General features: G+C 37.5%; 1 protein-coding gene across 4 annotated transcripts; it reads right to left on the bottom strand.

Annotated features, from left to right (window-relative positions):
- Positions 1–3,427: 3,427 nt before the first annotated feature.
- Positions 3,428–47,360, bottom strand: SLC35F5 (solute carrier family 35 member F5). 4 transcript variants are annotated; one of them, XM_070957031.1, is made up of 18 exons: positions 47,250–47,360; positions 41,232–41,304; positions 40,128–40,199; positions 38,141–38,222; positions 36,141–36,407; positions 33,066–33,209; positions 31,076–31,138; positions 29,841–29,922; positions 28,272–28,462; positions 19,077–19,158; positions 18,061–18,148; positions 13,733–13,797; positions 13,241–13,345; positions 12,942–13,101; positions 10,802–10,892; positions 8,654–8,808; positions 8,067–8,158; positions 3,428–3,955 (listed from the first exon to the last, which is right to left on the bottom strand). In XM_070957031.1, the coding sequence occupies exons 5-17, from the start codon at positions 36,363–36,365 to the stop codon at positions 8,074–8,076; spliced, it is 1,536 nt and encodes a 511-aa protein (XP_070813132.1). In that variant the 5' UTR covers positions 36,366–36,407; positions 38,141–38,222; positions 40,128–40,199; positions 41,232–41,304; positions 47,250–47,360; the 3' UTR covers positions 3,428–3,955; positions 8,067–8,073. The 4 variants fall into 4 exon arrangements, with proteins under 4 accessions (XP_070813132.1, XP_070813133.1, XP_070813136.1 ...); XM_070957032.1 differs by lacking the exon at positions 38,141–38,222; XM_070957035.1 differs by lacking the exon at positions 31,076–31,138.
- Positions 47,361–72,089: the final 24,729 nt, after the last annotated feature.

Genomic DNA, 72,089 nt, shown 5'->3' on the forward strand with positions numbered 1-72,089 from the left:
CCGAGTGAATGTTCATAACTTGAGGACTACCTATAAACATTTCCTCAGAATATAGTGAAAGTACTTCCTGAAAAGATCAACCTTGTTTTGGCACCATCATCTTACATTTGTAGAGCATCTTGTACAGATAAGTCCTTGACATTCCATCACAATTGGGACCAGAATTTCTGTTGTAAGTTGTGGTTGAAAGTCAAGTTGGACCTGTTTTTACAACAGTATTTACAATGGTAATTAACAGCAATTAAGCAAACCCACCCTTTCCAATGGGAGATTTTTGCTGGATATCAGGAAAAAAAAGGTCGCAAATTGTAATCACATGCCCACAGGATACTGCAACCAGTCACAAATGCAAGCTGGTTGCCACAATTATCCAAATTGCAATCACGTCACCACAGAGGAGGTGCGATGGTCACAAATGCGAGTACAGATCATAAGTCACTTTTTTCCTCCCGAGGTTGGTGTAATTTTGAACCATTGTTAAAAGTGGCAAATTGAGGATTATCTGTATTCAGAAGTTGAACTACAGTAGTAAAAGTCATATAAATGCTGGGTGAGACCTTTTTGCAAGTTGGAGGGCTCTTTGGTATCCATAAAGGCTTTGATTCAAGAGTTCTGCTTGGGAATCACAGGAAATCCATATTTCTGGTTTACTGGTGATAACCATGTTGATGGGTAGTCATCCAAAAATATCTGATAAATATCCAACTCTGTTATTTCCAGCATTCATTTCCATAATGATATGCAGAATGCTGTGTATCATTGTGTAATGTAAAAGTTATGGTTGATCAAATCAAAGACTCTCCTAACCCAATGTATTATCTTTTCCAGTTCCTTCTGTATCCAGAATATAAAGAAAAAAGCTCCAATAGGCTTTGTGAACCCCCTTGGGCAGGTTCAATGCAATTATCTGTAATACAGGTAATCCTCATTTAACTACTTCTTTAAGCATCTGTTCAATTATGACAGCGATAAAAAAGTAATTTTATGAGCAATCCTCATATTCGCAAATCTGTAAAGTAAAGCAGAGTTGCAGTTTCACTTAGTAACCACTTCACTTAATGACCGTGTTGTCAGTCCCAGTTGTGGCTGCTAAACAAGAATTAGTTTTATGCAAATAAAACTCCATTTACTTTTGCAACTTGTTCCAACTAAATGGACTATACATATTTTCCATTTTAAAACCATTACATTTATTGAAAAAAAAGTTTCTATAGTTAAGGAATACAGGTAGTCCTCGACATACAACAGTTTATTTAGTGATTGTTCAAAGTTACAACAGCACTGAAAAAAGTGGTTTATGACCATTTTTCACACTTATGACCTTTGTAGCATCCCCATGATCATGTGATCAAAATTCAGATGCTTGGCAATTGGTTCATACTTATGATCGTTGCTGTGTCCCAAGTTCATGTGATTGCTTTTTGCAACTTATGGACAAGCAAAACCAATGGGGAAGCCAGATTCACTTAACAACTGTATTACTAGTTTTTCAACTGCAGTGATTCACTTAACGACAAAATGTTGTAAAGTGGGACAAAACTCATTTAATGTCTCACTTAACAACAGAAATGTTGGACTCAATTGTGGTCATAATTTGAGCACTACCTGTAGTTTTGTTCTTTCCCCATTTCAGTCAGCATGCTATAGATAGTCCTTGAGTTATATTTACTGTGTTTCCCTGAAAATAAGACATATCCCAAAAATAAGCCCTAGCTTGATTTTTACATGTGCGCCCAATATAAATCCTACCCGAAAATAAGCCCTAGTTAAGAGCAACACCTGGTTGCATGTGGTGGGGCGAGACAAACAGGTAAAAAGGGGGGGATGGGGGGGTTGAGCTGCTTACCTTTAGACAGTTGCAGTCAGGCCTCACACACTCAGACACCTGCCTCGCCAGCCCACTTCTTCTGCAGCTGCTCGCTGCCGCTCATGTGAGTCACCCCTGGCCTCCATTTCGCCATCAGAGGCCTTTCTGGAAGCAGCCGCAGAAGAAATGGGCCAGCAACAGGCTCCTGCTGGGTGAGGCTGTCAGTGCCACCGCCGTGAAGTGAGTCAGAGGAAAATATTCCTCCCAAAATAAGAGCTGGTGCCTTTTTTGGTGGCAAAAAATATAGAAGACCAGATCTTATTTTTGGGGAAACACAGTATTTCCAAAAAATGGAATTATAACCAGTCTTCAAAGTTCCAGCCATCATAGCGCACCTGAAGTCATGTGAACAAAATTTGGGCTGTTTCATCTCTGCTGACTTCCCATATTCCTTTACCTGCCTTGACATGCAAATAAGCCCTTAGCCGAGGAGCTGTTAGGAATCACCACCAGGAATCCCGGCCATGCCTGAAGAAATATCCCCATAGAAATATCCCCATCTTGCTGCCCAATGGAAGGATAGCCTTCGCCGGTAGTGATGCTTATCAAAGAGGACTTCCAGCCTTGGCTACCACCCTTCCCATAAGGGCACCAGTATCCAGCTGCCTGACTGGCCATACTCCTTCGCACCTGCCCATTGCCTCTGCCTGCCTGCACTCCCTGGCGCTCTCCCTTTAGCCCACTTGACTGGAACTCCCACCTTTTTCCACACTGTGGTTACATGAAGCCCTCACTTAATGATCTGAACAGTCCTAAGGTTACAATGGCATCCTGGACAGCCAGGATTGCTGTCGTTAAGCAATGCAGTTTTGTGACATCACAACTGATGACTGCATCATTAGCAATGGAAATTCTGGTTCCAACTACCATCATAACTCGAAGTCACTACCTGTATTTTTTCTTTTTTTGTTAAACTGTTTCCTAAAAGCAATAAAGCAGATTTACAAACTGGCTGGTAAATTCAAAATGTTTCTATCATTAAGTCATGGCATCTTGAAATATCCAATGTGCAAGAAGAATTAATATGCAAGAACCTGGTTCTAGATTTGGCCTCTTTGCATTGAATCACACAATTTCCAGACATACATCATTAGCCCATATTCCCTAGATGTAAACTGATATATTTTATGAACCGTGGTGGTGCAGTACTGCAGGCCAGTTCTGCTGACTGCCGGCTGACTGCAGTTTGGCAGTTCGAACCTCACCAGGCTCAAGGTTGACTCAGTCTTCCATCCTTCCGAGGTTGATAAAATGAGGATCCAGATTGTTGGGGGCAATATGCTGACACTGTAAACTGCTTAGTGTGTGCTATAAAGCACTGTGAAGCAGTATATAAGTCTAAGTGCTATTTCTATTTTGCATTCTACCCAAAAATCTGTTGTTTTCAATGGAATACAGAATGATTTAATTTGAAAATGTGTAAAAAGTCTATGAAGCTAATAGTAACATATTATGAAGAAATTTATCTACAAAAGTGAGACAGTACTTGTAACTATCTTTGTACATTATTTTTTAAATCTTGAATTTATTATGACATAATAGATATCACAAGGCACCCAAATGATTACCAACGCTTTCATATATATGAAGATATGTATAGTATTGAAAGCCACAATAACTTTTGCAATAATAAAGTTATTCAATAAATTGTTTTTTTTTCATTATTCAAGTAGAGTTTATACATCACAAAGTGATAATTCGTACCTATTACAGGTAAACTGGTGTTTTATCTTTCCATTTGAAAATTTTTACAAAATTATGACTTTTTACAGAAGATGAAAAGTATTTGTAAAAATATCCAGCACTCAACAAAAATATGAATGTTTTCTTTTTTTAAAAGAAAATCATTAGAACAGCATTCTCTTTGATTTGTCAAGTAATTTCACCAGCTGAGTTCTATAAGGCAAGCTGGTTTCGTAAAGGATTGGCATTTCCTCTAACTGGTTAAATACTGGAAACTGAAAAAGAATCTGTATATTTTTAAGTTTCAAAAGAACTGAAACATTTAAAGATTCAGAAGAGGTACTGAAACATGATTCCATAAGGACTTTCCAAGTGATTGTCTCTTCGCTGAGTTTTCATCTTACGCTATTAAAAAAGTGGGAAAATATAGCATTAGTATTCTTATATCACAGCATACATTTCTTTGATAGGATATCTATATTAATTAAACTTGTTACTGATGATTAACTGATTCCAAGCATGCAATCATGTACCATCCTACTCAGTATTTTAGTCCATTTTAGTTTTTTAGAACTATGGACTATGAAAATGGAAGACACTTTTTGCTCATATGATTTGACCTGCACCATGGGGATTAATATATTTGGCATGGTTACTTAGCACTGTAATGAGCAATTATTTCTGTTTATTTTTATTTAATTATAAAATTATTTTGTAATAAGATTCTCATCAAGTTAAAGATAATGTTTACGAGTTGTCTAAAATAGAGCTGGGGAGGACTGGCCTTCAGCTAGGCTTGAATTTTTATGTTGTTGTTGTTATTTTTATGTTATTTGATTTGTATACCGCCCTACTCCCGAAGGACTCAGGGCGGTGAACAGCCAACAATAAAATACATAGATACAAAAAATTTAAAAACCAGATAAAAACCAATTAAATCATTTAAACACCCCAATAATTTAAAATCCCCAATTTAATATCAAATTAAAACACCCCAATAATTTAAAAACAGATTAAAATTTACATATTTAAAAAAGGGAAGAGATTAGGCCAAGCCCGCCTGATGGAATAAAAAGGTCTTCACAGCGCGGCGGAAGGTGCGCAGATTCGGGATCCTCCGTATCTCCGGGGGGAGCTCATTCCAGATGGTAGGTGCCCCCACAGAGAAGGCTCTCCCCCTAGGGGCCGCCAGTCAACACTGTTTGGCTGACGGCACCCGGAGGAGTCCCTCTCTATGAGAGCGTACTGGCCGGTGGGAGGCTATTGGTGGTAGTAGGCGGTCCCGTAGATAACCAGCTCCTAAGCCATGGAGCGCTTTAAAGGTGGTAACCAAAACCTTGAAGCGCACCCGGAAGACCACCGGGAGCCAGTGCAGCTCGCGCAGGAGAGGTGTTACATGGGAGCACCATGTCGCTCCCGTTACCACCCACGCGGCCGCACTCTGCGCCAGTTGGAGCCTCCGGGTGCTCCTCAAGGGGAGCCCTATGTAGAGAGCATTACAATAGTCCAGGCGGGAGGTGACGAGGGCATGAGTGACCGTGCATAACGAGTCCCGATCCAGAAAGGGACGCAACTGGCGAATCAAGCGAACCTGATGAAAAATCCTCCCGGTCACGTCAAGTGCTCTTCTAAAGACAGCCGTGAATCCAGGAGGACGCCCAAGTTGCGAGCCCTCTCCGTGGGGGCCAATGATTCGCCCCCAATAGTCAGTGATGGCGTCAGCTGACTATATCGGGACGTCGGAAACCACAGCCACTCGGTCTTGGATGGGTTGAGCCTGAGCCTGTTCCTCCCCATCCAGATCCGTACGGCCTCCAGGCACCGGGACATCACTTCAAGGGCATCGTTGGGGTGATCTGGGGTGGAGATGTACAGCTGGGTGTCGTCAGCGTACTGATGGTACTCCACCCCGAAACCACGGATGATCTCGCCCAGCGGCTTCACATAAATGTTGAACAGGAGAGGCGAGAGGACCGACCCTTGCGGCACCCCACATATGAGGGGCCTCAGGATCGACCTCTGTCCCCCTGTCAACACAGACTGCGACCGGTCAGAGAGAAAGGAGGAGAACCACTGCACACAGTGCCTCCCACCCCTAACTCTTCCAACCGGTGCAGCATGATACCATGGTCGATGGTATCAAAAGCCGCTGAGAGATCTAACAGGACCAGGACAGAGGAGCACCCCCTGTCCCGAGCCCTCCAGAGATCATCAACCAACGCGACCAATGCCGTTTCCGTGCTGTACCCGGGCCTGAAGCCCGACTGGAACGGATCCAGATACGTCGTTTTATCCAGGTGCTGGGGGAGCTGTTGCGCAACCACACTCTCAACAACCTTTGCCACGAAACGAAGGTTGGAGACCGGACGATAATTTACCAACATTGCCGGGTCCAGGGAAGGCTTCTTGAGGAGAGGTCTCACCACCGCCTCTTTCAAGGTGGCAGGAAAGACACCCTCACCCAACGAAGCATTTATAATCCCCTGGAACCAACCTCGTGTCACCTCCCGAGAAGCCAGCACTAACCAGGAGGGACACGGGTCCAATAAACAAGTGGTCGCGTTCAGTCTACCCAGAATCCTGTCCACGTCCTCAGGGGTCACAGGATCAAACTCATCCCAGATAACATTCTCAAGACCTGCCCCAGTCCCTCCCCCTGAGACTACCCAGTCGGAGTCCAATCTTCCCGAATCTGAGTGATTTTGTCATACAGATATTGAACAAAATCCTCGGCTCTACCCTCCAAGGGGTCCTCCCGCGCTTCCTGGTGGAGCAGGGAGCGGGTCATCCTAAACAGGGCGGCCGGGCGATTATCTGATGACGCAATAAGAGCAGCAAAATAGCTACATTTCGCTGCTTTTATCGCCACTAGGTAATTCCTAATATGAGATCTTACCAGTGTCCGGTCAGATTCAGAAAGACTGGCCCTCCAACTGCTCTCTAGGCGTCTTTTCCAGCGCTTCAACTCCCTCAGCTCCTCAGTAAACCAAGGAGCTAAATGAGATCGGTGCCGGGTCAGAGGCCGCAAAGGCACGACCCGGTCCAGAGCTCCAGCGGCCGCCCTATCCCAGGTGGCCACTAGGTCTCCAGTTGAGGCGTGTGCCAGAGCCTCAGGGAATGGCCCAAGCTCCATCTGGAACCTGTCAGGTTCCATCAGGCGCCTGGGGCGGAACCATCTTACCGGCTCCGCCTCCCTGCGGTGGGGTGTAGCGGTTAGAAGGTCGAGAAGAAGGAGAGAGTGATCAGACCATGACAAGGGCTCGGTGACTATATCCCCTATCTCAAGATCACTCAACCACTGTCCAGAGACAAAAACCAGATCCAGCATGTTTCCCCCCGTGTGGGTAGGGCCATGAATTAACTGGGTCAGGTCCATGGCTGTCATGGAAGCCATGAACTCCTCAGCCATGAAGCCCGAGCCACCTCAGATGCCTCACCGAAGTTGAAATCCCCCATGACCATAAGCCTAGGGGTCTCAACCGCCACCGCGGCGATGACGCTGAGTAGCTCGGGCAGGGCTGCTGCCACATGGCAGGGAGCCAGGTACGTGATCAGCAAACCCATCTGAACCCCGTGACCCCATTTCATAAGGAGGGATTCACAGCCGGCCGCCTGAGGAACAGTGGCCTCCCTCGGTCTCAGACCTTCGTTAATAATAACCGCTATCCCCCTGCCCCTACCCTGCAACCTCGGCTGATGGAATGCGTGGAAACCTGGTGGGCACATTTCAACGAGGGGGACCCCCCCTCTTGGCCCAACCAGGTTTCCGTAATACCTGCCAGGTCCGCTTCCCCCTTCTGAACAAGATCACAAATGAGGGGGGCTTTATTTACTACAGACCTGGCATTGCATAACATCAGACGGAGGCCAGGGCCCTGAGGATCTGCGCCACCTGGAGAACGAGTGGAGCTTTGGGGGCCGGAGCGCTCCACCGCTCGAAGACAGCGGGCGCACGCTCCCCTAACACGATATGGCCCCCTGCTCCCGCCATATCTACCCCTCCCACCCACAGTACTGATGGTAAAAACTTTATCTGGATGAACATTAGCCCCCCCCCCTTGACCCCGGGCCCCCCACCCCCCCGTGCCGTGCTCCACAGCCGTACCTGGCCCTCCCCTTAGTGGGTTATCCCCCATACCCACGGCCTTACTTCTGATCCAACCCTCCCCCCCCCGGAACCCCTTAAGACATTTGTTAAAACTTTATATAAAAAACCCCTCAACCCCCTCTTCGCGACATGCCACCTCTCTGGGTTCCAAAGCCCTTCATCGAGGTAGGCCTTCGATAACGTGGAAGGCCAGGCTTGCGAGAGGGGGGAGTCTCGCAAGGCAAAGAGCTCAGCCGGTGAATACATTTCTGTAAGTCTGCCTGAGGAAATGGAATAAGGCTAAGGATTCAATGATGGTACGTTTAAAGGTCCAGGAGAGACAGAATTTAGGGGAGAGCCTCATTCTGGTTCAATATATTAGCATGTTTCTCTGTTAGCACAGGATGAAATTAATTTACAATTACGTACCTGTTGTCTAAGAACAACCACATTCTCCATCTTCTTGGGAAACATTATGAACTGCAATGAGACTTTCACATTGTTCGCTTTCTTCAGATGTTCTATAAAACGTTACAGACTTGTGAGGCTTTTAAAATTTATCCATATTATTATGTTATAAAGAACGTAACTATAGCCATGGGATAAATATTACTTTACATTGCCTGTAAGAAATTGTTAAGGACAAACAATACTGAACTTAAACTTCCGTAGCAACTGGAGTAATGTTGAGTTTTAGTTATTCAAGCAGGTTCTTTTGAACAACTGAAATCAGAATTCTCCAGAATGATATCAACAAAAGAATGTTTCTTATAATAACACATACAAATACTATTGAAAATAAATTATAATAATAGGAGATTCAATGTTCAAATATTTAAGTCAAAATAGAAGGAAAGCATATCATTCAGACAATTAAAACCAGATCCTGCAAAGATCTCTACAAATTTCATTTTGAAATTATTTATGGTAAAAATTAAGACATAGTAAAGACATAGTTGAAAAATTAAGAGAAGAAAGATGAAGTGGATAGGAAAGAAGCAAATAAATCAGCCTACCTCTGAATACGATGTTTTCGGCAGATAAATACAAAAACTCTTCTAATTCCCACCATTACTGGATCCCAGTTGTTGTAGTGACATAAAAGTGTTGCAATGAAAAAGGAAAAAAATACAGGGATTGCCCCTGCAAAAAATAACCAAGAAAACTGGACCTGAAATTAAAAGATCAATTTGATATTTTATCAAGGGTAAAAGTAGGTTAATGGAAAGATAAATATCCCATAAATTTGGATCAGAAAAGAGGCATTTGGAGGGCAGTAAGGAGCTGTAGAAAAGGAAAAGGGAATATGAGAGGAACACTTAGCCAGAATCTTAAGTAAATCTTGGTTACAGTAATGTCTACCCAAGGACTTTTAAGCTCCATGACATCAACCTTGACTATGGTTGATGCTCGTTAGTCACATGCTTCCCACTCCTCATGCCCCATTGTGCGTTCATGTTGAATTCACCAAATAATGTTTTTTCTCTGCTTTTTGCAGTTCTATCAGAAGAGGTGAAAGAAAGCATAGAATCATAGGTAGAAGCATATAGTTCTCTGGGGTGTTTCTCTAAACATGATGAAATATGGTGTTCATTCAAATAAAATCAAATGCAGAAAAGGATGAGGCTGCTTTCCACAAAGGGGGTCACACTTCTTTGATGGTTCTTCTAAATTAGTTACAAATTTCAAGTTCCTGAAGGAGCTACACAGATCTTTACAGCTAGAAATGTTTGATCTGTTTTGGCAAGGGATGAACTTTACAGCTTGGATGAGGAAAGGAAAGTGGTAGAAGAGAATAAAGCTCACAAAATAAAATATTCTCATATTTGGGATGAAAAACATTTCAGGAATGGACACCAGATAAAGTGTGAATCCTTTAATTTAAGAGCCAGAACTGTGTAAGTAACATAGACATCAACCAAGGCTACAGCTGACAGTTAAAACTGACAGTTGCATTAAATGCTAATTTCACACTATCTATGAAATATCTCACTTGAGAGTGAAAGTGTCACAGTGAGGACAAATTTTACCAACGTTAGAAATAAATATGGAGAACAGATGATATTTCTACTGTTGCTAATAAGATATTTCAGTGATCCAGTTGCTGAGGGGCTTTGCTTCTTTTGTTTTCCTAGAACAATGATGCAGAAATTTTCTTTTAAAAAACACATTCCTATCTAATCATAACTTTTATATGAAAAGAACAATCTAAATTCAGTAAAATCCCCCCCTACTCTATAAGTATATTTTAAATTTATGTTCATGATGTAACAATTACTGGCTTAAATGAAACCTAACCGAGTGACTTTGGGCCAGTCACTCACTCTCAGCCCAAACCACCTCACAGGGTTGTTGTGGGGAAAATAGGAGGAGGAAGGTGTGTTCACTACCTTGAGTTATTTATATAAATAATAGGCAGGATAAAGATAAAATAAATAGTTAATAAATGAATGAATGGCAGGTTCATATTAGCATACAATTGACTGCAGCTACCATTACATCCTGCCTTATTCTGATTCCTGAAGCAAAACACCACAAGGGGGAGATAACACTCTATTTAGAAAAGTATTTCACTTGGGGAACTTACAATGAACACCATGGACATCTATTTGAGGCTTTCTGAAAACAGCGGGTTTGTGTTGCAGTGCTTTTGTTGCTTGCAAACAAACACCTGTGCTTTATGAACCGAGAGCCAGTTTGGTGTAGTGGTTAATATGCCAGCCTGGAAAATGGGAGAATGTGAGTTCTAGGCCTCTTTTAAGTATGAAAACCGACTGGGTCACTTTGGGCCAGTCACTCACTCATAACCCAAATCACTTTACAGGGCTGTTGTGGGGAAAATAGGAGGCAGGATTATTAAATATGTTCACTGCCTCAAATTATATATGAAAAGGTGAGATAAAATAATAACAAGAACAACAAGAGCAGCATTAAAAGCTATTGATGGGCAAGCAAATCCTATTATCTACAATTAAATACATTTATTTTTGCAACAGCATTAGAACTCCTTTTTTGTTCATGAAGATTCCACTAGGAATTTTTAAGATTTTCTTAAATTTAAAATATGAGAAGGTGAACTTGGTTTAAAGTTTTAAAAATTTGAATTTTAAAAGTTTCTGTTGGAATTTTCCGTAATATTTACCACTGCCTTCAATTTACATTACCTTTTGCATGCATATGTCAGCAATTATGGACAGAGGTATTGTAAGGCTCAGGGCAAGTGTTCCTATCAGTGATGAGGTAAGAAAGCAGCCCCTGGAAAAATGTTAAAATACAAAGATTTGAGTTTTTTAAAAAATTAGAGGCACAGAAACAAATTTCACAAGTGTATACCAGAGTTTTGCAGAATTTGTAGGTACCCATACTTTGGCCTAGTTATATTGATTAAACCAAATTATTTAGGAAACTCATAATTTTCCTCTTAATTTATTGATCAGATCTTTCTAGTCCTACCATGTATTTCTTTTATACACCTTTATTTGTGTATCGTATGCTAATTTGCATACATACATGCATACATATATACATATACACATACACACACACACACACACATATGTGTGTGTGTGTGTGTGTGTGTGTGTGTGTGTGTGTGTGTGTGTGTGTTTCCTCTAGCCAGGTTTTTCCTACGTAACCAAGGTTTTTCTGCAGCCCTAGCTCAGTGGAATCACATCCACTCGATTCTGGGCTTTTTTTCTTTCTGGCAGCCAGCAAGTTCTTGCTGCCAGGGGACTTGCTGGCTGCCAGAAAGAAAAAAAGCCCAGAATCGAGTGGATGTGATTCCACTGAGCTAGGGCTGCAGAAAAACCTTGGTTACGTAGGAAAAACCTGGCTAGAGGAAAAACACACATAAATCCTACGAAGAAGTAAGAAAATAGATATATATAGCTATATAGATATATTATATATCAGAGCTTAGTGTAACCTGTCAAAGAAGTCAAAGGATAACTACCTCCTCCACTAAGTCTCAAGATTTTCAGATGCAGTTAATGAAGTCTAATGTTAGACATCTAGAATAACTGATTCCAAAAAGCGTACTTGCTATCTGTAACTGCTGCTAACATACACTGCCATGTTTCAATAGAGGACCTCCTCATTTAGGAACCACAATTGAGACCAGCAACTTAGTTGTTAAGTAAAGTGGTTGCTAAGTGAAATCGCAACTTATGCTTATGACCTTATTTCAGCCTTCCTTTGATTTACAGATCTGCAAGGGTCATAAATGAGAGAACTGGCCGCAAAATTACTTTTTTTCAAAACCATGAGTGGTTGCTAAATGAGGCAGTTGTTAAACAAGAACTCTGTCTGTCTGTCTATCTGTCTGTCCATTTCTCTCTCTCTCTCTCTCTTTCTCTATCTCACTCATTTGGCTCTGAAAAATGTCTTTAGACTCAGCCTAATGTATTATGTCAAAGATATATTGCTCTTGTCTTTATAGCAATTCATATATGAAGATTTTCACCATTTACTGATTAAAGGAAAGACTAAGTCATCTACATGCACAGATAGCAACACTTACACAGCCTTATCCTTCAAATGTGAAAATCCATAATTTGATTTTAAGGAATCAATTCAAACTAATTAGAAAATGTTTGTAAGATATGTCTAGACATAATGGTTCTGATTAAAAACTATGCACATGCAGATAGAACGTTGCTCTTTCAATTATAGATAAAGTTCTCTTCTTCTATTGCATTCATCTATAGCCAGTTATTTTCTCCAAGCAAAGAATTGGTAAGAAAGTTGCATCTGCTATTAAACTCATGTAATTTGGCTTCATTTGTGATATCCCTATAGCCTTAGATTTGTTGGGAAATGCACAAATTTCATAATCGTTCACTAGTGTTCTAGGGTCAATCCCAATCATCTGAAATTAATATCCACTATGTCTAGACAAGCAGCATATGTCATATCATGTCACATTTTGTGATGGCTACTAAAATCATTACAATACACTGTGTTAAGCAGAACATTAATATAATTTGATGTGTGAACTCAGCCTTAATGGCTTGTTAACCAAATTATGGCCATAATTTGTGGGTCCAACTCTAAAGGCTTTTTAAAATATGTATATATCATGATACGTAAAACCACATTCTAGCTTTTAATATTTAATAAGCAACATTGGTCTGGGGGAATGACAACAGAGGGAATGATGCTTTTCAATGCATGGTATTGTGTCATAATCAATACTTGGTAAAGACAACAGTTTCCAAAACATACATTATGGAAAAGCAATTTCATTTGGTCCTAAAGTATATAGACTGTTGTTAAGAAACCTAATAATCAAAGCAACAAACATACCACAACCAGAGGAATTCAGACAGAACAGTTCCAACAAGGCCATTAATGACTATGCACATTAGGGTTAATTTATTGGGAAATTCAAAGACCTCAAATCCAGTATAATGAAGTAGGAAGAAGCCTGGCCAAAGCAACAGCAAGTTAAACAAGCCAACAAAACCTGCAGGAACAGAATAAACAAACAGATCACATAACAAAGAGTTAGTCTTACGTCGCAAAGTGTACTTTGCAGAACTTAAATGATCAAGTTCAAGATTCAGTCCTAAGTTGAAAAACGGTGTTTTAAAATTTGTTCTTACCAAAAAACATTGGAATATCGAGCTTATCTTCTCTGTCAACTTTTCGTTTTATCATAACTATATAGATTGCATACAGCATAGCTCCCATCACAGACCACAGAGACCCTGTAAATAAGAAAGCAAGGTATTGCCACTGGATTAATTAAATGTAATCTTTTTGTTTAACAGACTATTAAAGGTGTTCTATTTTTATTCAAATAAATAATTTACACAAAATTAGAAAATTGGTAGGATCCTGCAAATTATTTCACTTTAAAAAACAACAATGAATACTTGTATTCAAAATGAATACTTTTCTATAATATATTTATTTATTCAGAGACATTTTTGCTTCTGAATACTGCTCATAATAGCATACAAATATTACTATAGATTCAGCTATTAAAACGGACTTAATACCCTTTATGTATTTTTGTCACTTTTTGAATAAAAAATATAAAGCAATATTCATTAATCACTTCAATTTATTGTGAAGAATTAAAAAAAAAATACCTATTGTATCTCTTCCTGCGGATTTCTCAGATCCAGACAAATTCACCATAACAACACCTCCAATGCTATTTTAAAAATAAAGCATTATATTCCAGTTAATTTAATCAAACAGTTTGTATGGAAAGAGTTAACAATAAAGAGTGTTTAAAAAGGTAAAGGTAAAGGTTCCCCTCGCACATATGTGCTAGTCTTTCCCAACTCTAGGGGGCGGTGCTCATCTCCGTTTTAAAGCCGAAGAACCAGTGCTGTCTGAAGACGTCTCCATGGTCATGTGGCCGGCATGACTAAACGCCAAAGGTGCACGGAACACTGTTACCTTCCCACCAAAGGTGCTCCATATTTTTCTACTTGCATTTTTTACGTGCTTTTGAACTGCTAGGTTGGCAGAAGCTGGACAAGTAACAGGAGCTCACCCCATTACACGGCACTAGGGATTCGAACTGGTGAACTGTCGACGTTTTGATCGACAAGCTCAGCGACTTAGTCACTGAGCCACCGTGTCCCTAAAAATTGTAAAATTTTAAAAAAATTGTAAAATTGTAAAGAGTGTTTACAATTGCCTTAATACCACGTTTTGTTGAATTTCAATTTTAAAGGAAAAAGAACATTTCTTTGCAAGTATAATGACCTGGAGAATTAGAAAGAAATGATTATAGATTAGCAGAAGCCATTCCCAAGTGCATCATGTCAAAACAAGAAAAAGAGGGGTGGGGGGGTTGAGATCAATATTTCCCTATAAATAACAAACTAAGCTTGGGAATAGTCACTTCTCAGGGGGTGAATTCATACACCATTTAAACTAATTATGGCTTATTTGAATAGACCATTAACCCATATACCATAAGTGATAAGCCATGGTTTACAAACCAAAACAACTATAAATTTAAGAGTTGAAGGTGAGCTTGGTTGCTTTGGTTCTGCTTCCATGTGCCACAGAGGACATGGCATTAGTATTTATATTACATACATAAACCATTACAGGTTTCTTTACCTGCTTTTGGGAGGAAATAAAGTAGAAAATAGAAACCTTACAGAAGTACAATGGGTGCACCTCATTAGTAAGGCTATCACTTTTTTCCATAGTTGATCTATAGGAGAGGTCAAGCACATACAAAGCAAGCTGTGCAAACTTTTGAAGGAGTGTCTCTCTTCCATGAAGGTCCAAAGACCACAGTCCCAACTGGGACCTGCTTTGCAAATGAACATGGCCCTCTCCCTTCTAAAAGCCAAGTTAAAAAAAAAAAACCCTACCATATTGCTTCCCTCTGCTCTGCTTTATGGATTTGCCTCACTGCAGTATTTGCAGAGGTGACTCCTCCAGCTTTGAGCAGCCTTTGCAAAGCTGGAAGAGTCATACTGCAAAGAGGAAAACACCTGGGTCACACACAGAGCCTCTGCAAATTGCAGAGTCATTTTGCTTCCATGAAGAGAATCACATCATCTGCATGGCAGGAAGCTCTTCACGGAACTTTGCCTAGCCTAATCTAGAATAAAGTATAACAAACATATTTTTCCCTCACCACTTCTGATAGGCACCCATCAGGAGGTTTAGTGCAAATATGGGTGAAACAGAGGAAGATGGAACATTCACGGTTGCGAAGTTTCAAATTCCTGTGTGATTTCAACTTAAGATTTCCTAGAGATTACTGTCCGCAATAAATGAATGCCTGGGATGATTTGTGGGAGGGGATAACACTGAACTATGTGAAATTGTGAATGTGTATTTTTTTTTTAATTTGATTTATATGCCGCCCTTCTCCGGAGACTCAGGGCGGCTTACAATGCGTTAAGCAATAGCCTTCATACTTTTGTATATTTTATACAAAGTCAGCTTATTGCCCCCACAAACTGGGTCCTTGTTTGCTGCACAAACAAGCCTAGGATTATGCACTCTGCTCTTCTACATTCCTCTTCTGGTGAGATCACATCACTTTTGCTCCCTGGTTCTGGATTCACACCTCATTTTAAATCAAACCAATAATTTAGCAGAGCTGAATTGTGGAAAGTAGATCAATGTCTTACAGGTAGCACCAGACTTATGGCCACAACTGAGCCCAAAATTTCCACTGCTAAGCAAGGCAGTTGTTAAGTGAGTTTTGCCCCATTTTATGACCTTCTTTACCACAGTTGTTAAGCGAATCACTGAAGCTGGTAATTGAATCATGCAGTTATTAAGAGAAACTGGCTTCCCCCATTGACTTTGCTTGTCAGAAGCCAGTTGGGAAGGTTACAAAGGTTGATCACATGACCCTGGGATGCTGAAACCATTGTAAATGCATGCTGGTTGCCAAATGCCTGAATTTTGTTCACGTGAGCATTGAGGATGCTGCAACAATTGTATGTGTGAAAATCAGTCATAAGTCACTATTTCAGTACCACGGTAACTTCGAACAATCACTAAATGAATGGTTATAAGTCAAGGACTAGCTGTATAGTTTAGCACTGTTGAAATTAAGTCACTGTTGCTTGTCCAACAAGACAGTTTTTCACGTTAAACCAAAATTGATAATCAAGATGTGAGATCCTAGCCCAGTGATGGCTAATCTTTTTGCCGTTGCGTGCCAAAAGTGGAGGGAGTGCGGGGGGAGCGGGGGGGAGTCACGTGCACGTGTGTGCACACCCATAATTCAATGCCCTCCTGTGCCCCGCCCCCCACGCGTGTGCGCGCAACCCCCCCACCCCGCTGCTCCCCCTGCTTTTGGCACGTGATGGCATGGTGGGCCCGGTAGGCCCGTTTTTTGCCCTCCCCAGGCTCCAGTGGCTTTTTAGGAGCCTGGGAAGGGTGAAAACGGCCTTCTCCACACACATCCGGAGGCCCTCCAGAGGCTGGAAACAACCCATTTCCCAATTTCTGATGGGCCTGGAAGGCCTGAAAATCTGCTGGCCAGCGTGTGCATGTGCGCTGGAGCTGAGCTAGGGCAACGCTTGCGTGCCCACAGATATGGCTCCATGTGCCATCCGTAGCACGTGTGCCATAGGTTCGCCATCACGGTCCTAGCCATTATAGCTTGCTTAAAACAAATGATAAGAGTGATATGCATGAATATGACACTGAACACTTCCAACTAACAAAAATTCACATAGGTATCCAAATCATGGCCTTGTTCGCACGTAGCACCAAGCCATATTGTGATTTACTATTGTGATAGTCCTTGCTTATTGTCTGCTCATTCAACAACTGTTCAAATTTATGACGGCACTGAATAAGTTTTACAACAAATCCTTGAAGTGTCCCCATAACAGTGTCCCCATAATTACACAATTGAAATTCAGGCACTTACTATAAAATTTGGCATAGATGGTATGAGTGGTTGGAGAATAGGAAAAATGAAAAAGAGGAATAAAGGAGAGAGAAAGAAATGTTAAAATCAAGGGGGAAAATTGGTAAATTACAACATAAATGACTGAAATGTAGAGGTCAAGTAAAATGTAGATGAAATAAAGAAGATAGATAGCAATATGAAACAAGATAAAGCTAAAATCTGTATAAATAGTAAATATTAAGAAAGGATCACTACGAAAGAGCTGTAAAAAGAGTTTATGTATATAAATGTTGTGTGTTTGTGTGTTTTAATGTGTTTACAATAAAAATTTAAATTTTAAAAAAAGAAAAGAAATTCAGGCACTTGGCCATTGGTGTGCATTTATAACTATCAGCCTCCCATAGTCATGTGATTGCCATTTGTAATCTTCAAAGCCAGCATCTGACAAGCAAAATCAATGGGGAAGCTGGCAGGAAGACACGGTCATGTGACATCGCTCTTAACAACAGTGGGTGACTTGCTTAACAGCCACAATTGGAACTGACATAAATTGGCATGGTTATGTGATCATTCACTTTACATCCCCATCACTTAGCAATGGAGTTGCCGGTCCCAATTGCGGTCAGTAAGTGAAGATTACTTGTATTTGGTTTTAATTTATGTATTGTATGAATCCAGCCACCATAGTTTATTCCATAAAACATGGTTAGTAAATGTTAAACCAAAGTTTAATATCACATGTGAATTTAATCTTCATTAATGCCACAGAGTTAGCTGATTTAAGAAGGTTCACTTGGTGATATTAATCTAACAAAACTCAGATGGCTCATAATACAGCTGAGAAATGGCCCCTTTAGTAGGGCAGTGGCAATAGAGAAGCAGTACTTCTAGCACACATTCTGTAAATTACTTTGAATGATTTTTTCATGTAGCTGTATACAACTAGCTGCATCTAAAAATAGTAACAAAATCTCCACTACTAAATCCAACTATCTAGAAGAACGTAAGAAAACTCAAGCCTGTTGGGGAGAAGAAAATAGAAGATTAAGGAGTCTATATTCCTACCTTAAAATGACAGCTAACAATTTTGAGAGGGTAAATCTATCTCCACTATTACTTGGAAACACTGCAGCAAGGATTAAGGTAAATAATCCTGTGAAAAGAACAAAAGAATACGCTATTCATGATCAAATAAAAAACATAAAACTGAAAACATAATAATCAAAAGATAATGGTTTTAATTAATCTTGGGCCTAAATGAAATTAAAAAGTCAAACATATTTTATTGGATTGCTTAGACTTTACATTGTACTATATATAACTTTGTTGATTAAAAAAAATACTAGCAGCATTTCTTTAAACAAAGGTAAATATCAGAATCTTTTTTAAAAAAATGGAATGTCTCAGATTCATATATATTTGTTGCAAAAAGAAATGAAATGAGGTTAATTTTTATTTAACAAAGCTTTTATTATTTTTATTTATTTATTCATCACATTTACAAATGAATGATGCTGGCTTTTGGAAAAGTATGAAGACTACATTCCTTTAGAATACTTTTTGGAGACTGAGTGACACCTGGAACTGGATTTGATTTGTTAATCAAATAAATGATTTGATTTGTTAATTTGACTTTATTTTGATTTGCTGTTATTGTACTGCTTTGACTTTATTTTGTTATATACCACCAGGACGTGATTACAGTTTAGCAGCATATAAATCTTACGCTTTGGCAAGATGGGTGACCAATAATATTGCAGAAATTGTAACGATCACACACACGCTAGTTTACTATTACTGCTATTACAATATGGGAATCAAATGCTTAGTAATAATCAGCGTAGCTTTTAAACAATCCCACTGAACAACCCTCTGCTTATTGAACCGGAACTCTTAATAATGACATGTGATACCTGACTCCATAGCTGCCTTTTTTTTCAAAAGAAAAAGAAACCCTTCATCATCATTCTCTCCCTCATTAGAAGTGATACAAAATAGATAACTGTATTTTTCTTAAATATGCAAAGAGGCCATTTGAATGAAGTAGGACAACAGTTTTAGAATATATCTTCGTTTCTTACCAGAGGTTGATGACAGAATGTTAACTATTGCCACTTGAGTGTCTGAAAGTGCCTCTTGATAAGAGAAATTTGCCAAGAACCACTAGAACATGAAACAGTAGATATTAGCATAACATTCAAATTCTTGTTTGAATAACTGCTTTGAAAGTCAGAAAAAACTCTTGTAAAACATTAAAAAATATTGTTTAAACAATCTATATTTAGAGCATAGCAAGAACATACACACAAATTGACCTGTATTAAGAAAAAAAAAAGGAGAAGCTGAATTTACTGTAAACTATTATTCTGATCCCAGAAAGAAACCCTACAAGAAAGGTTAACTCTACCTAGTCTGATAGGACATCTTCCTGTTCCAAGAAGAAAACACTCCTTCACTCACTTTAGAGCAGGGGTGTCAAACTCGTGGGGTCACTGCATTGTCATGTGATGTATCATGATTTTTTTTCTCTGTGCTATACCAGGCATGGGCATGGCCAGCATGTGACGCATCCGGCCCGCGGGCTACGAATTTGACAGTCCTGCTTTAGAGCATTGTCTTCAACTGTTTATAATAAACCTTTTTTTAAACTACATAATTCCTGCATTGACACAAGTATTTGCAACTGACAAGAGGAATGTAGAAATGTAGGAAAGGACAATATCCCTCAGTTATCATACCCTGATAATAAAGAGTACACTGACGAATCTGACTTCTGGCTGATTATACTGATTCCTGTCCCTGATTGCAAAGTGGGAAGGCTGAATCCATCTTTTAAGGTTACGAAGAATAATTTGCGATTAAGCTCCACAGCACTTTCAGTCACCAAAAGCAGAGTGGAGAGCAAAAGCAGTATTCTTAGGGAGGGACAATAAAAATTAAAGCACTTTCTGTAGAACCATGTGACCAAAAGTAGTATCTGCTGAGGCAAACTGGTCTATCTGGTAATGTCTAATGAATGTAGACAATTTCATACATGTAGTTTGCTTACAGGTGTCTATTAGCAGGAGTACTTTGATGGTATAGTTGCAATGCTAGAAGGAAGCTGTTTCTTGCTGGCAGAATATTTCAACATAATGCATTCAACTAACCCCTTCAGTTGACAGTGAATTGTATAATTCTCACATTGTTTTGTGAGAAAGGAAAAGTTTACTGGCCTCCTGAACCCCAAGGGAGCATTTGAAATATATTATTAGCATTTTTGGGGCTTCCGGTTTGCTCCTCGTAGCCACCAGACGGTCTCTCGGGACCGCCAGCCCCTTCGCCTGTAAAGAGCCGCCTGTACAGCGCAAAGGCGGCTCGAAAAACCCCATTTCCAGGAGGAAATGTGGGATAGAGCAGGTGGGTGTAGGTAGAGCTCTCCGTAGCCCCCAGGGTTTTTTTTTTTACTCTTGGGAGCGGGCGGAGGAAGCTCCCTATAGCACTCGCCATCCGCTCCGGGCGTTGGGAGACTTCTGCCTTTTTGCAGAACAAGGCTACGAAGACAAGCTTTTTAAGATATTTAACAGATTAACTAAAGATGATGAGATTTGGATCTGGACCTGTGACCCTAAATTGCAAGTATTAATACTTATTTCGCAAAGGATATTCAACAAAGTAAAAAAGACCTTTTAAAATGGCGATTGCCGAAACTGGAGCAGGGAAGCTGAAAAGAGAAAGTCCTTCCGTTTCTTATTAAGTTACAAAGTAGCAGAATAAATGCTCCTGGCTACATTTGAAGAGATATGAGCTGGACCTGTGACCCTGAATTGCAAGTATCTCACTTATTTCATAATAATTATTGAAGAAGGAAAAGGAAAAGGAAAAAAAGAATCTTTAAAAAGGGCGATTGCCAAGGCTTGAGAAGGGGCTGAAAGGGAGAGTCCTTCCGTTTCCTATTGAGATACAAAGTAGCTGAATAAATATTTTTGGCTACACTTGAAAATAAAGCTCTACTTTTGTGTTTTTTCTCTTCCTGGAGATCTGATATTGATCTTGGTTGGAAAGAAGTTTTTTTTTCTCTGCTGCCTCTCTTTTCTTTAAAAAATAGTTTGTCTGTGTTGAAATATGGCATTAAAGCCGGACAAACAAGCAATGGGGGGGGGATTCCCCCATTAACAAATTACGTGATCAAGTTTTAAAGCTCCAGTCTCAGAAAACTGGTTTTAATATAATTGAATTTCTTTTGGAGGAGATTGTAAGAAGGGATGAGATTGTGAATCAGAACTTTGAAAAATTTAAGCAGGAAACTAAAGAATTAGTGCAATTAAAGTTTGATATTCTGGATCGAAAGATTATAAAAATGGCTAATGGCTTTGCAGAATTTATGATTAAGTTGGGTGAAAATACTAACTTATTAGAGTCTAAAGTGGAAGAAATTGAGGACAATTTGGATAATAAAATACAAAAAATTGAAAATGATTTGACAAACATTCAAGACAATAGCTCAGAAGAAAAACCTAAAATGGAGGTGGAACAAAAGTCTTGTAATGCAGAAAATTTACAACAACGGATTGAAAGAGAGGTCCTAATGGTGCATTACAATTTTACAGAATATGCGATCAGACTCAGAGGTTTGCAGGAAAATAACAGAGATGATTTAAGGAAAATATCTTCTGAAATTCTGGCTGGGATTTTAAAGGTTCAACCTGAGGAAGTGTTTTGTAGGATTGACAGAGTCTACAGAATAAACTCCTGGATTGCAAAGCAAAGGCAATTGCCTAGAGATGTGGTGATTTATTTTACAGATAAAGAAATTAGGAATAATATTGTGCAAAATTCCTTCAATTCTACTTTGCAATTGTATGGAAGAAAGATATGGATCTACAAAGAGCTCCCCCCCAAGATGTTAATGGAAAGGAAGAAATTTGGTTTTCTGGTGACTGAGCTAAAATACAGAAATATTCCATTTAGGTGGGATGCCCCAGTTGGCATAATATTGAGATATCAAGGAGAAAGATACCAATTAGATACTGTTGAAAAAGCGGAAGAATTTTATAAAAATTTTTTGAAAATGAACTCAACATCTATAGGCACAATACAGGATAAGCAGAAGGAGTTGGAAATAAAGGGAAAACATCGAATTACAGAGGTTGCGGTAGACAAATTGCCTTTGGATTCTCTCGATACCCCAGCTGGATTACCTACAAATATGAGAGAAGCGGCATCTGATTTCAACGTGATGATTCACCAAATTAAAGATAAGTATGGAAATCAATTAGCTGATATACAATTGGCAAAAAAGAAATATGAGATACAAAAACAAAACCAACAAGATCAACTTATAAAGCAGACTGAAAACCGATCAGTTGATATACAACTTGTAGAAAGGAAAACAGGATGGAAATTAAACCCACAAAAAGAAAAGAAAAAAAGAAATAGGTCTCCTAAAAACAGAAATTTCTAAATTAAGCAACGGTGAAGCCAGTGATTTTAAAAAAATGAATGAATATGTGAAAAGATATTGGAGGCGAAGTATTGGTTAATATCATCCTGAGGACAGTGACAGACCTCTGCAATGCCGTAATTTTGGGATGTGAAAAGAGCCTTAAACTGTTGGATTTGAATTATCTATTTTGGATTTCTTTCTTGTATTGATAAATATATTATAACTATTCTGAGCTACAAGGCAAGAGAGCTACGTTGAGGCATGCAGAAGATCTGGTTGTTACCCATTAGGATGATGGGAATTAATAATCCTGATGAAAGCCACAATTACAACTATATGGAATATAATCATAATGTCACTCGGGTGGTTGTTTTTACTTTTATATATATATGAGGATATTCATTACTGATGGGGGCAGACGATGACTGAAGACTTTGAACAAACTGTTGCACCAGGATGCTACGTTACCCAATTATGGATGAGGGACTCAACAATCCAGTGGAAAGACATCAAAGAAGATATTATATGGATTATAAATTTAAAGTTATTGTCTTTTTTTTTTTAAATAACGGAATATATACATATACATATATATATATATATATTCTAGCAGAGTGGGCAGTGGATTAAAGATATCAAGAATTGTTGTGCATGGTAATTTTGTAGGAAAGTGGGTGGAAATATGTTAGTCTACTGATTGATTAGTTTAAGAAAAGGGATGTTTAAGTGATATATTTAGGGTAGTGGAGGAAATGGATAGAGTTGAATAAATGTTAAATTAGGATTTATGGGGAAGGCTGCTTTGAAATGTTATATTAATATACACAAAGAATAAATGTTAAAGTAGGATTTATTATATAGTCTTAAAGTGGAAGATTGCTTTGAAATGTTGTAATAATATATAGATATAAGTTTTGGGGAGGACAAAAAGGGCAGATTATTGCTAAATTGGGAGTTATAATAATATTATGCTAAACTAGAAGTTATCATACAATGTTATAGCAGACTGCTTTTTTTCTGAAAAGTATGGTAAAAGGGGAAAGTAACAATATTAATAATATATTTAGTAAGTAAGGGTCAGTATATAGAGGAGGGAGTAAGGCGATGGTAAAATATTATGTAATCTGTTATGAATTAGGTTTTTGGTGTGAAGAAGTCACGGGGGGGATGGGTGGTGAGGGGGGGTTAGGGAGGAGGGGGGGAAGGAAAAAAGGGGGAAAAATTTGTATTTGAAAACTTTTTCAATTAAAAAAAAAAAGAAATATATTATTAGCATTTTTGACTGATACAGTGCCATCAAGTTGGTGTCAATTCATAGTGACTATACTGGTATAGTCACTTTTCTCCAAGAAGAACTATTCCCAGCTTTTGGAACTCACAATGGTGTACTCAATGCTGTCATAATCAACTCCATCCACTTTACTGCTCTCATCCTCTTCTTCTCTTTTCTTCCGATTTTCCCAGCATTATAGACTTATCAAAGGAAACAATGACATCAATATCCCAATAGAGGATAAACACAGGGTAGGCTTGGATCTCTGAAGAAGTGGGGTATTTGAATGTGGCAAGATAGAGATGCATTTGCTGATCAGAACATGAGGCAAATGCTTGTCTACACAATACATGTGTAGCCTTCCACTATAAACTATTGCTTAACACATTGTAAGCCGCCCTGAGTCTCCGGAGAAGGGCGGCATATAAATCAAATTAAAATAATAATAGTAGTAGTAGTAGTAGTAGTAGTAGTAGTAATAGTAGTAGTAGTAATAATAATAATAATAATAATAATAATAATAATAATAAACAACTCCAGAATCTCATCATTCAAAAGTGCACCAAATCACTTGGTAGATGTAGATGGAACCTGGGCATCGGATTATTAAGATGGATTCCACTGCCAAACCTGAAAAGCTGGAGCTCAGATCTTCCCACTCAATTTCTAGGTATAAATCCAGATAACGAATTGGGACTTGACACATTTGGTGTCCTTTGTATTTCTAGGAAAAGATCTGGCATCCATATACACAGTCCTTTGCTGTGTTTAATGTTTTGTACTTTCTATGTTCTGTAGGATCCATGAGTGCTTCATTTTCCTCTTCTTGGGAAAAGAATAATAGAAAACATTTGATGACCTTGTGGAATTCAGGTTGCTAGGCCTCTCTTTCTTCCAGCTTTTTTGAAGAGATGTCATGAGCATATTTAATGCTGTGTAAAATTCAACCAGAAAATCACTCACAGGGATGTTGATATTGGCCCATTTGCATGGATATATTGGACCCAACAGAAATCTGTCTTCAGGATCCTAAGCATTACTGACCCTAAAAACTGGTTTGTTTCTCCTTTGATCTATCAGGGTTCACTTCTTATTCCTCTGACATACTGTCTAAAGATTCTCAATTCTTCTGTCACTATCCTAACAATGTTACAACAACACATGTGTTTCTACTGCTACGGCCAGCTTTTTTTTTTTTTTTTTTTTTTTTTTGGTGTTTTGAGGCTTCTAGCTGCCATGGAGGTCACTGATGCTGGCACTTAGTCCAGGTCCAGCTACCAAAAGATCACCTCTGTAAGCATCTCCTGGTGACATCTTAAATCACTGCAATGGATACTGCCCAAATCCTTGTTTAATGGGAGGATGGAAGAGGATCACTGCAATTGGTGTTATCTGGTTCTTCAGGCTCTGTTCCTTATTTCAGTTCCTCTGTTCACAATGCTGCAGGAGTTGGAGAAGGGCTGTCTGTTCCTTGGAGAACTCTTTGCTTGTTTCATTTTCCTAAGTATTCAGTGTCTTACTGTTGTTTGCCTTAAGGAACATGGAGAGATTTTTCACATCATCCCAGAGCTCTGTATTTTCCTGGATGCCATCACTACTGGTATGCTTCCTGCATCTAGCTGGCAGGCCAGTTAGGTACCTGCATGATTATACTGCCATGCAGTCAATCACAGTGGTCCTCACTACTTTTTATAGCAGCTTCAAAGAATTTTTTCCTTCCTTCTTCCTTTCTCGATCTGCCACAGATTGAAACTGAGAAGAAAAGCCATTTGCTTCTTCTAGGCATTTGCTAGAAAAATGGATGAGGAATAATGGAAAAGTGGAAAAATGAAAGAGGGCTCTTTTTTTTTTTAAACTAGAAGAGGTAGAACAAAGCCTTTTTGATCAACTTCCCCTTTAATGATTTAGAAGGAAAGGATTAGGCAATTATAACACAAACAGAAATATCTGGCTGAGCTTCCCTGCCATGAGTATATCTATTGACACCAGTCTTGGAAACTCTAGTCTCCCTTCCCTTTTGTAATTTTCTTTCAAATACATTTAAAAAATAATAATAGGAAACTAGTACATGATGAATAAAACACCAGCCTCCATCATTGTATCCATTTGCATGTATGCTTATTAGCCCTAAAAGGTCTTAAAGAAAATAGTCATCCTTTGAAAATAATAATGAGGAGCTTCAGCCCATTGCTTTATTTGTTATTATGCTGACCTGCTTAGAAAAAAATGACAAAGGGAAGGAGAAGTAGCAATAAAAGAGAATATATGTAGCTCAGGAAGTAATCCTGAGCTGAAGATTTCTTGGTGCTCAGTTTGGTTGTTTGCTTGCAGATGTTTCATTATCCAACTAGGTAACATCATTAATGCTAGTAAGCGTGGGTTTGCTCTCTCCATATGTCTGTCTGTCTGTCCGTCCGTCCGTCCGTCCATCCATCCATCCATCCATCCATCCATCCATCCATCCATCCATCCATCATAGCTTATATAGTATATATTAAGTATTGTTTATATATAGTATATGCTGTATTTCTCTTTAGCCAAGTTCTTCCTACGTAAACCAAGATTTTTCTGCAGCCCTAGTTCAGTGAAATCCCAATCTACTAGTTTCTAGGCTTTTTTTCCAGCAGCCAGCAAGCTCCCTGCTGCCCATTGGGAGACTAAGGCAGCAGGGAGCTTGCTGGCTGCTGGAAAAAAAGCCTAGAAACTAGTGGATTGGGATTTCACTGAACTAGGGCTGCAGAAAAATCTTGGTTTACATAGGAAGAACTTGGCTAAAGAGAAATACACATAAAGACCTACGAAAAGAAAAGAAAACAAATAGTATACGCTGTTTATATACAGTAAAAGCCCCCCCAAAACATCTTATATAAACCAAAAGACCCAGTGGCTCAAGAAGTTAAAACCAGGACTCATCTACAACATACAATAATAGCCACTATGTAGGATAGTCAGACAAAAAATTATCAGAACACACTGATGAACATCAACTAGTAGCTAGAAGATAAGATGAAAACCTCTTAATCTCACAACCCATGGACAGATCCAACTATAGTTTCAACTTGGAAACTGTGAGCATCCTAGACCAACATAAATCCAAAAATATTATAGAATTCCTGGAAACTTGGCATCAAACGAATCAACCCACAATAGACGCATAGAGATAAACTGTGTTTACACATCAAGAGAGAATAAAAAAAAATAAGAAGGAACCTCTCCAGCTAAAGAGAGATTAAATTAGACAAACAATCATGCAGAAAACAATACCCTAGTCAAGGAAATACCAAGAAGAAAACAACACCCCCACTAACATTGACAGGGCAAGCTACTGTATATGAATAGGGAGCAAACCCCATACACATTAGCACCGCTAAAACCCCATACTCACTAGTCTGCAAGCAAAAAATCAAACTCAGAGAACATTAAGGAGAGGTAATAACTAGGGGGGAAAATGGCTAGAAGGGGGTGGCAGGTACCTTTATGCTACATCGCTATGTTCTTTTTCTTCCCATTTGTGAATGGGGAAAAATTCCTCCTGCTTCCAGATAGTTTATGAAAATGCTAACAGTATGTATATATAGGGAGATGAATGCCTGTTGCAAAATAATAGTAATTGTAAATATACATCTAGATTAGACAGCTATTTTTTTATTTTTCTGTGAAATGGCCTGATTGTGAAATGCAATCATAAACTGACTGGAACATGAAAATGCCAACTTTCAAATCAGAGAAAATTTATTATATATTAATACAACTGTTCAGTTAAAGTCCAATTAATAGAGTTCAAACCTTTATAACCAATAGGACAAGTTAATCATGGCTAATTTAACAGAAATTAACTTTTTTCCTGGATTAAAGGCACTAAAAGAAGAAATGTAACTGTTGGAAAGCTTAATTTTTCAGGAACTGGAAAAAAAACCCCACACGTTCCTTTTTCTAAACTGCTGAACAGATTTTCTGACATCAGAGTGAATTTACAGGCAACTTAAATTTGCAGATATATATCTCAATGCTAGAATATAATTATATGCATTTTGTGATGACTGAAATTAATGGAATGTACGTATATATCAATACCAAATATATTCTAAGATCTAGAAATGGACTACTACCTGACTCAAAATGCCATGTGAGTATTAATGAATCTAGATCAGTTTTGGAAAATTAATCATGGAATTTTGTCACTTTCATACTAGTGGAGGCAAGGAAAATATAACTCCAAGTTTTGATGTCTGATGGATGATAGGAAATTTGAAGCAACAGAATTACAACTGAATAACAAACAACAAATTAGTTAAAAGTGTTTTTTTGTTTGGGGGAATTACTGCAAGAGGCAGAAAACCATAAAATACAGATATCTTTTCTCACAATGAATAGAAGCTTTTGCTCATTAAAATTGTCAGTTCCATTAAGTTGGAATGTTAAACCAATTAGGGAATAAGCCAAAATTATGCAGTTACCTAAATGATATGAACAAGGTTAAACAGTTGATACCCCAAATAATTTGTCTTCTATTAAGCAAATATATCAGAGTTAAAAGACTCAATTTATACCCTGCAACAATTAAAACAGATGACGTACCACAAAGCAAAAGAAAAAGCTGATTTTGGCTACTTGAGGTGCAGTAAGCTTCCCTACAGCTTTTAATATTGAATCCTGCTCTTTAACTGTTGGGTAAGACATACGAGACAGCTTTGCTTCCAGTGCATGACTTGCTGGGAGTTGTCGAATCTCCATGATGTTACTGAATCTTACACGAGGTTTTTTGGGAGCTTTAGGTGGGGAAAAAAATAGTGCAGGTCATTTTGTGTATTAGACTGGAACAGAAAAACAATCAGCAAGATACAGTTCCTCCCCATGTTTGAACAGTTTATATCAGCAGCATGAATTAGCTAGTATACAGAAAAGATAACCTGGGACTGCAGATTTTACTCTAAGAGGTTTTGATTTGTACTGATTGCATTTATTTAAAGAACAAGCCAGATTTCCTTAATTTTTAGAGTAACTGATTTGCTTTCCAATAAGAATGTATTTTTCATGAATTTGGTCTTTAAAACCTGATTCATGCATTTAATATTATACCTTTGATTTTAAGTATGGCATGACTTTCACACCATCTTGTGGTTAATTCAACTAAAGGCCTACAAAACTAAGTGTACCAAACTGAAAAATGCTGTTTCTAGTTCTAGATTCTTATTTTCTAAAGAAATAGGAGTAGGACAACAAAGCATCTTTTAGCTTCATGTATATATTCAAATTTAATTCCTCTAAGACAGATAAATAAAAATAAACACCAAAGGTATCTAATCCATATTGAAAATGTGCTGTTATTTAATGGCGCTAATGTGTTATGAATGTTTAAATAAACAAAGTATTATTTTGTCAAGCACTTTGTAATAAATAGAAATTGAATTGTAGTTCATAAATATGTATTTTGAATGGCTAGCATTGTAAGATACACTAATCTATAGTATTCTCAGTACAAAGTAATTTTATGCAATATATCCTGAATTCAAACCATTTCAAATTAGAAATGTTTCATTTGAAATCAAGTTATCCTGCATTTGAAAGTATCATTTGTAAGATGCACCACAGATTGTTCTAGAAATGTTTCAACCTCAGATAGTTTTGTATCCAAAATAGTCTGTCAAAGCAAACATTTATAAAATGGTGAAAATAGCTCATTTGAATTTTAACCTTTATTTCAATTCAACATGGTTTGATTTTAAATCTTTTACATACTCTAGTCCTAAACAACTCCTGAATTACTGTTTCTTCTTACGATTTCACTAACATTTCATTGAAACTTGAGAAGTTCAATTTAGGAACAATTTTGAATATTTCCTATTGCATGAATGGGATCACAATTCCTATCAATCACAATTTCATCATCTGCCTTGTGCAAAAACTAAAGTGATTTGACTATTAATAGATTACCTCTATTTTTTTTTATTAAAGCCATCAATTTATTTTTGAAATTATAAAAGATTTTTCAATTTACATTTACAATATATATATAGGGACACAAAATATTTAACTAAAAGACAAAAGCAATTAACTATGGATTTTCATACTGTACTTCTAGTATTACATGGGGACACAGTGGGTGATATAAAAATATGTTTTTAAAATTCTGAAATATGTACTTACTTTTTTCAGCATCACTGTTAATGCTGCTACTTTTTTCACTTGGCAAATCATGAAACTTTACAGGAACATACAAAGGTTCACTCTGAAATGCAATGTAACCAATTCCCAGTCATGTAACACAGTTATCAAAACAAAATCAAGAGCTTTGGGCGATGTGATGAACAAAAAGGTACTCTATAAAACTAAATAGAATTAAAATCCCACTGCTTAGATCAGCTGTTTATTTGGCATACCCAGAATTTCAAGCACAACCTTCTCATTTCTATAGGAGGCCTTAGGCGATCCGCCACCAAGTAGAAAATATAACCTCATGTTCTTCATGTAAATTGATGAAGTTCCCTATATGCACAGATCCATTTGTGCATTTATGACGGAGCAAACTGACTACCCAATTCTGACATGAATTTATCTTTTTAGAAATAAAAGAAATTTATTTTGTTACAATAACATCAAAATTGGTCCTTAATTATAAAAACACTTGTATTCACATGTGCATAGGCCTCTTAACATACAAAGTGACCCTCAAACGTCAATTGGTTTTCCATCCCTGCAAACATAGTCCCTTTCTGGATTTTCAGATGTAGTTCAACAAGAATGTGATAATTAGCATGGATTTCAGTGCAAGACAATCCTAAAACAAACTATCAAAAAAAAAAAGAAAACAAAACCCTCCCTATTAAATTAATTTTCACTTTGATGGTTTGATGGTGTTGGTTGAGAGAGGTACAGCTAACTATATAAAAACTTCTATTTTGCATTATAAGATGGTATTTTGGCCCATCACATTTTTTCTGCCATTCAATAAAGGCCCTGTAGTCTTCAAGGTTTTTCAGAAGTGATTTGCCATTGACTCCTTCCTAGAGCTGTGATGAAGTGACTGGCCCAAGGTCACCCTGCTGTCTTTGTGCCCCGGGTGGAACTAGAACTCAGAAAGTCCCGGTTTCTAGCCTGATGTCTTAACCACTACACACTAACCAAAATAGCTTTATGCAAACAAATGACTGAAGTAATCTTGAACTGTAAGACTTATTTCCCAAAGCCAAATATAAAATGCGCTTGCAAATCAGAAATACTTGTTACTATGGTTCTCTTTATCATGTTTGATCACCTTTTGTTTAAAACTACAAGATATCTTTTTCGGATCTATTTTTATTTTAGTATTAATTTGAAAAAAAAAATAAGAAATGAATAAATATTGCCATATGGCAATACAATGCTTAAATGAGAAAACTTACCAAAGAACTATTCACAGTATTGTCAGTTGTACAAGTGGCAAAATAACTTTCAGCATCTGCAAACTAAGCAGAAATTTGACACCTCAGATTCTATTAATATATATCTAGTGCTTTGATTTTAAAAAGTACGTTTAAGTCAGAGAATATTATTATCATCAATATCTTTGACTGATATACAGATTGAGGAAAAATGGCCCACTGACAGCCACATTCCAATTCTTCCTCCTTCTTGCTCCTGAACTGCTATCAGTTTCAAAGCCAAAACTTGCCACTGCTGAAAAACTATTCACAGAGAAGAATAAGAGACGATAAACAGCGTCGCTGCAATAAAACCAAATGAGATCAGGGGCATATGGCAAGTTGACTATAAAAGAAATCAGTATTTTTATGTTTTTCCCAATTATCCAGCTATTGGCAGGAAGCTGAACACTAGTCTAGAAGTCAGCCAAAAATAAACAAACAAAAAGCAGACAATGATGTATTCCTCTTAACACATTTTATTAAATAGTTTAATATTTTTTTCCCCAAAAATAAATTATCTAAATGGTAGATAATTCAAGCATCAGCATTTACAAGCATCTGAATTTCCCAGATTTGGTTTGCAATTTCCATTAGCAATAATCACTGTCTATGCCATTTGGGAATTATGATCATTGTTGTCCATTCTCCAGCTAGAAACTTAAGTTAAAAATGCTAATCTAAGCACTCAACTTTCCATAATATCATTTGCAAGTAATCACAGATCTCAAAAGGGGTATTTGGGAACTATAAACAAGAGCTGAAGAGTCATTCTTAAATCACTGTTAAGTTATAAACTACTCTATTATTTAGGTTGTGTGATGCTTTGATTCCAATCTTAAAACAACAACAATGAAGCATCTCTTTAGGGCATCTACACTTTTTCCTCAGGTTCATGCAGTCTCTGCAAAGGGCACTTTAGTGATCCCAGCAAAAGCCACAGCTGCTATATAGAGCTAGAGGCAGAGGCCCATGCATGCTCCAAAGTACCACTAAGAACCAATTTTGTATAGCCTTCTTGCTTATCCCCAGCTATTTGACTGCCAGGACACTTCATGGCAAATGATATTTTGAACAAAATACTCATTTATTTAAGATACAAAATAGAGAAACTAAAGAGAAAGTGAAATTTTGCATAAAATTCTATGTAATATATGGAAATCTACGTAGTCTTCTAACTGAGTTCATGAGCTAATAGTTAATCCACCAGCCTAGAATCCTGGAGATGGTGAGTTCTAGTCCCGTTTTAGGCATGAAAACCAGCTGGATGACTCTGGGCCAGTCACTCTCTCTCAACCCACCTGTTACAGTTGTTATTGTGGGAAAAATAGGAGGAGGAATGAGCAGTGTGTGTTCATCACCTTAAGATATTTATAAAAATAATAAAGGTGGAATATAAATAAACAGATGAATATAGTTATAGAGCTCTTCATTTTCATATATAAACAAGTTTTGTCAAGAATCTAATGTATTTTCTAGCTGTGAGAGTTCAGAGAGAGGAAAACAACTGAATGAATTAGTCAGCTCTTATTTTCTCATGGGATATTGTGAGTAGCACAATGACTGGGTTTATTGCATTTTATCAATAGGAAAACTACAGACATCTTAATAAAGAAATCAACTTTGATAAAATAGTTTTCCTTAAAACAACATTTAATGTGATATCAATGAACTAATAACACTTCAGCTAGAGGCAGAATATCACAAACAATATAAACCGCAGGCTAACTACTGATTTCAAGGACAGAGAGCTTGATGTTCATATCAGTTTCCCTAAGAAACATTACTGCTATTTTTGGTTTATGTAAAGATTCACTTTGAAATGCTAGACTTATGGAAGCATTGCTGTACACTCTGAACATTTGGAGGTGAACATTAGTTTATGTAGACTTTTGTCTCTATTTTACACTTTGATCTTGTGTATAAAAAACCCACAATACTGATAAAAGTCAATAAACAGAACAATACTTACAAAGGCTGCATGCCTTCCACGAAACCCACGCGTACACTGTTGCCTCCATGGTTTCCAGATGATGAATCCCAAGAGGTAAAGAACAAACATGGATGTTTTCGCAAACGTACTGAAGAATGGTTTTTTATACATAGTAAAAACATACTGCAGAGAAAAGGGGGGAAAAGCCATCACTCACAAACTCATTAAGCTACATGGACCTTCAAACATGGAAAAGTTATTTAAGAAATACAGCATTCCTGGATTCGTACTCAATCTCAGTCAAGACCAGGATTTGTATTAATTACTGCTCTCCATACCATAAATTATTAGCATATTTCTGGACAAGCAAAAATTAACATACTGATTTATTAAAGATTTTAACATATGATGGTATGCATTTTTGCTACTTGCAAATCCTTTGCAAGATTAGCTGAAATTCCAAAAGAGTGGACAAGCCTGATGGATCACATTTTAGGATAGTCTCTTGAAGTAATGAAACATCTTGCAGAACAACTGATGGGACACCAAATTCCTAGTAGATAGATTTGAGAAGAAATGATTGTGGATAACTTGCTTGTCTACATGGTCACTCAGAGTTGACAATAACTTGATGGCACATAATCAATCAATCAATCAATCAATCAATCAAGAGGTAAACAGGGAAAAATTGCATCTAGCTATCAAAATGTGATATACAGTTGCAAGAAAAAGTATGTGAATCCCTTGGGATTACGTGGAGTTTTGCATGAATTGGTCATAAAATGTGCTCTGAACTTCATCTAAGTCACAACAATAGAAAAACACAGTCTGCTTAAAATAATACTACACAAACATTAGATGTTGCCATGGTTTAATGGAACATAACAGGTAAACATTCACAGTGCAGGGAGGAAAAAGTATGTGAGCCCCTAGCCTAATGACTTCTCCAAGAGCTAATTGGAGCCAGGAGTGAGCCAACCTTGACTCCAATCAGTGTGATGATATTGGATGTGTTGCTGACAGCTGTCCTGCCCTTTAAAAACACACACCTGTTTGTGTTTACTGGTTTCAAGAAGCACTGTTTGATGTGAACCATGCCTCGTAGAAAAGAGCTCTCAGAAGACCTACGATCAAGACTTGTAGACTTGCATGAAGCTGGAAAGGGTTACAAAAGTATCTCCAAAAGCCTTGATGTTCATGTGTCTATGGTAAGACAGACTGTCTACAAATGGAGAAAGTTTAGCACTGTTGCTACTCCCCCTAGGCGTGGTTGTCCTGTAAAAATGACTGCAAGAGCACAGCGCAGAATGCTTCATGAGGTAAAGAAGAATCCTAGAGTGTCAGCTAAAGACCTACAGAAATCTCTGGCACATGCTAACATTTTTGTTGACACATCTACAATAAGGAAAACATTAAACAAAAATGGAGTACATGGGAGAACACCACGGAGGAAGCCATTGCTGTCCAAAACAAATATTGCAGCACGTTTGAAGTTTGCAAAAGAGCACCTGGATGTTCCACAGCACTACTGGCAAAATATCCTGTGGACAGATGAAACCAAAATTGAGTTGTTTGGGAAGAACACACAACACTATGCGTGGAGAAAAAAAGGCACAGCACACCAACATCAAAACCTCATCCCCACTGTAAAACATGGCGGAGGGAGCATCATGGTTTGGGGCTGCTTTGCTGCCTCAGGGCCTGGACGGATTGTTGTCATTGATGGGAAAATGAATTCCAGAGTTTATCAAGACATTTTGCAAGAAAACGTACGGCCATCTGTCCACCAACTGAAGCTCCGCAGAGGATGGGTGATGCAACAGGACAATGACCCAAAGCATACAAGTAATTCAACAAAAAAATGGCTTCAACAGCACAGAATACGCCTTCTGGAGTGGCCCAGTCAGAGTCCTGACCTCAACCCAATTGAAATGCTGTGGCATGAACTTAAGAGAGCGATTCACACCAGACATCCCAAGAATATTGCTACACTGAAACAGTTTTGTGAAGAGGAGTGGTCCAAAATAACTCCAGATCGTTGTGCAGGTCTGATCTGCAACTACAAGAAACGTTTGGTTGAGGTTATTGCTGCCAAAGGAGGGTCAACCAGTTATTAAGTCCAAAGTTTCACATACTTTTTCCTCCCTGCACTGTGAATGTTTACATGTTATGTTCAATTAAACCATGGCAACATCTAATGTTTGTGTAGTATTATTTTAAGCAGACTGTGTTTTTCTATTGTTGTGAGTTATATGAAGTTCAGAGCACATTTTATGACCAATTCATGCAAAACTCCACGTAATCCCAAGGGGTTCACATACTTTTTCTTGCAACTGTATCTATGTAGTCTTCAATTTACAAACACAATTGAGCCCAACATTTCTGTTGCTAAACAAGGCAGTTCTTAAGTGAGTTTTGCTGCATTTTATGATATTGGTTGGCGCAGTTAAGTGAATCACTGCAATTGTTAAGTTAGTAACGTCGTTGTTAAGTGAATCTGGCTTTCCCATTGATTCGCTTGGCAGAAAGTCACAAAAGGTGATCAGCTGACCCTAGGACACTGCAACTGTCATAAATATAAGCCAACTGCCACACATCTGAATTTTGACCACGTGACATGTGGATACTACAATGGTCATGTCACTTTTATCAGTGTGGTTGTAATTTCGAACGGTCACTACATGAATGGTTGTAAGTCGAGGACTTCCTATATTCACTTGGAATATTTTCCCCATCTTGGAAGGGGTTAAGTATAGTTTTTTTTTGGACAGGAGGAACTTACAAAACTTACCATCTATCTAATGGTAGAATGCACTAGCGTCAAAATTACAAAATTATTCTACAAAATGTAACTGGTGCATGATATTTGTTGTATATGTGCATGCTTCAATAAGTTGAAATATTTCAGTGGTGTCTATTTGCTTTTTCACATGACTGTATAATCTAAGGCTAGTTCTAAAATCTTACAAATCCTTTTTTGAGTAATTAGTTTAGCAAACAGTGGCTAACAATGAGATGGGCGGTATTCCATGTAGTCATAAACACTACTAGTTTCACTTAGGTTAAAAAAAAAATTAAGATCACAATATTGTTGCATTATAGCATGATACTTACCGATGTGAGTTCGGAAGAAGCAACCCATATGACATCAACCAGAAGAAGAATGACAATGCCAAGAGCCATTCGCTTACGCTGAGTCAGAGAACTGCTTTGTGGGTTCATCCGATTCATGATAAAAATCCAAACCATTTGTAATTTGTCAAACAACAGCAGTGACAATGAGTTTTTAAAATGAATTGAAACAGGCTTTATTCTCCAGGAACTGGGTGGAACAGGCATTCAAATATTAAAGTACAGCAAAAATGTAAACCAATGATCAATCTGTATGGTATGAAACAAAATTGGACACAATTTATCTTATTCCATAAGCAGAATATTAAAATTCCTTTTTCCCCCAACTACTATCTATATTGGCAGAGAAATCCCCAAAATATTGTTTTGCACTAACATTGCTACCATTAGCATCCACTGTTGTTTTCTTGCCTGCTCTGTTTCAGGCAATCCATTTTGGTGGCCCTGATCTCTCTGAACACTCGTAGTACTGTATAAAGATAATGTTTGGTCTGCTACTATGACCTGGGAAAATATAGCTGCCCAAGGGACAGGAGAAGGAGGGAAAGGAGTTGGGTGAGAAGAGACTACATCTGGATGTTTAGTTGTCAGAATTTTTCTGCCAGGCAAGGCTTGTGGAAAACAATAAGTAACATATTTCTACCAGGCAAAGGAAGTAATGAGAAAGAAAAGCAATGAGAAAAAGATAAAAGGAAAGAAAAATCTCTTTGCTCGGTAAAAAGAGAAAAAATAAATAAAAAGATTTGGCAGCTCCTATTGGTAAGGGTTTCTTAGATTAGTGTAGATATGATCATGAAAACATATTAGATTCCAACCCAGTAATAAAGCCAATTATTGCATTTTGATTAATGAAAAAACCTATCCAGCTATGTAGCCTGAGTGAAATGGTTGTTTTGCAGATGTTTCACAAGCTTCTCTGTTTTGTAATAAAAAACAATTAGCTAATAAATTTAAGGGTGCATTGTGATATTTGTTTTTCACTTCCCAGTCAGTAAAAATCTCTGTGCCACAATATTAACATATTTCAATGCTTCAGACCTTAGTTTAATAAATAGTCTTCATGGGGTTATTATGGAATAGCTTTTGTGATAGTCTGAATTTCAGATCTTTGATTAAAACATGAATAACTGAGGTAAAATCTGATTTCTCTATAAACTCCCGCCCACACTTGACAAAAGATGAAACCGATAGAAAGCACTCCTAAAATGCAAATTGCTGCTTTAAAGACTGTATAAACCTATTCCTTTTATGTCTAGCAAGGGTCTTGTCATGATAAGATTTAATTTGTTCCTCTTCATTCACATAAAGCTAGAACTGAAACCAGTAGTGGTTTGATGATTCAAATATGAAAGGAAAAGAGAAATCAGAGTGCCATCTGCATGTTGATGGCACCAATATCTCTGGATATAACAAACATTATTTGATGCCTTGTCAGAACAGAATACAAATACAAGCCATTTGTGAGCCTCTGTACTAGACAATTGCTAGCACATTTAAGTCTGTGAGACTGAAACACCCTTACAATGTTCAGGCTTGCAGCCCAAATACATTTGTCTTTTTAAGTAGCTGACATACAAATTAAATATGAATAGCGGAAATGTGAAGTATAAAAGGCCTAAACAGATTATCCTGAATTTAATTGGGGAAAAGGTTAAATACCACACTACTTATGTCCAGATTAAAATTGGAGCACAGAAAATAAAAGAAATACACTGTGTGCATATTTTGAACTGCATCTATTTTCATCTAAACTACTCAATGTTTTTTTACTTATACTTTATCCCAGGGGTCTCTACACTTGGCTACTTTAAGACTTGTGGACTTCAACTCCCAGAATACCCCACAGCCAATATGACTGGCTGAGGAATTCTTGGAACTGGAGTCCACAAGACTTAAAAGTTGCCAAATTTGGAGACCCCTGCTTTATTCTAATAGCCTTGTATTTTGGATATGCCAATTATTTCCCATGGTTATTTTCATACCTGTTTTCTAACCTTTTAAGAATAAAATAATGAGTGAACTTCAATGAGCTTCATGGCATCATGTAAAGGTGAAGTGTATCTCCTAAAAAAAAATTAATTAATTAAATAAATAAATAAAGGGCGTCAACTGCCTACAGGATAATAGGCTTTTTCAATTTTCAATCAGATCTTAATCTGCCAATTTTGCAATCCAAGAGTTCCACTTTGAAAACACAGACATGATATGCACAATGCATATGCATACATAGGGTGTGGGGGTGTAATTGAAAAAACGTGTGTTGTGACATCTTGATGCAATTCTGTCTGTTATGTATTTGCATGCAATGTTGTGATACAGGAAGGGAAGAAATTGTGCTATAAAGGTTTCTTTATTTTGACAAATTGTAACTAGCTGTGGATGCCTATAGTTATGTACAATAGTAATATGATAACAGCCTCCTCCCCAGCTGAATTTGGGTGTTAATCAAAAACTACAGTTTAGATAAAGAGATAGAATAAATATCAACATTAAATATATGATTTCAGACAGAGATATACTGCACTAGAGTATCAACTACAGACACCTGGTATGCAGTAGTTATTAGAAGGTAATCATTTTTTCCCATTTTTCCTCAGAAGCATCCCAAAATGAACATGCTTTCCATGGAAACATGCCAAATTTATAAGGTCAAACTCATAGCTAAAACAAAAGTAACATGGCAGAATTCAAGCCGACTTAAAAGTATTTCGTTAACAAACTATCCCTTATGAGTTGTGTATAAAGCAGTATCCTGCATTAGTGCAACCAAGCAAAAAGATGTAAGCTAAGTTTATTAAATTATACTCTGTTGTAATTTGATTATTCTCAGCAGTTTAAAGTCTATATACAATATGATTACAATTAAAATATTTCTCATCTCCCAGAAGTGTGAGACTTCCCTATAAGATCTAGCATGACAAGACAATTCTGGTTACAGCAGATAATCCTGCATGTATTTCAAAACCCAGCCATGAAGGGTTTTTTAAATCAATATAAGCAACGTAAATTTTAGTTGGAAACCAATCAACAACTAGCACAGAATTAATAATTCATGCCCCCAATAACTGAGGGCCAGTAAATATTCTGGACTAGTTGCGGTTTTCAAGAGGTCTTTAAGCACATTGCAATACTGTCTAGTGCATTAATTACTATATCCAGGTCCTCTTGTACCAATTGGTAGACTAGCCAAAGCCAGGCAAAAGCTCTTTGAGAGTGGAATCACTGCAAAACAGAGCTGCCAAAACTAAGTCTCATAAGTCCAATAAGATACCATAGATGATGGCGCAGATGTAGTTTTCTTCATTTTGAGATGCTTTAATAATTTTAAAGCAATTATTGAAAATAATAACTACTGTCTCCTTCCAATTTCCCCTTTTACAAAGCTATTCAGGACTCAGAGTATTCAATGTTACAGTATCCCTTTTTCCTTCTTCCTTCATTCATCAGTAATATATCACATAAATTTAAACAGCTGCGAACCAATACCATAATTCTTTATAAAAAATTATGTAGATGCCTATTTATTTTCCTCAAGCTAGTTACAACAAAATGCTTTTTTGGAGACTGAGTTAAGGTCCTGAAAGTTTGTATGCTGGAATTTAATGAAACATGCAAAACAGGACTAACTGGCTGTGTGTGTTTTCTAAAGAATTATCAGCTACAGTTCTAACTACCCTGCCCAAACAAATCAGCTGGTTCAGTTTCAGTAAGAACATCAACCTAAATGATTTCTTGCTGTCAAAAAATGCACATCATAGGTAACTGATGAACATTTGTAACGCTCAAGTAAAATAGGAAGAATTAATAGTTATTTGGATGAAAAGAGAAACTAATTACTATATGCTCTATTTTTTTAACTATAGAGTTTTACAATTTAATTATTCAAGAAATATTAATACATGAAAAAAGCATATTTATATTTATTTTGTTTTTTATATTAATTATATATGGTATGACAGTTTTCCTTACCTTCTAGATTTTTGTAAGTATGACACAGACATATCCGTGGAACATATTTTTATCTACATTCTTGAGCATTTTCTGCAAAAATTCAAGAAGTAAGTAAGTCCTTAGCATTTTCAATCATTTATCAAAGGTTATTATTCTGTCTTTTATTACAATGTATTAGAGTAGATAAATTCAGTATAGATACTGGTAGATACACATCAATAGATGGCTTTCCTATACTTATTCAAACATACAAATATATTTCAGTTGATGACAGTTCCATTTTATAGTAAAAATACATTACTCAAACAATATCACTTTAAAATGAAAATCTTTAACTTCTGCAGAGATTTTTCTTTATTTTCTTCAGATTGTCATAAAACACACTCACCATAAACTATGTTTAACCCTATATCACATATTTACTTTTACAGAATGTAAATGATGCCTTAGGTTTTACCAACTAAAAATAAATGTTAAACTCAAATATTGATAGAGTTGGCCCACAACCTTAAGATTGTGCAGAAATGGACTCAAATTTGCCACTAATCCCTAGTAATTTCATAGAAGTGGAATGTACACAAGTCACTTCCATAGCAACTGGTCAAAACTTCTGAAGCTTCCTGCATATGGTACATTTAAAGAAAACCTCATTAATGTATATTTGGGAAACTAGGCCACTCAATATTGTCTAAAACACATTTGTTTTTCTCAAGTTATAAATTCTCAAGATTAAATCAAGAATGAAAGCCACTTTATTTTACCTTTTAATGAGAAATCCAAGAAAATAAATTTTGTTCAAAGATAAAAATTTAAAGGATTAACCTGAAGAACTAAGTAATAGGTTTGTATTGTATTGTAGAATAGTCGGTGGCAATTCTGTCTTTTTCCTACTGACAGTGGAGACAACATTTATATCTGATGATTATCTTTCTAATTAAGAGGCATACAGATATACAAAAGCACCCATTAGAACACAAACCTTTCATCTGCATTTTATTAAAAGTTTTTAAAAATTCTCACGAACTGTAAATCTAGTCATAATTGCTCAGATTAAAAATCAGAAAACACAGTGCATTGATTAAGAATGTAATGTTTCTTTAAAAATCACTAATCTATTCTTACCAAGATATTTTGTTGCCATGGTAGTGGCAGGTTTTGCAGTATTGTTTGGTGTAGTTACTTTCAAATGTCTATTCTAAAAAAAGAAGATAAAGACTATTATTTCTGAAATTATCAGTACTCAAATTTAACTTCATATTTTTAAAATTTTTAATACCTATTACATGCCTCATTATTTTATAGTTGACATTACAATAGTTAAATAAGGTCTTTACGGTATAAATCATCACACACGTCTATATATACTTGGTCACAGGTAATTCAGAGGATGGTGTGTTACGCTGAAGAGCAACAAGAGTGTTTTTACTTACTGCCCAACTTCTAATTATGGTGATATCTCATTCTCCCAAAGTACAACCTTCAGATTCCAGTAGGTAAATATACTACTGTTGAATCAAAATGTTCACTTTCGATATGAATATTAAAAAATACTGTTTTATTTCTTCTACACTTTGAGATAACTTAGAAGTGGATTCAAACCTGATACAAAATCACCAAATAGGTTTCGCTGCTATCATCATGTTGTTGTGATATACTAGTACCTTTTTTTACAGAGGTATGAAACTATTCAATTATACAGAAGAAAGCAAAATGTTTTATTAGACACCACATAGCATGTGACACCCCATAGTATGTAGCTTGGAAACTAAGCAAGAACAAATGTATGGTAGTTACTACTTGGAAAAATTTGAAAAACATAAGGGGCACACATTAGGCTTGGCAATTGAAAAAAAAAACACATCCTAGAATAAGGCACTGGCAAACTACAGCTGCAAAGAAAACAACATGATAGCATCTATACTGTATAATCCACAAAAAAGTCAAGCTTAACTCAAAGATGACTTTATTTTTATAATTATAGAGACAGTTGGGGTTACAACTAAACTTAAAAATTGCAGTCAATAAACATTCAAACAATTTTATATCTATTGTCTCATTCTGGAATTTAACAAATGTAATCAAGTTTTGGAAACTGGCTTTGCTTCCAATACCAATAAATAATATATACGTTCTGAATCAAAGAACAATTATTATAGGTATACAGTATGTTTGAATTCCCAGGGAGGGGATTAGATTTGAAGGCTGAATTGTCTGCAATCCATGTTATTTTTTTAATACATCAATAGGACTTCCAATTTACAAACCATTTAACAGCTGCAAAAACAAATGCAAGAAAAAAATTCCTTTCCATGACTGAAATTCTTTGTTATTTCCAATTATTTAAATTGTAGTTTTTAATACATCTGGAAGCATTAGCTGAGAATAAATTGGCTCAGATCTTGGTGTAATTCTATTAGGCAGTTCAATGTCAGGTGAGAATTCTGGATCCTTAATAACTTTGGACTCTTTATCAGGGTCATACTAACCCAGTCTTTCAAATGGCAGAAAAGTGTGTTGACATAACTACACTGCCCTAACAATTCAGTAACAAGGCTGAAACACAAGAAGTACCTTTGAAGCTTTAATGTGGGACAAACTAAGGAGAGCAATTGGTGGATTATCCAGGTAGCTTTTTTCACCCTTTCCCATCATTACCAAAACATGTGAAAATCAATAATTATTTTCCTTACTATATGGTGAAGTAGAGTTGAGTGAATCAGTGAAATGGGGTTGAATGATGGAGTTTTATTATTTTCAAATGCTCAAATGACAGGTCAATAGACTAGAAGTGCTCTGCACTGGTACCTGTCAGTTGGTTTATTTCTGAACAAAGGTTTGGTGGTCTCCTGGAAGAATACTAGATACTTTTGTTTAAACACATATCTACCACTCTTCTGGAATAGAACGATTATTTTTGTTCAAAAATATTTGGTTTATATTTCACTGAAAGATTCTACAGAATATTAGAATAACTTTCTTCCACTTCAATCCCTCCCTTGGCTACACCCTATTTGGTTAAAACGAAGAACAATCAAACCTCTTATCAATTCAACCTACATCTCATATATTCCAAATCATTAAAGAAATGGCAGTATCAGCAATGAGCAGCCAAGCCCCACAGCACCTGAAAGTACAGGTAGTCCTCACTTAGTGATGGTATTTAGGACCAGTAACTTAGGATAGCAGCAGTAGTCATTAGGTGAATCCCTTAGGGTCCCATAGACAGGTATCACCATTTGTGACTTCCTCCAGGCTTCTCTATTGACTTTGCTGGTTGGAACTGGCAGTGAAGGTCACAAATGGCAATCGTGTGACTGCAAAATGCTGCAACATAATTGTGAATTGGTTGCTAAGTGCCCAAATTATGAGTATATTATAATAACTGTAAGTAAAAGTAATGGTAGTAAATCCTCTTGTTCAGCACTGTTATAAGCTCTAATAGCCACTGAATGAGATCTACCTGCATGCAAGATGGCAATGGACTTGGCCATGTGAAGTTTATATTTTTTGTAGAAGCAGCAGAAAACCTATGTATACCAATAAAAATTAGTTGGCAGAAATAGCATTTTTAAAAGACCGATCTCACACTCTTTTTAAGGACTGTTGAACAAGGGTTTTAAGGAAACAGTTCCTGTGTTCTTGCAGAACATCACATTTATTTTAGCAAGGAGCCCATTAAACATATAACAAATGCTTTGAAATTGGCATAAGGCATAATGTTGAAGCTAGATGCCTGCTCTCTCTTTCAGCTCAAGCTAAAATAGCCATTGAATGCAATATCAAGCTACCAGAGAGAAATGCCCACAGCAGCTGCGGAAATCCCAGCCCATAACTGTATTATTACCAACACTGTTAGTGAGCTATTGCAGATCATTCATACAACAAGAGTGCACAACTGTAATCAAGAACTATAAGATTATGAATGTTAGTATTGAAAATAGAGATGTACATAACTATAATCACAATAATCAACAAAAATGTAAATAAGCTAATGTAAGAAGAAACTTAGTTAAAGCTTTTTGGTTATATTATTATTGCTATAGTATTATTGTTGTTGTTGTTGTTATTGTTATTATTTAATGTGTTAATATTTAATATCAGTCTTTCTTTGGTCTTTTTTATTTGTAAATGGTATACCCTGACAATGCACTGAATTAATGTTCCTCATCATGGTGGGAAGTATTCTGGGAAAGGACAGGCAAAGAAATTTGGAAGTACATGCCAAGAGTATATATTTCCAACAGGGTCACCAAGGTGTGAGGTTATCCCAGCTGTCTTGCTAAACCAAATGTGCACCTATAATGGGAAACAATGATACAGGAAGATGCTGGAGGTAGATGATCACTTTAACAGTGGCAAAGACATCAATTCACTCTGCACGGGAAAAGGCAATAGTAAACAATCCCTGTACTTTTAGCAAGAAAACTACATCTTTAGTGGTTTTCTTGCTAAAAGAAAGCATAAAATTGATTATACAGTGTTGGATGTTGGGCCCCTCAGGTTAGATGACATGACTGAGGAAGAGCTGAATTTTAATGGTGTTTATGATGTGTCTAAATTAAAGTCTTTGGGATGTCTATTTCCTGAAGTTGTCATACAGGAAAATACCAAGCTGCAAAGACAGGATTACACTAGAACACAAAACATAAGATACATGAACCCAGGAAAATTAAACACAAACTTGAAATAAAACAACTACAGATGGACATATAGAAATATAATAAAATAAATAAATAAATATAAGGCGTCAGTGAATCAAGATAGATTAGGATTGGACAATTTCGCTCAGAAGATTATACTGTTTTCTGTTTAGGATACAAAACACAAAGAAGGAACAGCACTGTTTTATAGTTAGGAAGGGTGTAGCAAGAAAAATATTTGGCTAAAATGTGATCAATGACTGAATAATATCAGAGTTCATGGACAATATGAATTTCACATGTTAGCAAAATAAGCATAGGATCATCCAAAACAGATTAGAGCCCTACATGGAAAAGAAGATGCCAGATGTTCAAGCTAGGTTTAGAAAAGGCTGAGGAAAACAAGATATTATTGCTGATGTACCCTGGATAACTCAGAAACCTAAAAAATACCAAGAAATTACTATATGTTCATTGATTATAGAAAGATCTTAGATGGTGTCAATCACATCAAGCTGTGGAACATGCTTAGGAAAATAGAAACCTCAAATCAGCTTGTTTTCCTCCTGCAAAACCTATCTACTACATGGATTGGGGAGACAAAGTATGGCTACATAACATGGTGAAACAGACTGACTTCAAGTTAGCAAATGAGAAAAGTCTGCATACTCTTCTCTTGTATACTCAACCTATATGCTCAATATATATTAAGCAAAGATTATTGAAAGAAAATCAGTATGGTTTTACAACTGAAGGAAAAAACATGAATAACTCGTGGCTATTCATGTTAGACTGCGGTGCAGTATGCTGAAGATACTATTGTACTCAGATAGACAAAAAAGCAAAGGATCTGCAAACTTTAGTAACAAAGTCAAGGAGAAAGTGAAAAATGAGATTCAAATTAAACATAAAGAAGATTAAATTAATGACAACAGGTAGAACAACAAGCTTTAGAACTATCAATGAAGCTATGGAAATGGGAAATATCTTCTGCCTTTTAGGATCTTTTACCAGCAGTAAAAGAACAAGCAGCCAAGAAATACACCCTAGACTACCATGTGGTAGAGTAGTCATGAAGGCTTTGGAAAAGTTATTCAGATGCTATGATGTGTCTGTACCTACAAAGATCAGAACTGTGCGAGCCATGATTATTCCCTGTGACACTCTATGGAAGCCAAAGTTGGACTTTGAAAAAGCAGGATAGAAAAAGTATTGATGCTCCTGAAATCTGATATTGACCAATGCTCTGAATACTGTGGGCAGCCAAGTAAACAAACTAATTGAACATGTCAATCCAGAGTTCTCATTCAAAATACAAATGACCAGGTTCAAATTATTCTTCGATTGAGTTAAAGTTTGGCAAGATGTTGTTTAGAATATCTTGGCACTGCACCATGAAGGGTTTTAAAGTTTGAAGCAGTCTGAACTGGGCCCAGAAGCCCAGTGGCAACCCATAGAATTATCAATTTCATATTAATAATAACACTTATTAATTTCAAAATAAGCGTTATCCTAGTTTGCCAGAGTAGTCCAGTCAGGAGTCTAAGCAACTGCAGCTTATCCAAAGGTAACCCCATAATCAACTGGTGAGAAAGAGTTGCATTATCATCACCAAGACAGCAATAAAAACTGCACCAGCCAGATTTGGGCAAAGGCTTGCCTGATTTCCACTTACTTTTCAAAGCAGGAACCAAGAAGCTAGACAAACTCCCCAAATTAAAACGATCTCCTTAAGAGTTTTCTATATCACTCTGTTAATATTGAGTGGTCACCCAGATTATTGTAGCCTAGATACGGGAGGCTCTATGCAGAGGAACCAAACTTGCAACATGTGCCCCTTTTTCCTTCAACCAACATTTTGCAAACTACCTTTTCGTCATTTTCTACTGGTCTAGTTAGCAGATTTTGAGCCTGTCATTCTCCCCAACCCCCCCCCCCAACCAAAATAAATAAATAAATAAAAAATAACCCAGTTTGCCAAAAGTCTGCTGTCCACCTCTGCTTTGACATATTGAACACTAAGAACGAGCTTCGAAACTTCTCCCACTCACACGCTCTTCGCGGCCAAAGAAGAAGTGCAGATAGATTTTTACACACACCCTAAACACACACACACACACGCACATGGACACGCAAACGTCAAACCAAGCGAGTTTCTGACTCCTCCGCGGGACGGCTTGAAATTTGCAAAGGAGAAATCCAGATCAAGAGAAATCCAGATTATATATATATATATATATATATATAAAGTTCTTTTGCTCAGCTCCCTTGAGGTTCGCGGAGCTCGTCCCGCCGCCTTTCCTAACTTGTTCCCCCTTCCACCTTTTTGCTTCAGCCCGGCTGCCACAGCCGCAGCTCCGAAAGCGCTTCCGAGGCGGGCAGCTTTCCTGCCAAAATCCTGGCGGGAGCTTGACAGGAAAGCGGCTGGAAAGAGCTCCATCGTTCTTCACCCGGGGACCTCAGCAAAATGCACAGCCCATGGTTTGACCCAGCGGAGTACCTCTCCGTCCTGTACGCCGACTCCCTGGCTCGCCCGCTCGACCGGAGTCCCGTTTCCCAAAGATGGTGGCCAACCCCTCTCCTCTGCCCCGCTCTCGCCGTCCCAGCTGACTCGGCCGAGGACTCGGCTGGTTGCCTGGGCCGAAGTGAATCGACGGCCGAAAGGAGGAGCCACTCGCTCAGGCTGTTCATCGAGTCGCTCGGAGCTCTGTTGGCGGACCTGTATCGCCTTTTCTCCGCCCTCCCCACTCCCCCACCCCTCGGCCGTCTCGAGGCCGTTGGGCGCGTGCTCCCGCCTTGCTTGCTTGCTTGCCTCGCCCGTGGAGAGCAATGGATAGGACGGGGAGAGGCTAGGCGAGGGAGGGAAGGGGTGGCTGGTAGATGTATACGGGAGGGTAGTAAGGAAGAAGGGGGGGGGGGGGGAGAAGCTGTCTTTTGGAGGAATCTTTTCATTTAAAAAAAAAAAGGGAAAATGAGAGCTACAATGAGAGCTGCCAAAAAAGAAACGCCAACACAGTCCTAGGGTGCATTAACAGAGGGATAGACTCAAGATCACGTGAAGTGTTAATACCATTTTATCATGCCTTGGTAAGGCCACAATTGGAATATTGCATTCAGTTTTGGTTGCCACGATATGTAAACAAAGACGTTGAGACTGCAGACAAGAGCAACAGAGGATTGGGGAACTGGAGGCTAATACATATAAAGAACGGCTGTTGGAATTGAGTATGTCTAGTTTAATGAAAAGAAGGACTAGGAAAGACATAGCAGTGTTCCTATATTTCAGGGGCTGCCACAAAGAAGAGGGAGTCAAGCTATTTTCCAAAGCACCTAAAGGCAGGACAAGAAACAATGGATGGAAACTATTCAAGGAGAGAAGCAACCTAGAACTAAGAAATTTTCTGACAGTTATAACCATTAATCAGTGGAACAACTTGCCTCCAGAAGTTGTGAATACTCCAACACTGGAAGTTTTTAAGAAGGGATTGGACATTTATCTGAAATGGTATACGGTTTCCTGTCTAAACAGGGGTTTGGATTTGAAGACCTCCAAGGTCCCTTCCAACTCTATTATTCTAGTCTAGTCTAGTCTAGTCTAGTCAAGTCTCTATCCATCGGCTGCAAAAATCTGGATAACCACTAGATGGCAGCAGAGATGCACAAGAAGTTCTGTTTTTTGCTGCTGTCTAGATTTTTGCTGGACAGGTTTAGTAGTCCTGCACTAAATAGCTTAGGGCTGCGATCTTATACAGATTACAGTATTGGGACTCCCTTCATTGAAACTGATCAGTTCTTCAGATCAGGGAGCATACGCAGGATCTGGGCTGGAATTCACACAAAGCGCATGTCAAGTTTCGAGGTCGTCTCAAATAAATTGCATTTCAAACAAAGTCTTTGATGAAAAACTTCCTTTTATTAAGTATGACATTCTAACTCCAACTCCATCGCAGCCAACACTGACTTCCTGACCCAAAACCCTCCTTTTCCTTTCCCCACTCCTCTGCACTCATTGGCCATTTCCAAGTCACTCTACCCCTAATCTACTGCTCCGGCTCAGGATTTCCCCCCCTCCCGTCCATCTCCTAGGGGATATTATCTCCAGGGAAAATAAGTAGGTGAAAAGTCAAATGTCCCTTTCCAGACGCCTCAGCTTCTCCTTCTTATGTCAGCACTAGAGTAAATGCAGCTTGAAGTGCTGAAAGCGCCATGCTACAATGGGATTGGCTTAGTGTGTTTCGCACACAGTCATTGGAAGGCATCTGTATTCATTGTAATTATGAAGTATAAAGGAGCCTTAGGGAGGCTGCACAAAGCTTCAGAAGGATGTTTTGCTTCAATAATATCCTGAATTAACATACCTTTAAATTAGTTTTACAATGCCCCTTAACATTGTACAACTGCCAAGTACAACTGCCAGGTGATTTTTCTCTCTGTCAGATATATTGCTGAAGTCAAGGTGCATTATTGTATATCCACTGTATTTCCATGACCAATTAAACTGGTTATGATGTCACAAAAAGGAGATTGGGTTGGTTTGGCAAGATTTATCCTGGACAATCCCATGCTGATTCTTGCCAGATTTCTTTCCCAAGTGATCACAAACATCATTTGTCTTACACTGTCTTCTACTATTGCCATTTTTGAAATTGCTTCTAATTGATCTTTCAATATCTTTTTAGGAACTCTGGCTGTATTAGAATTTCCCCCATTTTGTTTCTTCTGTATGGAATCCCACACTGCATTATTTGCACTGGTTTTCAAGGTACACATTTGAGTACAGTTGTTTTCAGTTTCCTTTAAAATCAACTAATCTAAACTTTGAACCATATCCATCATCTACTAAGGCTTACCTGGTTGGAGTAAAGTCAGGATCTTCCTGTGCCTTCCTGTGCCATCTTCTATTCTGTGGAAGAGAAAGTTATCAGCAAGGCAGCTAAGTCTTGGAGGAACCCCATTTTGACAAATGTTGGCTTTCAACAGATGTTAAGGAAATAAGTTGGTCTAATCTTTTCTTTAAAAGTCTGTTTTCCTATATTACGCAATGAAATAAGATACAATTTGCTGCCACTGGTGCTCCTCCATTGTTAAATACATTTTACATGAGCTGTTACCTACATTCTTAATTTGAAAGAATAATTAAAAAAAACCCACAGTAATTTTGCAAATATTACCAGAACTTTTTAATATTGCTAGTGGGTTGTACTCTATTTCAAGCATTAGAAATTATCAGTCATGGAATTCAAAAGCAATAAAATGAAAAGTTTCAGAAAAAATGTGCACCTTGTGTTTATAAACCTGTGAAGCAATAAGAAATACAATCCATTTCATATATCATCACTAGAGCTGTCAGTTGAGTACAGTATGCATGAAAATAGAAAATATTACGCAAATAATTTGCATAATTTCAAAAGCATCTTAGGTTTAACTCCTGTTGAGACTTCTAAGTTATAAATATTGTGAGTTATTTTGAGAATGGAAAGCCACTTGTAGCCTTCAATAGAATAATAGAATCAAATATTGTAGTTTTAAACATTTTTGAGTTTGAGTTTTCCAATCCCTACCAATTAAAAGTTGTCAGACTGAGTTATTTCTCTATTATTTACGTGGTTTATCCTGCATTGATTGATTGATTGATTGGGTCAATTCAAGGCAGCTTATATACCTAATGCTGCCACTCATATTTTTCCTACAACAACTCTATAAGATTTGATTTCTAGGACATTTTATAAAATATGTATTGTAGTCTAACTTGTTAGAAGAATATCATGGCTAAGAGGAGGGAGGGGGAAAGGATGGCACTTGGAATGTCAGGGATCAGGTGACAAATGCTGGTAAGAGACCCAGAATCATAAAATGACTGGGTGGGATATGCAGTGCCGATAACTATCAATCTTGGGTGAGGTATACACCAGTGTTGTCCTACTAGCTCCATAAAATCTCTCTTGAGTTTTTCCAGATTTTGTTTTATCTGAAGACCAAAGTACTGAAGCATTCTGTATCCAGGTTTGAAACAAAGTGCATTCTTTGTTTTGTGTGTACTCCAAGTTTTGGGGTTAATCTTAAACTTCTGTTAAGATAGTTAACATCTTGAATAAAAGAATGTAAACAAAAGCGTTACTTTTCACATGTTGAATTTATTTGCACTAGGGGCTTGAAAACACAGGTCAGAATATGTTTTTGAGACAGCAGTGGAGAAGAAGTTGACAATGTAAATTGAATGAGATTTTGTGATACAGCTTTTAAAAATGAGAGTTTGACCACACTGCTAGGGTTTCTCTTCTTTTTCAAAGGCTAAAGTGAGTCACTGAACAGTTGCATATGTGAGAAACCAAGATTCAGTAGCCAGTTAAGCAGCAAAGAGAGGCAGAGCATATGACTCACCCATCCCATGATTCTCTTCATTAGTAGCTTGTGTTTTCCCAGTTTCTGACAGACGACAGACTTTGTTCCCGGTTGAAATTGGAGACAGATGTCATCTTTACCTCCAGAAGATTGTGAAAAGAAAAAAAAAATAGAGCTCAAAGCCAAGTTGTGAAATTTACCTTTATTGTTGCATATTTTTTTCTAGGCTAAAGGTCACACTCTGCTTTTGAATACCATGCCACTCCCGAAACTGGGTGGGCCAGAATCAAAACTGGTTTAAAATTTCACTTCATTTTAAATGCAGTATCATTAGAGTTAATATAGTTGATATCAACCATGCATTTAATGATTTTCCTCATTTATTTCATTACAATTTGGTGAGAACCTCTGGAACACCTGAGGGCATAGACATGTAAAATGCATGGGATGGATGGTGAGAAAACTGTCCTGCATGTTTATATTTGTTTTTACTGCTATATTTAATTGATGTTACCTTTTTTTTAGGGTGGTTTAAAGATTCTTCAAACAAAATGTAAGAGTACAGATTAAATGAAAGAATGCACTATGAACTGATGGGGAGAGTCAAGAAGGCCACACTTGTGTTGCAATATCACCCAACCAATGAGATCATGATGATGATGATGATAATATCTATTCAATCATGCCCAACTTTTGGTGATTCTATGGGCTCTGTATCTTCCAATTTTTCACAACTTCTTTAAGTTTTTGTATGCTCTGATTGGTGTCAGCTTTGATGGTGTCCAGCCACCATGTTTTTTGATAGCCTGATTTCCTACCAATGACATAGCATGACATAATTATATTACTGGATCATTGATATGATATAGTCACAACATACATGATCATTATGACATCATTGTGATTTGTTGCTGATGCCTCCATGGCCTGAATCAGTTTGCAGCCCTTAGACTTCTAAAAAAATGTGCTGCCCAAGTGCTGTTTTTGGGTACTAAGAGATTAGCCACCACTTCTACTGTTTTCACAAACAAGAGTAGAAGGATTTACACAGCGCTCTAACCAAAACCTATTATGACTGATTTTGCTCTATATGCTGGGGCAGAAGTAAGATAAAATAACCAACGTTTGCTTTTTGTTAATTTCCCGGATGTGGATTTTGGATGAGCTGTCAGTCATCCCCAACAGCAGAAATTATTTTTCTCACAATAATTTGACATCCTGCAAACAGTGGAGATGATCATGTATAATGCCCAATTTTCATCTTCCCTAGAATGAGATATTAAAATGTGATTATGTTGTCTGAAGGAAATGGCTCAGTGAGATAATAACTTTAAGTGGATGGTTTTAGAAGAAACATCCTATAAAGTACAAGATTTGAACTGTCTTTTGGGCTACATTGACTTTTCCTGCCAAAGTGGTTAAGTGAATCACTTCAGTTGTTCAGTGAATAACAACAGTTGTTAGGTCAATCTGACTTCTCCATTAACCCTACAACCATCACAAATACATAGCAGTTGGCAAGGGTCTGAATTTTGACTACATGATCATGAGGATGCTGCAACAGTCCTAAGTGTAAAAAATGATCGTAAGTCACTTTTTTCTGTGCCGTTGTAACTTTGGTCACTAAATGAATTGTAAATCGAGGGCTGTCTCTGTTTCTGAAATTAAATAAAATTAACAGTATGGCTCATGCATTTTATTAGAAAAAGTTCCATTGGAATGCAAAGAACAAATAAGAAAATGGATACTGTTCAGATTTCCTGAAAGTAATATATAGAGCACTTGTGACCTATTGTAGATCTTAGGAGAAAAAATATATAGTATACAGAAAATATTCATCAAAGCACAATTCTTTCATGTATTAGCTCTTTTGCCATAAGAGGTATGATGTAAGGAAGTAATAAATATTTTTTAATTTCCAAAAGATGAGGATAAGGATATATTTTTCCCCTATCAAAGGCCAGCCATTTAGAATAGATGAACTTCTGCTTGTTTCCATTGATATCCTTGAAAAAAATCAAGGTGTGGTAATTTCTTAATATTTCAGAACAGTCGGGACGGAGAACGTAATCTAGTTTGTCTGGCTTTGAGTTATCTTAGAGAAAATTAGTTCCCATCATGAATCTTTTCTGAAAATAGTGTGAGCCTCCTTCTCTTAGTCTATGGACACATTTTGGAGTGCAGCATGACCTGTAGCAACCAGTCCTTATGCATGTTTACTCAAAAAGTAAGTCACGGTGTGTTCAGCTGCAGTGACTGCACCCTATGAATGAATCTCTCTGATCTCGGAGGGTCTTTTGAGAAATCATGTTGTGTCATGTCCTAAAGTTGCAAATATGTACACACTTATAACAATGAGACTTAACTCTAAGCAAACAGGTAGAATTGTACTGGCTGATCTGTGTTGCAAATACAGGGATATTGATGGAAACACATTGTGTGAAACACTTTGTTTGCCACATTGTGGTCATTCTGAATTTGGATAGCCAGATCTGGTAGCTCTGGCTACCAGAAACAAGGACAAATCTAGCCTCTTATTTTTCACTCTTGACTTTTTGTTTGAATAACTATTATCTCAAGTGGCAGCTATATTCCTGCAGCTAAATAAAAGGGATAGATTACAAGTTTCAAGTACACAACTCAGGAGGAAATACTTTGGTTACTTTGTGACTATTTTTATAGGCGATTCTGACGTTGGCCTTTATTTCTGTACTACTTACAGTAACTAACTAATATTTCTGACATTATTTTCATGTATTCCATAAATACACAAACATTTCAGATATCTTTTCCAGAATTTATGTTCATATAATTTTTAAGTATCTTTTCCAAGATTTAGAGCAAAAATGCTTCAGCTTACAGAACTCAACCCTATATATAACCTTGCAGTTTAAAAGACATGATACAGAAACAAAAGGAGTAGGGAGAGAAAGCTGGGGGGAGGGGAGAGTCAGTTTAGATAGCTTTCAGCATTAAACTGTAGTTATTCACATGACAGCTAGAAACAATTGAGATTGTAAGTGAGAAAGAGCCTATAGCAGTGATGGCTAACCATTTCAGGACCGAATACCCAAAGCACAATGTGTGGGTGTGCCCCGCACATGTGCCCTGCCCCTGCACATGTGCATGCAGGCCCTGCTCATGTGCATGTGGGTCCCGTGCATGCATACGCCCCCGCATGCGCCCCATCCCGCACATGCACATGCCCCTGCATATGCTTTGCCACCCATGCATGTGTGCGCGGCCCCCCACATGTGCCCCACCCCTCTACACATGCACAGCAGAGACACGATGAGCAGCTGGTTTGTGGGAGGGGCACGCGCATGTGCGGCGGAGCTGAACTGGGGCAATGGCTCGCATGCCTACAGAGAGGGCACACGTGCCATAGGTTCGCCATTATGGGCCTGGAGTATTGTCTTTTCAGCGGTGTTGTTGGAATGATTCTTGCTTCTCATTCCCAGCTGTTCTTCTGAATCTCATTCATGAAAGAATCACATTCATCCCACAAGTTCCTGCAGAATTAATATGTCTGGGGGCACACCTTGTGCTAAGTGACAATGTGGCATCTTTTAGTCTAGCACAAATTCATGAAGCTGCTCTTTAGCTTCATCTTATGCCTGAACTAGACATATTGGCTTATTTTTACATTTCTGCCTAACAATATCTGGATCCAGCTGTTGGCACTCATTGCAGCCAGAAAGACTTGACAGACTGAATGCCTGTTTGCAGATCCTAACTTATTTGGATTTTGAGCAGTCCCTGGAGTATTGGAGAGAAAGACCAGGCAAAGTTCCCAGGCGTCTTTCCTGGAGAAGATAAAAGGCACACACAAATGTGTAATAAATATCAAAAAGGAATTTATTTTGGATCAATCCAGCAATTATCAATGACACCTGGATACCAAATCAACCAAACTGGATTCACCAGCTGAATTAAAAGGTCTCCAAATCAAGTCTGCTCTCTTTCTCCTCCAATCTTTCTCCTTAGGTAAAGGAGCTGTCCACCAGTTGTCTGACACCTAAAGGATATTTTACTCCTCTGACAACCTTCATTGTTTCTCTGTCGCATCACCCTTGCCTTGCCAGCTTTTAATTAATAGTTATGGCCGCTGTAATTATTTCTTCCTGCTCTTCATTTCCCTGAAGACTATCGAACACAACAGGAAGTGAATAACAACACTGGAGGATGGTTTACACACGTGCTTTAGTTGAGCCATTTTCCCCTTGGCTTTCATGTTTTATCTTTCAAATCTGCCTTTCATATTTTTTTTAACAGTATATTGTATGTACATGACTGATTATGTAAACATCTCTATAATTACCAGGATTAGTTAGTGATTAACTTTCTTTTCATATTTTACCTTTGCATTTCGTACTTAGGATAAAGTGCTTCTATATTATTATCCTTGCCTACATGTTAATGTATTTTGGATAAATCTGAGTAAACCTGCATAGGTTGTTAGTGTCCTTGGCTGCTCTAACCTGGGCCTTGTCAAATAGTATTCCATGACTATAATTTTCTAATAGTAGGCTCTTGTAATCAGAACTCCATGCCATTTAAGTTTCCTTATTTACATTGGCTGGATATATTTCCCACCGGGTTTTTGTAAAAAAATAAAAATAAAAATTAGCAAGTTCTAAAAACTTGATTAAGAGAGCAATTCAGTCTTCAAAGCCCACTGAGTCTGTTTGCAGAGCCCATTCAGTCTGTCGCAAACCCTGATAATTTGTAATGATGTATAGTATATCTTCTTTTGTACTTCAGTTGCAATATTAATATTTAAAACCTTTGTTCAATTTTGGACAATTTTTTTCTCCGAGAACCACTGCCTGCATGCAGTTCAGATGGTCTGGGAAAGGAAAGAAGAGGTGAGAAAAATTCCTTCAACTAATATGCATGCAAAAGGATCTTAGGATCTACTTCAACTATTTATAAAGCAAAACGTGGTCATGATTTTATTTGAAGAAGAAAAAGTCCATTTTCCCTTAGACTTTCTTTCCATTGGAACGACAAAGCTTTTTGTCGGGATTCAAAAAGGATATAGGCCCATAAAATCTAAATCTAAAGTTTTTTTTTTAATGTTGAAGGAAGTATTTTAAATAAAATATATGGTAGTATTCAGACATGCCCAGTTTTCTGTATGACTCTATATGCTTGTTGTTCAAAAATCATTAATGTTAATCATTAATTGTGATCCCTGCCCAATTTATTGTTCTGAATATGAGATTAAAGATTAAACGAGTTCAATTTTAACTACCTGTATCAAGGGCACAAATCTGTTGTTTGTGAATCTAACATGGCATTCGTTTTGTACAGAAACCCCTTTGCTAAAAACTGAAGCGACTGTGCTTTCCTGCACAAATGTCTGTTCTGAGGAAAAATGTCTATCCTTTATTGATAAATGATAAAATGAATGGATGCTCTTAGTTATTCAGTGCAGGCATGAGTGCTTTGATAAAAACCTCTCTTGCTGATTTTCTGCCTGTAGCGTAAATTCTTAACAACTGGTTTCTCCCTGTGTAAACTAGCAGGGACTTCATCTTTGGGTCTGCTCTATTATCAGTGAACAACTGTTTGCAACTTCACCCAGGAGCGACGAAGCATTTGCTGCAAGCGATCGCAAGATGGCAGTACAGAAGTAAAATCGAAGACTTAGAATAAAGAATAGCTCTGTTTGGGATTAATTACATTTCTTTACATGGGTGAATTTCATGCTTGTCCATAGCAGTCAGGAAAGCTCCTTTTCCTGTACTAATTAGTTATTTCCTAAATGTTTTAAACATTGGACTGCTGTCGGAAGTGAAGGCAACTTTTGACTAATGAAAACAAATATAAATTTATTTATTTATTTATTGGTTCGATTTATATGCCGTCCTTCTCCGGAGACTCAGGGCGGCTTACAATGTGTTAAGCAACAGCCTTCATACTTTTGTATATACCTGCTTAGTAGGGCTTTTGTTCCTCCTAAGCGGTGTTCTTTTTTTTTAATACAAAGTCAGCTTATTGGGGCAATCCGGGTCCTCATTTTACCAACCTCAGAAGGATGGAAGGCTGAGTCAACCTTGAGCCTGGTGAGATTTGAACTCGCAGTAATTGCAGGCAGCTGGCAGCTAAGTGCTATTTAACAGGATTTTAGTCCGCTGCGCCACCAAGGCTATTTATATTAATATTAATATTAAGTACTCCACAGATGGACTTCCAGAGGAATCCTTGAGGCTGCAGTACTAAACATTTTTTAGAAGTGGGTCTCATTGACTATACGATTATACTATAGATGTCCTATTTCTAACCTTTTGACATTATCTGGTGTGGAGAGAATTAATTCAAGTAGATAAAAAAGATGGCAATTCATTTCTTGTTCCTTAAGTTTGTGACCTACTGATCCCAGCATCACTCCCCATTGGTCTTGCTAGCTAATACCACTTGGAATTGTATTTCAGACACTCCACCCCTGAGATCAATATAGGTAGTAGTTCTATTGGTACCACAAAAGAAAAAAATATAATACATAGACAGAATAAATAGAATAAAAGGTGTGTTTAGGACAAGAGTAACAACAGGTATACTCTTGATTCCTGTGTTGGAACTTTACCTTTGGGCCAGGGAAACATTAGAGATCTGTTTCTTGATTAGGATGCTTCGAGAGATGGTACAAAATATTATTCTGATATCTTATCCCAGTATAGGTAGTCCTTGACTTTCAAGCACAATTGGGACCAGAATTACTGTTGCTAAGCAAGACTGTTAAATGAGTCATGTCCAATTTTATGACCTTCTTTTGCCCTGATTGCTAAGCAAATTGTGGTGGTTGTTAAGTGAATTATGTGGCCATTAAGTGAATCCATCTCCTCCCATTGACTTTGCTTGTCTGAAGCCAGTTGGGAAGATTGCAAATGGCAATCTCATGGCCCCTGCAACTGTTGTAAATATAAAACCAAATTTTGATCACGTGACCATGAGGAGGCTAAGACTTTCCCCTGTTGTGTTGTAACTTTGAATGGTCACTAAATGAATGCCGCAAGTCAAGAACTACCTATGTCTGTTTAATATTGCTGGCGATCTACTCAGGAAGACTTTTGCATTCCTCCACTTAAGCCTTTGCCTTCTTCTGTTTCTGATAGGGAAATTTTTCAAATGGCCAAGAGAACAGCAATTTTTTCCTCCTGATGCTGGATAAGTGGAGAGCATCATTCAATATGTGCTCTGTTGCCATAGCTTTGATGAGATTAGAGGGAAAACAGATAAAGCTAGGGAGTTAAATACAGAATGGTGGAATTATCTGTTAGCTTCTGCTTCTTAACAGTCAGGTTAATAGCAATAGCAATAGCACTTAGACTTATATACAGCTTCACAGTGCTTTTACAGCCCTATCTAAGTGGTTTACAGAGTCAGCATACTGCCCCCAACAGTCTGGGTCCTCATTTTATTCACCTCAGAAGGATGGAAGGCTGAGTCAACCTTGAGCCAGTGAGACCCGAACTGCCAAACTGCTGGCAGCCAGCAGAAGTAGCCTGCAGTACTGCATTCTAACCACTACGTCACAGCGGCTCTTATTTTTTCTGTGGTCTCTGACAATTGGGAATACATTTTTATGCTCTCAATTATAGCACTGGTTCCTTGTTATGCATGTTGTGTTTCTTTTTATTATTATCATTTTAATTTTTTAATTTCGCACTGTCTTTTTACAATCTGCAGTTGCAACAGTAAACTTAGTTCTTACTTAATAGCTACTGTATCTTAAAAAACAAACCAACCAAGATTTATGACCTTTAGTTACCTGAAATACAATCTCTTCTGATTGCTTCCCCTGATACATGGCAATTTTATATAATTATCTTCATATAATTCCCACACTTGAATAATCAATTTACTTATTCAGATCAATCTGTCACATTGCAAGCAACAAGAATTAAATCTGTTTCCTTGCTTGGTTGTTCAGGAGTTAAAGAATTACACTTTAATAACACTTTAATAAGTAAGTGGGTATAATTATGAGCTTTGATCTGACATATTAATATAGCAAATGAAAAAAAAATAGCCACTGATGCCAAGCATATTTTTGGGGAAACGTATATAAAACTTACACATTTAAGATTTTTTTTTAAAAAAATGATATTTATGACACCACACATTCTGTAAAAGCATAATAGTAAATTTTTATTCCTGGTGATCACATTCCTCTTCAAGAGTGGTTATTGTTGTTTTTAAATGTCCCAGTCTAGGGACAACCTTTGGATTTTTTGGTGGTCTCCCACCCAAGTTCTATACCTTTTATGTGTGTGTATCTATTGTTGTTTTAATCAGCTACAGTTAGTTTGAGAGCTAGATTGGTATAGTGATTTAAGGCCCTAGACTAGAAGCCAGAAGAACTTTGAATTCTAACTCTGCCTTGGGTACAAAGCCAGCTGGATGACCTTGAGCCAGTAGGTCTCTCTCAGCCTTAGGAAGAAGAAAGCAAGGGCAAAAACCTCTTCTGAAGCCTTGGCAAGAAAACTGCAGCAACTTGTCCAGATAGTCAATATGAGTCAATACTGACTTGAAGAACCACAAGAAACAAGATTAGTTTAGTGATGCCACAGGCTTAAGTGAGCAGCAGAAGGAAAATTATGAAAGGTATGGAGAGCCATCATACTAAAAGAACATCGTATTAACTAAAATAATTCAAAATTTTTGTCCTGGACTTACTTCGTTCTTGAACTAGTGCCCTTGGCCACATGTAGGACTTAATCCAAAAAAGCCTGCACAATCTGTCTGAAAGAGATCTTAGTAAATTCTTTTCCTTTGTAGCCACCAGTGTTCCAAAGTGATCGACAAGCATCCAGAATACATTTTTGAGGAAGAACAGAGAAGTCCAAGAAACGTCTCCTCCCCGTTCCATTAATAGAAGCTCTCAACTGAATTTGTATCTTCTTCAGACAGAAGAACTTGGCTCCAAGTTTAGTAGTGGCAATCAGAATGTGGCAGCCAGATTGTTAACTGGCTGACTGTCAAGAACATTGTTCTAGGGTTTTGAAATTTTTCTGAGAGATTCTAGCTTGCTCCAGAATTCAGTTTATCATCCTGGACTTAGTTTGTTATCTTCCAAGCAGCCTGAAATTAGACAATGGTAGTCAGTGGAGAGATGGCCTTTTCTGTAATAGCATTCTAGTTTATGGACCCTTTTGTCTAGATATATTCACTTATTTGTTTCTTTGCCATCTTTTAGTTTCCAGGCAGACTGAAATTTGTGTTCTTTTGTATTTATATACTTAAAATTATTAACAATATTTTATTATTTTGGGATTATGGGAATCTCAAATAAGGTATGCCTAACAAATGGCTTGCTAGTCTGTGCTTTGATAGAAGTTATGCTATTTGGTAAATCATTAGATGCTCCATCACTGTTTTAAGAATAGCAGATATGCTGGGGGAATACATTGATGGCAAATCAATTTTACTGGCAAAGACACAGGAGGAAAATGATTGAAAGGGGGTGGGGCCATCATAGCATAGAAACGGTACAAGTAAGATCACTTGTATTTAAATCAATCAGAATACAGCTGGAAGGGGCCTTGGAGGTCTTCTAGTCCAGCTCCTTGCTCAAGCAGGAAATCCTATACCATTTCAGACAAGTGACTATCCAGTCTCTTCTTAAAAACCTCCAGTGATGAAATACCCACAACTTCTGAAGGCATACGGTTCCACTGGTTAATTGTCCTCACTGTTAGGAAGTTTCTTCTTAATTCCAGGTTGCTTTTCTCCTTGATTAGTTTCCATCCATTGTTTCTTGTCCTGCCCTCTGGTGCTTTGGAAAATAAATTGACCCCCTCCTCTTTGTGGCAGCCTCTCAAATACTGGAATACTGCTATTCTGTTCCCCTTTGTCCTTCTTTTCTCTAGACTAGCCAAACCCAAATCCTGCAACCGTTTTTCATATGTTTTAGTCTTCAGGCCTTTAATCATCTTAGTTGCTGTTCTTTGCACTTTTTCCAAAGTCTCAACATCTTTTTTGTAATGTGGTGATCAAAACTAGATGCAGCATTCTAGTATTTTCCATTCCTTTCATTAGTATCTACTAAAGCAGCTTTACAAAAATATCAGATTTGGTGTAAATATCTCCTCCTTTCTCAACAATGGGATGGGGAGAATAAAACATGGCTACCCCTACTATCCTAATTTTGTTAAAGCTACAACACAGCATAGATATAACAGTGTTTCAGAATCTTGGCAAGAAGATAGTGGTTTGTAAAAGCTTTTATAAGCAGAGGATGTCATTCTTTTCTATTCCATTCATTCATCCCCATCTGACTCTAATAACAGTGGGGCATGCCAGTAGGCTAATGGCCAGCTGTGCTATTTGGGCTGTTGGGAGTCATCCATAACTAGTGTGGTGATATAAGGATATTTTGTCAGTCACGAAAGACCAGGTACACATTGATTCATTTGCTAAAAATCCTATTGCACAAGAATCTTCTCAGTTAATGGTCAGCATCTCATTACAGTTAATAAGGGTCAGGGATACTTAAGGATGTGTGTGTTGGATTTCATTTACTTGGGCTATGTAAGGATTCTAGGCCAATCCCTTCTTTCACTCCACTTCCAGGTTCTGCCATTTCTTCTCCTACATATATGGTGTAATGGGCAGCACATCTGCCATGACTTCCTTGACTCACTTCAGGTACGGATAGCATCCTTCCCCCAGTGTGGACACAGGTTGGTATTTCTGGGAAACTGGGAGTCTGTAGTTTGTCATCTATCTGTCCTTTTTCTGGTTCTGGTTCTGTATTTCTACCATTAGTATTTTCATTCTGGCACCTCATTTTGCGTTTCTGCTTGTATGCTTTTCTGTTGTACCTCCATTCAGTGTCTATTGGACTGATGTATTTCTACTTCTAGTGTTATGCAAGTATAAGATTGTTAACTGCGGTTAGCTGCTGTTATGTTTCATTGGGATTTCTTTAATCTTTGGTGTGATTATAGCCTAAAAGGCAGAGTAAAAATAATGAGAATCAGAAACAATTTTTTCTTTTTTCCAGCACAGATTTAGTTTGAATGGGTATTGTGTTTCAAGTACAGAGATAGCTAGTTCCAGAACAAATACGCCAAAACATATGAAAAATGGTTGCAGGAATTGGATATAGCTCATCTAATAGAAAGAAGGACTAGGGAAGACATGATAGCAGTGTTCCGATATTTGAGAGGCTACCACAAAGAAGAGGAATCAACCTATTTTCCAAAGTACTAGAAGGAAGAACAAGAAGGAATAGATGAAAACTAGTTAAGGAGAGAAGCAACCTAGAAATAAGGAGAAATTTCCTAATTGAGAACAATAAACCTGTGGAATGGCTTACATTCAGAAGTTGTGGGTGCCCCATCACTTTCAAGAAGAGACTGGACAACCATTTGTCTGAAATGGTATAGGGTCTTCTGCTCAAGCAGTGGGTTGGACTAGATGACCTTCAAGACTCTTCCAAAACTGTTATTCATGTTCTAAACATAACAATATATCTGCTTTGAAGTTCTTTTAGCAACTGTCACAGATTGATAAGGTTGTCTTCAATTAGACCTTTCAGCATATAATAATGGTTTGTTGACTGCAGTTTCATCGAACATCCAGATAGCATCTTTGTCCTTTGGTTACTAATCTATACATTTCTATTTTTTCCTTAGTTCAGGTACTTGAAATGTTCAACGCCTGAGGCTGCTTGCATATTTATTTTTCATGACTTTTTAAGTATTAGAATTCCGCAATTGCAGAATTCCTGTTTTGGGGCATTGTTCATCTTTCACATTCAGAATTTAAGGAACATTTTTCCTTGTCAGTACAGTAGTGTGTGGCTTCCTTGTAGGTCCAAGTTTTTAAAAAGTTTTGTTCTGCATAGGTAAGATTTTATGCCAAATTCAATTCCCAGTGCTTGAATTGGGACAGATTTTCAGCAGCAGTAGAAGACTAGTTGCCTTCTGAGATGGTGTTCAATTTCTCGGTCTAGTTTAAACCCCAGAATTTTCCAATGCTCTCCAATTTAATACTTAACTTGCATGACATTTTGAGATGAGTCAAGGTCTGCTGGGTTACTGGCTACAAATTAGTATGATGTAGTGGGCATCAGACTAGAAACTGAGAGACTGTTAGTTTTAGTCTTGAGTTGGGCACAAAGCCAGCTGTGACCTAGGGTCAATCTCTCTCTCTCTCTCTCTCTCCCCCTCCCTCCCTCCCTCCCTCCCTCAACTTTCTCAACAATACGATGAAGCTAAGAGCCAACCACTTCTGAAATTTCACCAAGAAAATTGTAGAGACTTGTCCAGTCAGTCACCAGTAGGCAACACTTACTCCAAGACTCCTCCTCCCAATAAAAAACCCCAAACAAATCCAGTTTGGAAGAGGGAAAAAAAACAGAATAGCAGCACAATGGTTCTCCAAATCAACTCTGGAAGAACCCTCATATTCCAGAGCAAAATACATTGAAGTTTTGAGGATATAAAAGGATGAAAGCATTATGTAGAAGCCAAAAATATCAATAACAGGTGCCGCCAATGGTACATGCCAGGGGTCTGCAACCTTAAACACTCAAAGAGCCATTTGGACCTGTTTCCCACAGAAAACAAAACAATGGGAGCCACAAAACCCTTCCTGTGCCTGACTATTTCTTGAGCAGCCACAAAACTAGCATATGTAGTTGAATTAAATGTTCTGTTTTCTTCTGAAACTTTTTTTTTCTTGGATTTTTGCGTGCCGGTGGGTGTCGCACATTGATGGTTATGATGCATATTTTGAGTGACAGGAAGCTGCAGCAGAGGGGTAAAAGAGCCACATCCGGCTCCAGAGCCACAGGTTGCTGACCCCTGGTATATGTGATGTCATAGTCAATCGTGCTCTGATATTTGATAGTTCTGGAATTCCAAAGCATATAACATGATGCTAGATGCCAAGGTAACTTTGTGTAAAACAACCATGCACATGTTCATAATTATCCTTGTGTTGTGGGTCAGGGACTGAACAGACACCAGCTGTGGATTTGCTTGAAATATTTAGGACAGGAATAATTTGTATAAATTGCACACTGCAGTTGTGAAAGCAGAAAAAATGGAAAATTTATAGCATGATGCAAGGGAAGACACAGGAAAATTTTTAAGAAAGAGATAATAGATATGTAAACTATCCCGTGATGTTATTCTGTATTCAAATTGTAGGAATCCTGTAATAAGAAAATAAGTTTTAGATAACATTTTTAAAAAAACCTGATACTGAGAATCCAAGCTATGATGACCAGAATTTTGTAATGAAAATTAATCATTTTTCTAAGTTTTTGCTTATTTGCAGTTCCCAAATTGCATTGATACAAGAGACTTTGCTATCAGGTGGCCACTCAGAATCTATAACTTCCATCGAATCTTCAATAATACATTACATTGCAAGATCTGGTTTACTAACTACAGGTATTCCTCGACTTACAAGCACAATTGACCCCAAAATCTCTGTTGCTAAGCAAGACAGTTGTTAAATAAGTTTTGTCCCATTTTATGATCTTTCTTGCCAGTTTTTAAGTGAATCACTGCAGTCATTAAGTTAGCAACACAGTTGTTAAGTGAATCTGGCTTCTCCACTGACTTCACTTGTCAGAAGGTCGCAAAAGGTGATCACAGGACACTGCATCTGCCATAAATATGAGCCAGTTGCCAAATATCTGAATTTTGATTATGTGATCATAGGGATGTTGCAATAGTTGTAAGTGTGAAAAATGGTCATAAATTATTTTTTCCAGTTCTGTTGTAACTACAAACTGTCATGAAATGATTGTAAATTGAGGGCTACCTATATTTGACATGCAACAATCAAGCTCCTATGCCATTACTTTAAAGGAGAAATGGACATATTGTGATATGCTAATAATCTCTTGCAGATTTGGAGTAAAGTATTCAAGAATCTCCAGCTTCCAGTTGTTAAGCAAGAGTAATAAAGTATAACTCTAATCCTGTTCTAAATTATACAGCTGGAATGTTGAATGTGTGGGGTAACAGAATTATTTTCATCTCTGTGCGCTCTACTTATTTTGGTACTCAGTAAATTCCTGGCTTCTGGATGATTTCCTTCTGGCTCTGGTTGATGGACCTTGGGATGCTAGTAAAAACAAAATAGATTGTGCCTAAACTGAAAATGCTTCTTCTTTTCTTCACTAAAAATGTCTCCAAACCTCATATTCCATTATGGACAGAAGGCTTTTGCATAGCAATAGCATTTAGACTTATATATCATTTCACAGTGCTTTATAGCCCCTAACAATCCTGGGTCCTCATTTTACCGACTTCGGAAGGATGGAAGGCTGAATCAACCTTGAGCCAGTCAAGATCAAACTATGGGTAGTTGGCAAAATTAGCCTGCAATTCTGCATTGTAACCACTGCGCCACCATGGCTCAGTTTTTCTGTGTGTGCTTTTTTTATTTTTCCTGTGGAAAAGATTCCATCATTGAGACGAATGATTTGTTTAACTATCAATGAGCAAAATTCTTTGTGCATTTACCTGGAGATGCCTTTGGGGTTTAGTATGGTTTATTCCCTTATGAATGTGTTTGCTATGCTCTCCTTTTGTACAGGATATTTGCTGTGGCTTTCTGAGCAAATAAACCATGCGCCAAAAATGTGAGCTAGCTATCAGAGCTACAGGAAAATAGTGGGTTGATTACAAGGCTGAGTGGCACAGCATGTAATGTAACTCTGTAATCAGTTTTGAGGACATTTATAAAAGTTGCTGTTATACCACATGCAGACATGGCTCAAGAGCTGCAGTTACTTCATAGTCTGCTTCCTTTGAAACATTTGACTCATTTTACTTTTCTTCTGGCTTGGCGTGATTCTGCTTTGTTGATTATTAGAATCTCACAAACGTTAGGTAAACACACAGCACACCTTTGTGTAAATTGTTGAGTAGGATACAAGAATTGGTCAGGATACAAAGAACTGGTTCACCAAAGGCCTTGCACACTTTGGACTTCCTGTTCTAGGACAGATGATCCAAGTTGCCAAATATTAGCTGTCTTTTGAATTGAAAAAAGAAATGGGATTTAGATTTAACCTCCTTGTTGCGTGATTTTAAGGATCAGACTCAATAAATGATTTAAGTATAAAGTATTCAAACATAACACTGTTTATTTACAGTAGGCATTCTATATTCACTGAGTAATCGCAGATAGAAGCAAGGAGGAGGTGCATACAGTTCCTTTTATATTCACAAGGTGGAGTAAAGGATGGGAGTGGTTACATATGAATATATTAAGAAAGGAAAAATAAATTAACTCCTAATACCCCGAGTATATACAGTTCCTCTATTGGAGTATAAGGCATTTACTTGTGACAAATCCCCCTCTAAATGCTGATTCGATATACAACAATAATTACATTCAGATTCAGAACAATACAAAACTTGCAGTTTGGAAGTTAAATATTTGTGTTGTTTAGATGGCAAAGGTTTAGTCAATATGTCAGCTATTTGTTCTGATGTTTCGCAGTGAACTGCTTTAATAAATCCATCTTGAGATAATTGTCTCACGTGCTTGAATTTTATATCTATATGTCTGGATCTTTGACCAATAGCATCAGATCTAGATATCTCAATAGCAGCTTTGTTATCTTCGTGTATGACAAATGGTAATGAAGGTTTCTTCCAAGTATTTGACAATAAATCATTAAACCATACAAGATTGTTGGAGGCTTTAGACAAACAAACATATTCTGCCTCAGTTGTTGATGTGGCTACTAAGTCCTGTTTTCCAGTATACCAGTAAACTGGACAATCGTTAAGAAAAAATACATAACCAGATGTGCTTTTTCTACATATGGTATCACCTGCCCAATCTGCATCAGCGTAACAGGTGAGGATGGGCTCTTTAACATTATTAGGTTCCAGTAATAAACAGAAGTCTAAGCTGTGTTTTAAGTACCTTAATATTCTTTTAACGGCTTCCCAATGATACATTAATGGTTTGCTAACGTACCTGGATAACAAATTGAGAGGCAAAGCAATATCAGGTCTAGTCCAATTAGAAATATATAAAAGGGAACCAATAACTGATCTGTAGAGTGTATTATCCTTAAATTCAGGGGATGATTCATCTATATTCCTTAAGAAGTCAGTTTGCATAGGAGTGTCACAAGGCTTAGCATCATTTAAATTGCACTTGTTTAGAAGTTCTATAATCTTATCTTTCTGAGAAAGTTTGAACCCTTTTTTAGTCTTACTGATTTGAACTCCAAGATATTTATTTACCTTCCCTAATGATTTTAAAGAAAAATGTTCATTTAGTTTTGTTACAAATGTATCTCTTTTTTCTTTATGTTTTCCTATATACAAAATATCATCCACATAAATTAACACAAATTCTAAGGAGTCACCCTCTTTTTTGACAAAGAAACAGTTGTCAGCAGTAGTGGCATGGAAATTCATAGTTTTGAGTACTTTGACTAAACATTCATACCAGCGTTTGCCAGATTGTTTTAATCCGTACAAACTTTTATTTAATAACCATGTTTCATTTTTGTTTGTGTATTGACTATGAGGTGCTCTTACATATATCTCTTTATCAAGTTTTGCGTGTAGATACGCGGTCTGTATGTCATATTGGAATACATCAAGGTTAAGTGCAGATGCTATAACTAAAGCTGTTTTAACACTCTCAGTTCTTACTGTGGGAGAGTATGTGTCTGTGTAATCCTCAGGATATTTTTGAGCATAACCTTGTGCAACTAATCTAGCTTTGTATAATGTGTTGCCTTCTTCCAGATTTTTAATTTTGTATATCCACCTGGTGCCTATAATAGTTTTATCCTTAGGTGCAGGTGTAGGTGTGAATACATTTAATTCTCGTAAACTGTCCATCTCCTTGGTCATGGCTAATTCCCATTTTCTTCTTTCTTCAGTGGGAAGCTTTAATACTTCCTCGTATGTGTTTGGTGTTGGTGTTTCACTATCCATGTACATTACGTAATCTTTGTATTTGCTTGGCACTTGATTTCTGTTAGATCTGATTGTTTTTTCTGGTTTACTATTGTTATCATGTAAGTATCTTGCCTCCTTTTTTGTTAATGAATCTGTCTTTATTCTGTGTTGACTGTTTGTCCATGTTTTATTTTTGTTTATATGTGTGTTGTGATTGCATTCTTCTCTATCTATTTTATCTTGATGCTCAGTGTCTGAATTTGTGATTGGGAATATTTCATTAAGATGTATTTTAGACCAATTGGCCTGTTCATGAAATACAGCTGTTCTAGAAATTATAAATTTGTTATTATTATCAATAAATCTGTACCCTTTTGTGCCTGTTTCGTATCCCATGAATCTAAGTCTTCTGGACACGTTCTCTCCTTTACGCCTCAATTGTTTTGGTATGTGTACATCCGCTGTGACTCCAAATATGTGCATGTGTGCTATTTTGGGTTTTCTACTGTACATTAATTCATATGGTGTCTTGTTTATAATGCTGGACCAAGTTCTATTTTGTGTATAATTGGAATATTGTAATGCTTCTGACCAGAATTGTTTTCCTAAGCCAGCATCTTCTAATGTGCATCTAATCATGGTTTGCAATGTTGAGTTCTTTCTCTCTGCTACTCCATTTTGAAATGCAGAGAACGGGCTAGACGTGAAATGTAGCATCCCTTTGTTTTTTAGCCATTAGGAGAATTCTTTTGACATGAATTCAGATCCCCTATCTGTCATGATTTGTTTTATCTTAATATTATGTTGTGTTTCTACACGTTTGTAAAACTCTTTAAATTTTTGAAAGGTTTCATCTTTGTGTTTTAAAGTATAGACAAATCCATAATGACTGTAGTCATCTACAATAGTCAGAAAGTATCGTTTTCTATATGTGATTGATGGTGTTAATGGACCAACCAAATCCATATGTACCAAATCAAAAATTTGATTAGTTGATCTTGTTGCCTTTCTTGGTTTGGGGCTAGTTCTGAGCTTTGTGGACTTACATAATGAGCATTCCAAATAGTTTTTACAATTTTTTATTTTAACACCTTCAGCATGTTCAATCATCTTTTGTACTACAGGAAAACTAGCATGCCCTAATTTCCTATGTAAAATATGCGCACATTCATCGTGGATTGGTTTTCCAATTGTAGGTTTTTTGTTATTGGATGTGTCATTAATAGATGTGTCTTTATGGCTATGAATTGTTTCATGTTCCTCATTATCACTATTGCTATTGTCTGCATTATCTATGTTATCGTTATCATCCATGTTGGAATCAATGTTGTGTAACCATCTTTCTTTTATTATTAAATATGGTAGACCTCCTTTGATAATCACACTACCTAGACTTGTTTTGTTTTTCTCTAGTGTTGCTTTTCCTTTTGAGAATACTATATTTATGTCAGAATCTCTACTTAGTTTTATTGCACTAAGTATGTTATGAGGTATTTCTGGTATTAGTAATACCCCCTCTATTTTTCCTAGACCGGGTAAGTTAACATTTCCTCTACCAACAACTTGGACTTTTTCTCGATTAGCTACTTTGATTACAAATTTATCTTCTATAAATGAAGATAATATACTTTTGTTATGTGTTGTGTGATTAGTTGCCCCAGAATCAATAAGCCAATCATTGTCCCCTGACTGTTGTATGTTAGTTGTATTATGTTTCTTTAATCCATTTAGTGAACCAGATCTTCTATCTCTTGAATTATCCCTGCCCCCTCTATGTTCTCTATAGTTGGGTGAGTTTCTATATCTATGTCTATCAATGGATGATTGTCTGTTATGGTATCTACCTCTATAGTCAGGTTTTTGCCTTTCTCTAAGGAATTTAGGACAATCTCTTCTACAATGTTCCTTAGATCCACAGTTGTGACATTCAATTCACAATATTTTTCTTGGAATGCTACTCTCTTATGTTGTCTATGTTCTATGTGGTTATTACAGCGACTCCTTCTTGAATTATCTTCAGCTATTAGCTTATTTGATAAATTCTCTATGGACAAGTATCCTAAATTAATTGTGTCTAAATGTGATATATAGTTATCCCATGATGGGTCTAATGAATTAATGATAACACTCTTCATTGTTTGATCTGAAATTATCTCTCCCCTTAAATGCAGCTCTGCTCTGATTTTGTTTAAAGATATTAAATGTTCACTTATGGTAACCCCTGGCTTTATCCTAGCTGAGAAGAAATCTTTAGACATTCTTGTAGTAGTCGCTACACTTTCACTATGAAACAATTTAAACATGCATTGAATAATTTCTGAGACAGTCAAATTATGCTTAATACTATGGTACATAGCAGGAGATATACTGGATATTAATAAGTAAAATGCTCTGTGGTGTAGGCAGTCCAATTTTAGAGTCCAAGGTCTTTTGGGGGGGTTAGTAATAAAGAATAATAAGTTTTCTTTTAGAAAAACAACCTGAAGTTGTTGACACCATTCCTGCAAATTAATACCATCTATTCTCAGTTTTGGGAAATCATTGGGCAAATTCCCAATACTGTTAGATCCATTACTTACAACTGGAGGTAGTCCGTGATCTTGTAAGTGTTGATAGTTGCAGAATGGTGTGGGTATGCTTGCAACGAGTCTGAATGGCTCTCTCTGTTCATTATGTCCTCCGTAGTTGTCTGCGTAGGTTTGCACATGCGCGTTACTCATTTCACTTCTGGAGCTGTCGGGAGAGGTTCTCGCTGCTGCAGCTCCCTCGTAGCGTTCTTCTTCTGACGAATCGGTCTCCGGTTCGATCTTGGGTGTCCAGGTGACAGCAGGTGCTCGTTTCTTTTCGTTGAGATGATTCTTGTTGAGATCGCTGGTTCCTGGGATTGTCTGTGGCGTGGGGTAGTATTTGCAGGGCTCTCTGGGTTCAGGCGTCGGTGCTCTCGTCGTTTGGATAGAAGCGGGTAGATTCTGAGATGTTTGCTTGCTTGCTTGTCTTTTCTTTATTTCTCCATTGCTAGCTTTTGTTGATTCTTTTGTAATTTTTAATTTTGGGCCGAATGTTGCAAAAAGCGTTTTCATTGCTGATTCTATTTGCATTTCGATTGAAGTTTCTTCAATGTCTGTGTCTGATTCTTCTGAAGAGTAAACTTTCTCTTTTTTGCTTTTTGCATCATGTAAGGCTTTTCACGCCAGATATTTTGAAATATGTTTTCTGATTGGCTCTGCTTCGCTCATCTTAGTGGTCTGTTGGAACCAAGATGGCTGCCATTCAAAATTTTGTGTGGGACCGTTAGTCTTCTTTTTTGCTATATTCTTATCTACGGGCAATTCGCTCACCATTTTTGATTCTTTAGATTCATCTGTTGTGATGTGTTTTTCTCTCGCTGCTCCGTTGTTTTTTATTATGTCTTGGAGGTTCACGATGAGATTTTCGTCATCCTTTTGACTTTTCAAAAGTCTCAGTATCTCTGACCTGAGTTCGTTGTTTTCTATCTCGTTCTCTTCTTGGTCATCAGTTTCATCCATTATCTCCTCGTTGTCTGTAGTGCAGTCTTCAGATTCTCTTGATATTACAGTTGTGGATTCATCGATCATTTCTTGATCCGCTTCCATTTCTTTACTGTGTGCCCTGGTGTTGGGTCTTTCTCTTTTGTTTCTGGAGTTTTCTCTCTTAGGCATATCTAAAGTTTTATTGAGTCAATTCAACCATCCTCTGCTACCAGATTGTTGCGTGATTTTAAGGATCAGACTCAATAAATGATTTAAGTATAAAGTATTCAAACATAACACTGTTTATTTACAGTAGGCATTCTATATTCACTGAGTAATCGCAGATAGAAGCAAGGAGGAGGTGCATACAGTTCCTTTTATATTCACAAGGCGGAGTAAAGGATGGGAGTGGTTACATATGAATATATTAAGAAAGGAAAAATAAATTAACCCCTAATACCCCGAGTATATACAGTTCCTCTATTGGAGAATAAGGCATTTACTTGTGACACTCCTTCCACTCCACCTTCAGCTGCCAAATCCTTGATAAAGAAGTTCAAGCTAACAGATAGGCTACAATGGCGGCTTAAATTCTCT

Source organism: Pituophis catenifer, unplaced genomic scaffold (assembly GCF_029215685.1).
Source record: "Pituophis catenifer annectens isolate HBS135680 unplaced genomic scaffold, rPitCat1.0.hap2 SCAF_1, whole genome shotgun sequence".
Lineage (NCBI taxonomy): Eukaryota > Metazoa > Chordata > Lepidosauria > Squamata > Colubridae > Pituophis > Pituophis catenifer.

What these genes read in the sequence shown, in the direction of transcription:
- SLC35F5 (XM_070957032.1), bottom strand. Translation starts at nt 36,365, where the DNA reads ATGCCTGTTCCACCCAGTTCCTGGAGAATAAAGCCTGTTTCAATTCAT. An exon ending in GCTTTTTCTTTTGCTTTGTG is followed by an intron (nt 19,159 to 28,271) that starts GTACGTCATCTG and finishes TTCATGTTCTAG; the next exon opens with TGGTTCTTGGCAAATTTCTC. An exon ending in CATTCTGTCATCAACCTCTG is followed by an intron (nt 18,149 to 19,076) that starts GTAAGAAACGAA and finishes TTCTTTTCACAG; the next exon opens with GATTATTTACCTTAATCCTT.